General features: G+C 36.4%; 3 protein-coding genes across 4 annotated transcripts; 2 read left to right on the top strand and 1 right to left on the bottom strand.

The window, feature by feature from the left end:
- Window positions 1-25,830: 25,830 nt before the first annotated feature.
- LOC112758803 (two-component response regulator 24-like) lies at window positions 25,831-26,771 on the top strand. The gene is made up of 3 exons (XM_029293653.2): window positions 25,831-25,948; window positions 26,091-26,369; window positions 26,478-26,771. The coding sequence occupies exons 2-3, from the start codon at window positions 26,154-26,156 to the stop codon at window positions 26,643-26,645; spliced, it is 384 nt and encodes a 127-aa protein (XP_029149486.1). The 5' UTR covers window positions 25,831-25,948; window positions 26,091-26,153; the 3' UTR covers window positions 26,646-26,771.
- Window positions 26,772-26,839: 68 nt separating this feature from the next.
- Window positions 26,840-31,939, bottom strand: LOC112758802 (uncharacterized). Its single transcript, XM_025807568.3, has 8 exons — window positions 30,203-31,939; window positions 29,530-29,742; window positions 29,243-29,443; window positions 28,587-28,694; window positions 28,332-28,469; window positions 27,953-28,204; window positions 27,503-27,823; window positions 26,840-27,400 (listed from the first exon to the last, which is right to left on the bottom strand). The coding sequence occupies exons 1-8, from the start codon at window positions 30,734-30,736 to the stop codon at window positions 27,233-27,235; spliced, it is 1,935 nt and encodes a 644-aa protein (XP_025663353.1). The 5' UTR covers window positions 30,737-31,939; the 3' UTR covers window positions 26,840-27,232.
- A 2,827-nt stretch (window positions 31,940-34,766) lies between these two features.
- On the top strand, window positions 34,767-51,338 carry LOC112758799 (pleiotropic drug resistance protein 1). Of its 2 annotated transcripts, none has more exons than XM_025807564.3 (23): window positions 34,767-35,604; window positions 36,278-36,398; window positions 36,539-36,627; window positions 36,725-36,809; window positions 36,934-37,093; window positions 37,201-37,277; window positions 37,519-37,572; window positions 37,661-37,751; window positions 37,846-38,147; window positions 38,236-38,517; window positions 38,595-38,911; window positions 39,006-39,160; window positions 39,406-39,509; window positions 39,615-39,771; window positions 39,852-40,039; window positions 40,118-40,450; window positions 40,548-40,838; window positions 40,936-41,019; window positions 41,099-41,232; window positions 41,302-41,529; window positions 41,639-41,810; window positions 48,894-49,148; window positions 50,957-51,338. In XM_025807564.3, exons 1-23 carry the CDS (start codon window positions 35,213-35,215, stop codon window positions 51,221-51,223), a joined length of 4,338 nt encoding a protein of 1,445 aa, XP_025663349.1. In that variant the 5' UTR covers window positions 34,767-35,212; the 3' UTR covers window positions 51,224-51,338. The 2 variants fall into 2 exon arrangements, with proteins under 2 accessions (XP_025663349.1, XP_025663351.1); XM_025807566.3 differs by having other exon boundaries at window positions 34,769-35,604; window positions 38,062-38,147.
- Window positions 51,339-72,089: the final 20,751 nt, after the last annotated feature.

Below are 72,089 nucleotides of genomic sequence, written 5' to 3'. Positions count from 1 at the left end.
TTGATGCAAGAGGAAAGTCAAAGCATAAGTGAATAACATGAAGAACATGTCGAGCATCAAGTTCAAACAAGAAAGATTGGGTCATGAAAGGCACGTAAGCTCGTATCAATGCACAAAAGGGTACAAGGATCATCAAAAGTTAAGCATTGAATTAGAAATTTCATTACCCATCAATATCAAACAAGTCTAGAAGCACCAAGATTAACCAAGAAATTCTCAACAATTGAGTAAGAGAATTCAACACCATTATTAAAATAAGAAGCTCAAAAAAAGAAGGTAAAAACAAGCTATAAAAACAAAATGAAAATACAAAGAATAAAAGTATGCGAATGCAATGGACAAAAGAAAATGGAAGATGAGAAAAAAAATTCTTTTTTTTTGCGACGCAGACGCGTCATGCACGCCCACGCGCCGATGCACAATTTGGCCAAAGGACGCGTACGTGCCAGGTGCGCGCACGCGTGGGTGAGATTATGCGCGGGGCACAGTGTCAGCCCAAGGTTGGCCCAACTCTCTGGAATATGTACCAGGAGGGTAGGTGGCGCTATCGGCGCGCGCGCGTACAGCGTGCGTGCGCGCGCATTGCGCAATTAGCATCAAGGACGCATACGCGCGGGTTGGGTTGTGCCTCAGGCATGGTGCTGGCGCAGTGTAGGCATAACTCTCGGGTCAATGTATGGAGGGGTGAAATTTTTCAATCCACACGTACGCGCACATGGTGCGTGCGCGTGGAGGGGTGAAAATGCTTAATGCACGCGTACGTGTGCAGTGCGCGTACGCGTGGATGGTGCTCTGTTTTTCAAAATTTTTCTATGTTTTTGCACCAATCCAAGTATTCTAAACCTCCAAACAGCTACCAAAACACCCTAAAACCTTATTTAACCTACTAAAATACCAATTATACTCAACAAACTCAACAAAACATGAAATTAAACTAATTACCAATATGTACAAAAGGAAAAGATGAAAAGAATTTACCATGGTGGGGTGTCTCCCACCTAGCACTTTTGTTTATTGTCCTTAAGTTGGACTTATGGGGAGCTCTTCTTAAGGTGGCTTGTGCTTGAAGCTATCATTGAATATCCACTAATGCTTGAACCTCCAATAAGCTTTAGTCTTCAAAGATGATAACTCCAAGCCTTGATGGAGTTCCACACAAGCCATGGGCTCCCAAATTTGATTCTCCTTGTGCGATCTGGGATCCCACACTTTGTTTTGACACTGGTGCGTGGAAATTGTGACGGTTCATTCCTTGGTAACGGCGCTGAAAACTTAATACGCACGTTCATAATCTTAGTTCTTTGTCACAACTTCGCACAACTAACCAGCAAGTGCACTGGGTCGTCCAAGTAATAAACCTTACGTGAGTAAGGGTCGATCCCACGGAGATTGTCGGCTTGAAGCAAGCTATGGTCATCTTGTAAATCTCAGTCAGGCAGATTTAATTGATTATGGTGAATTGATAATTAAAATATAAATAAAACGTAAAATAAAGATAGTGATACTTATGTAATTCATTGGTGAGAATTTCAGATAAGCGTATAGAGATGCGTTCATTCCTCCTGAACCTCTGCTTTCCTATTGTCTTCATCCAATCATTCATACTCCTTTCTATGGCAAGCTGTATGTTAGGCATCACCATTGTCAATGGCTACATCCTGTCCTCTCAGTGAAAATGGTCCAATGCGCTGTCACTGCATGGCTAATCATCTGTCGGTTCTCGATCATACTGGAATAGGATCCATTGATCCTTTTGCGTCTGTCACTACACCCAACACTCGCGAGTTTGAAGCTCGTCGCAGCCATCCCTTCCCAGATCCTACTCGGAATACCACAGACAAGGTTTAGACTTTCCGGATCTCAAGAATGGTCGTCCATGGATTCTAACTTATGCCACGAAGACTCTGATTAAGGAATCCCAGAGATACTCATTCAATCTAAGGTAGAACGGAAGTGGTTGTCAGGCACGTGTTCATAGGTTAGGAATGATGATGACTGTCACGATCATCACATTCATATTGAGGTACGAATGAATATCTTAGAATCGGAATAAGCTTGAATTGAATAGAAAAACAATAGTACTTTGTATTAGTTCATGAAGAACAGCAGAGCTCCACACCTTAATTTATAGTGTGTAGAAACTCTACCGTTGAAAATACATAAGAAGTTAAGAACAAGGTCCAGGCATGGCCAAATGGCCAGCCTCCCAAGGAGGGTCCAATCATCAAAACATGATCAAAAAGATGTAAATACAATAGTAAAAAGTCCTATTTATACTAAACTAGTTACTAGGGTTTACAGAAATGAGTAAATGATGCAGAAATCCACTTCTGGGGCCCACTTGGTGTGTGCTTGGGCTGAGCATTGAGCTTTACACGTGTAGAGGCTTCTCTTGGAGTTGAACGCCAGTTTGTAACCTGTTTCTGGCGTTTAACTCCACTTTGCAACCTGTTTCTGGCATTTAACTCCAGAATGCAGCATGAAACTGGCGTTGAACGCCAATTTGCATCATCTAAACTCGGGCAAAGTATAAACTATTATATATTGCTGTAAAGCCCTGGATGTCTACTTTCCAACGCAATTGAGAGCGCGCCATTTGGAGTTCTGTAGCTCCAGAAAATCCACTTTGAGTGCAGGGAGGTCAGAATCCAACAACATCTGCAGTCCTTCTTCAACCTCTGCATCTGATTTTTGCTCAAGTCCCTCAATTTCAGCCAGAAATTACATGAAATCACAGAAAAACACACAAACTCATAGTAAAGTCCAGAAATGTGATTTTTATTTAAAAATTAATAAAAATATACTAAAAACTAACTAAATCATACTGAAAACTATGTAAAAACAATGCCAAAAAGCGTATAAATTATCCGCTCATCAGACACCCATCTTCAAATTGATCATCATGATTTCAATTGGGTGGCATGACCTTAGAATTCTCAATTAAGCATCCAAACATTCTCCTAGACCCATGCAATTTGGTTCTACACCAACCATTGCTATTCAACTTTAAGCATGCAACCATCATGAACCTAGAGTGATGTTTCCAACCACTACACAAATCTCTCTTACCCTTAATTCCACAAAGAGCTCTAATTTGTCCATCATTTACAATCAAACCATATTCAAGTGAGAAGTGAAGCTTAGGGATAAGAATTTTACCCACTTGAATGTTGTGTAGGATGGTGACTTAGGAAGGGGTGGTCCCAATGATCTTACAAGCTCCACTCCCTTGTACTCTTCTTTGATTACATCCACCTCCTTGCAACTTTCTTCAACTTCAACCTCTTCTTCTTGGTGGCTTACTTCCAATTTAATTTCTTCTTCATTGCTTACCAAGGGTATAGGGGGTGAGGTGTCTTCTCATTTGATCTCCATGTCAAGCCCAATGGGAGAGGATTCAATTGTACATAAGAATTCATTAATGATTGAATCCATCTCTTGATCAACCTCTTCGAAGTTTTCCACCATGATATGCTTTGGAGGTTGTACGCCCTCCTCAACATCAATATCAAGCTTCTTGAAAGAGGGCTCCGTAATTCTACATTCCCATGGACTTCCAACATCTCCTATGTTTTCAACCACTCCTTCCGGCTCAATTGTCTTAACTTCCTCTCCTTGTGACAATCCTTGTTTCACCCCTTTTTCTACACCTTGAAGCTCTAAACTCACTCCCTCACTATGCTCCTTGATTGCTACTCCACATTCAACAATGGGAGTTCCTTGATCGCATAGGCTTAGGCGGGAGGAGACCATATTGCGAACGGCTTCCGCTATGGTAGCTATCTTGGCTTCTAACTCCTTGAACTCCTTTTGGTTCTCTTCTTGCCTTCGAGTGTAAGAACTAACACATTCTTAGAGAGGATCATCCATTGGAGGTGGTGTGGAAAAAGAAGGTTCATTGTTTGGGAAGGAGGTTTCATAATTGGAAGTTAGTTCATCTTGGCAAGGGTATGGAGATGGTGTATATTGAGGTGGTTCTTGAGAGTAATTGTGTTGGAATGGTGGTGGTTCCATGTATGGTTCATATGGTTCATAAGGTGGTTGGTATGGTGGATAAAGATTAGGGTCATAATGAGGTGTTTGGGGGTAGGGGGCTTGTGAGTAAGGTGGTTCAAAGTCATGTTGAGGGGGTGGTTCATAGGCGTGTGGTGGTGGTTGTTGACAATCACAATAAGGGTCACCACATCTATTAGATTGATATGCATTAGGATTAGAATTATACCCATAAGAAACCGGAGAGGGTTGTTGCCAATAAGGTTGATCAATTCCTTGAGACTCCTCCCATCTTTGATTCCCAAATCCTTGATGCACATCCCCATTGAAGCTTCTATTCCCTACAACATAATTTGAACCAAACTCATAGTCAAAGTGAGGATGAGAATTCATAATAGCAAAAGAGAATAAAAACAAGTACTAATAAGAACTAATAAAAACTAACTCCTAAAGCAAGCAAAACTAACAAAGAAGCCTATTAACATATATACAATAGCCAATAATATAACACCATTGTAACTCCCCGGCAACGGTGCCATTTTGATGATGAGATTTGCTTGATGGTCTAGATTTTCTTCTTATAGAAAGAATTACTTCGTTGTAAGCATAGTTCTAAACCAACAAACAATTTCCACATCAAAAATTTGATTTGTCACAAGAATAAACCCCAAATAAAAATTAACCGAAGTATTGGAACTCCGGGTCGTCTCCCAAGGAATTGCAATGAAGTGCTCAATTATTGGCTATAAAGGGGGTAAGGGGTTTGGTTTTGTATTTTTGCAAGAAAATAAATGGCAAGAAAAGTAAATGAACAATTAACTAATAAAATAAAGGAAAAATACTCTTGGCTAGACATAGGTAATTGAGATCACCATCCTTGTCTACAAACCAAATATTGATAATTATGAGGAACCAAGCTCATTAAGTTTACTTCTATACTTGAAGTATATCAAATGGCTTGATCAACATCAATCTATAGGTTATAACCTAGCTACTAATTAGCTTAATAGTAGGTTAGTAGCAATGGTTATCAAATTGACCACCAAGGGTTCTCAAATTACCAATTCAATGAGATCCAATGACTCAAGATCACTCAATTCCCTTAGCCTAGGCCAAGAGTCAAGAAAACTACCCAAAAACTAGAGGAAACATTTCATCAAACACCTAGAGTGCAAGAAAAATAAACATCATAAAATGCAAGAATTAAAGGAAATCCATAACCAACATAAACAAGAAATCAACAACAACAATCAAGATCAACATAAAAGAAACATGGAAACATAAAATTGCATTAAAGAAAATTAAGATCCAACAATGGTTCATCAACATAAAAGAGAGCAAAATAAGAAATCACAAGAGAAACAAAGAAGATTAAGACAATAGAACACTAAAATATAATGAGAATTAAAATCAAAACAAGAATTGAAAGATGAATTTGTGAGAGATTAACCTAACTTTACCCTAATTGCTATCCTAAATCTAGAGAGACGAGAGAGCCTCTCTCTCTAGAATTCTATCCTAAAACATGATAAAAACTAAACTATGACTACTTGGTTCATTCTCTCCTCAATCCTTGGGTTCAATAGCATCAGAAATGAATTAGATTGGGCCCAAAATGAGCTGCAAATCGCTGGCCACGATTTCACTTTAGTGAATCACGCTGCTCCATCGGTGCGCACGTGTACAGTGCGTGTGCGCATACATAAACATAAAGAAACTATGACAAATTTTATATCATTTTAAAGCCCCAGATGTCAACTTTCCAACGCAACTGAAACCGCCTCATTTGGACCTCTGTAGCTCAAGTTATGGTCGATTGAGTGCAAAGAGGTCAGGCTTGACAGCTTTGCGGTTCCTTCATTTCTTCATGAGTTCTCCCACTTTACATGCTTTTCTCCTCACTTCTTCCATCCAATACTTGCCTTATGAACCTGAAATCACTCAAAAAACATATCAAGGCATCGAATAGAATTAAAGTGAGTTAAATTTAGCTATTTTAAGGCCTAAAAAGCATATTTTCACACTTAAGCACAAATTTAGGGAGAATTACAAAACCATGCTATTTCATTGAATAAATATGAGAAAAATTGATAAAATCACCCAAATTAAGCACAAGATAAACCACAAGATCGGAGTTTATCACCCACATGTCCTGCCATATGCACATCTGAGGGTCCAATTTGATAGTAATACTGACCCTCCAATTTGTAGTGAAGTAAATCGGACCCTCTGATTTATTTTCTGCCGTCTTTCACACTCATAGATAACACACAAAGTTCCAATAATGATGAAAAATACTACTATTAGTGCCACATGAAAATTAAAAAGTATTGTTAGCACTTATAAATTTTAAAATTTGTGTCGTACTCATATATCTTGCAACAAGTACAACTAAAACAACGAATAAAACTAAAATTTTAATAGTTGTTATAATAATTATTTTAATAAAGTTTTAAACTTTTTATTGTAAGAACTTTTTTTGAGCACTTTTACAAAGTTTAAATTTTTTTGTTGTGAGAATAACACAACATGACTTAATTAACATATAGTTTTAGGGATGTGTTTGGCTTTGAAAACAGAAAAGATAAGATAATGAAAACAAAATATAAGGAACAAACACACAAAAATTAATATTTTATATTTTGTTTAGTAATAAACTAAATATAAGAAATAACAAATTATGAAAGTGAAGGTTTTTGATGGTCTAGAGAAAGGGAGGTTGAATCTATGATATTTTTTTAATCTTGAATAATAAGTTTTCAAACTAAAAAATGAAACTTTGCTTCTGTTTAGACTGTGAGATTGATTATGTAGGAAACAATTTTATTTTATCTCATAAATCGTAAAAAATAGAATTAGAGCAGGAAAGGAGAAGATGACTCGACCATGTATCCTAGTTCAGTTGCCTTGTGCAATGCAACCTACATCCAGTCTCCATCACTGTAATTTCACTATCTTTTTAAGTATTACATACACTAATTTTCAAGAATCTAATTTAATCCTATCACGGACAAACCAAGCTTTAACATAAGCTTGACTTGTCTACTTCCTAGACTCTCAACATATTAAGTGCTCACTCAACTTAGCAAGGGATACAACTTAGATACAAGATACAAAACAAAAATACAATCAAAAGATATCTGACATAAATCTTGGCTTTTCTCTCCAAGTACCTCTCTTTTTCTTTTCTCTTAATGATTTTTTTCTAAATGCCTCATTTATGTATCTTTTACCACTAAATAAAAACAAAGAAAGATACAACATATAAATAGAATATTCAATAATAAACCATGAAGTAGATGATGTTGAACAGCTCAAACTCTATACGATTAACCCAGTTTCTGAACTTTCAAACACAGCTATTCATCTTGGTGAAATTCTCCCTTTTAGAGGTACTTGAAGAGAAAAGCCAAGATCAATGTCATATCTCTTTTGATTGTATTTTTGTTTTGTATCTTGTATCTGAGTTATATTCCTTGTTAAGTTGAGTGAGCTTTTAGTGTGTTGAGAGTCTAGGAAGTAACCTAGCCAAGTCAAGCTTATGTTGAAGCTTGGTTTGTCTCTGATAGAATTAAGTTGAATCCTTGAAAATTAGTGTATGTAATACTTGAAAGGATAGTGAAAATTTCACTATTGTTATGGTGGAGACTGGATGTAGATTGTATTGCACAAGGCAGCTGAACCAGGATACATGGCTGAGTCATCTTCTCCTTCCCTACTCTGATTCTGCTTTTTATGATTTATGAGACAAAATAAAATTGTCTCCTGTATAATCAATCTCGCAGTCAAAACAGAAGCAAAATTTCATTTTCTGATTTCAAGACTTATTATTCAAGATTAAAAGAAGGCTATAGATTCAACTCCCTTCTCTAGGCCATCAAGAATTTTCAATTAGTATCAGAGCTTATTCCTCAAGGATCAAGCTTCATAACTTGGAGAAAAGGTCCAATCGCTAACAACTTGGGTGCAAACACTGTAGCCTACACTCTAACTGTGGGTCAGTCAAACATCAGGTCTTCTTTCTTTAATGGGAAGAACTATACTTACTGGAAAGAACTATACTTACTGGAAGGAAAATATGCAGATCTTTATTTAATTCATTGACTACAATATATGGAAGATCATTGTAAATGGTCCTCAAGTTCCTACCAAGACAAGTGCTGAAGGAGTGGTGTCTCCAAAGGAAGAAGTCGAATGGAATGATGAAGACAAGAAGAAGGTGGAGTTAAATACCAAATCTATCAACTTAATGCACTGTGCTATCAGTTTCAAGGAATATCAAAACGTATCAAGATGCAAGACGGCAAAAGAGATTTGGAATAAACTCCAGGTCACATACGAAGGTATCAAACAAATCAAAGAAACAAGGATTGATATGCTGCGAAAAGAGTATGAAATATTTTTCATGAAGGATGGAGAAACCATTAATGAGATGTTTGAGAGATTCTCAATTATCATAAAAATTTGGATGATATGACCCAAACTGACAAACTCTTGTGAGGAAAGTCCTTAGAAGTCTTACAAAAGAATGGAAAACAAAAGCTATTGTTGTGGCCGAGAGCAACAACCTGAGTCCATTAACCTATGATGAGTTGAGAGAGAAACTTCTAGCATATGAAATCACACACATTGGCCAAGACATAAAGAGAAAAGGAGTGGTTCTAAAATCAAAAGTTGAGTAATTGGATGATGATTCTAATGATAGTTTTTTAGATGATAAAATTGTATTTTTTTTTACTAGGAGATTGAGAAGGCTAATGAAGAATAAAGACAAGAATAAGGGATCGAGTTCAAGGGAGCAAAAGAGAGATCTAAGAAAAGTCATCTCTCATCACTATAAGGAGACAAAAAACTTCAAGTTTAACTATTTTAAGCTCAAAAGAGAGGACAATACAAAGAAAGAAAAGAAGAAAGTGCTTATGCCCTCATGAAAGGACCTAGAGAACGATTCTAATGAAGATGAAGATTCTGAATATGAAGCACAAATGTGTTTAATGGATGGGCATGATCAATTAGATGAGGTAAATTATTTTGACTTGTCTATTAAAGACTTACATGTTATTATTGATGATCTCACTCATTATTCTAAAAAATTGCTAAATAAATACAATAAATGCAAGTCTAAAATAATATTTTGAAAGAAAAAATGATTTCTTGAAAGAAAAAGTGAAGAAAATCAAATGTGGTATTGATCTTGTTAAAGAAAACATATTTTTAAATTTTAAAATTAAAAATTTAAAGGAAAGTACTCAAGTTGACGCTTCACAAGAACTCATTGTTGAAGATGAAAGACTAAATGAAATTATTAAAGGTTTGAATAATGACTTAGCAAATTTTGCACATAGTTCTAGCAACTTGGACAAATTACTTGCTAATCAAAGACCGTTATTTGAAAAATCTAGTATGGATTATTTTACTAACAATAATATTTTTGAAAAATCACATTTTGATAAAAGTGCTTCATCTTTAAGAACCAAATCTATGGCAAAAAATTCTAGTTTGGGTTATGTTGCTAAAGAGGATGTTGTTAATAAAGATCAGTTTATCAAAAGTGTTGCATCTACCTCAAATACCAGAAAATTCAAAACCTTTAATCACTTTTAGCATCATGCAATCAGAAATCATTGTTCTACTTGCAATAAACATGGTCATTCTTCCTCTTAATGCTTTATTGATAAAAGAATAGTGAAAAATAAAATATACAAAGTTGTTTGTAATTTCAATACTCTTGGATAATTAAGATGGATCAACTTCAAAGGAACCAAATTAGTTTGGATACTGACAAACCCCAATTTAACGGTTTGTTCTGCATTGAATTTAGAGTATTTTGATAACCTTTTGTCACATTTAGCCTAGGAATTAGCATGATTTTGTTATCTCTCCCATATTTGTGCTTAAGTGTAAAAACATGCTTTTTAAGCCTTATTTTGATGAATTCTAGTTCTTCTTTGATTCCATAAGATGCCTTGAGGTGTTTGCTAGTAATTCCAGGATTGAAATAGGCTAGGCATGGATCAAAGGAAGCAAGGAAGGAAGCATACAAGTGGAGAGAAGCATAAAAAGTCAAAGAAGCAAAGTCAGCCATGCACGCGCACGCGCACAAGGCGCTCGCGCGCACATCGCAGAACTAGCCAGGGACGCGCACGCGTACCGTGCGCGCACGCGTCGATGAGGGCACATGACCTCACTAATGCAACACGTGCCTGGCGATTTGAGAGGGTTTCTGAACCCATTTTTGGCGCCAAATTGCTAAGGGAAAGGAATAAAAGGATGAAGGATTAAGGGGAAGGCATCATTATCATCACTTTTTGACATATAATCACTTTTAGTTTAGAGTTCTAGAGAGAGAAGCTCTCTCTTCTCTCTAGAATTAGGATTAGGAATTAGGGTTAGATTAGGATCTCATAGTTCTAGGTTTAATTCAAGTCTCCTTCTACTTCTACCTTCAATTGATGATTGCTACACTTTGGTTCTTCTCTCTATCCCTATTCTCTTGTTGTAATTTCTCTTATTTTGTTTCTAGGTTTTGTAATTGAGATACTTTTGTTCTCTTTATTTTCTTTCAATAATGCAATTTGAGGTAATTCATGATAATTGTGATTTCCTTGATTGTGTTGTTAATTCTTTACATTCAATTGTAGTTAGAATTCATTCTTGTTGTGATTGACTATACTTTTCTTTTGTGCCTTCCAAGTGTTTGATTAAATGCTTGGAAGAATGTTAGACTAGAATTTTATGTTCTTGGCTTGAGAAGGTAACTTAGGATTTATTGAGTCACTAGTGTCCAATTGATTGATAGTTGATAGCCATTAACTCTAGCCTTCATTAATCCAATTAGTGGAAAGCTAGGACTTATGGACTAGGATTGATATAACTCACTTGACTTTCCTTTGTTAATCGATTTAAGGATGACTAAGTGGGATTAATCCTTGCAACTACCATACTTGTGGCTAGTGATAATGATGAAGACCCTTGACAACCAAACCTTGCCAAGACCATTTTGTGAATAAAGTTTTCCTACCATTTACTATTCACATTCCTCATCCAAAACCCCAAAATAAACAAGTCCATAACCAATAACAAGAACACTACCCTGCAAGTCCTTTGAGAGACGACCCGAGGTTTGAATACTTCGGTTTATAAATTTTAGGGGTTTGTTTTAGTGACAAACAACTTTTTGTATGAAAGGATTAGTGATTGGTTTAGAAACTATACTTGCAACGAGACTTCATTTGTGAAATTCTAAACCATCAAAAATCCAATCGTCAAAATGGCGCCGTTGCCGGGGATTTGCAATGGTGTTGTGTTATTGGTTATTGTACATATGTGAATATTGTGAATAGGTTTATCTTTTGTTGTTTCTTAATTTTTGTTAGTTTTATTTTGTTCTCTCATTATGAATTCTCACCACTTTGGCTTTGAGTTTGGTTCTAAGTGTGTTGTAGGAAATGTGGACTTTAATGGCAACATGTACCATGGATGGAACCAACAAAGATGGGAAGAGCCTCAAGGAATTGATCACTCCTATTGGCAACAACCTCCGGATACTTATAGGTATAATTTCCATCCTAATGCATGCCAACTTAGCGGCTATGATGATTCTTTCTGTGACACTCAACAACCACCATCATATGCCTATGAATCTCATCCTCAACATGAACCTCAACCATTCTCACAAGCCTTTCATCACCAAGCACCACCCTATGATCCATATCCATCATATAACCAATCATCCATACCATATTTTTATGGCCATTATGAGCAAGAACCTCTAGAATCACCACAACCATATCAAGATTACTCCCAAGAACCACCTCAATACTTATCATCTCCATACCTTTACCAAGAAGAACCGCCTTCCTACCATGAACCCTCCCTCCAAAATAATGAACCTTCCTATTCACCCCAAGCCCCAATAGACGATCCTCTCACTTTGTTACTCCAAGGACAAGAAGCCATGAAGCGGGATACACTTGAGTTTGTGACCAATTTGACCAAGGTGGTGCACACTTTAGCCCACCATACTTGAGTTTGTGACCAATTTGACCAAGGTGGTGCACACTTTAGCCCACCAATGCTTGAATACTCAAGGTACTTCCGTGACCACATGTGAAAAGTCAAAAGAAGAGCAAAGTATGAAGGTGAAATTGGAAAATTCGGTGGAGAAGGAGGAGTCAAATTTTGTATTGGAGCAACTAGAGGAACCTATAATCATTGAAGAAAAGGAAGAAGTGGTTGAAGATTTAGGAGATGTTGAAAGTCCAAGGGAATGTAGTCTCATGGAGCACTCTTCCAAGGAGCTTGATATTGAAGTTGAAGAAGGTGCGCAACCCCCAAGGCATATCATCGTTGGAGACTTGGAAGAGGCTTATCAAGAGATGGATTCAATCATGGATGAATTTCTCTCTACAATGGAATCCTCTCCCATTGGACATGGAGTTGAAAGTATAAAAGAGTGTGCACAACCTCCCATACCCTTGGTGAGCAATGAGAAAGAGAGCTACCAAGAGGAAAACGTTGGCATGGTGTATATCGAAATTGAAGAATATGAAGAGGTTGACCAAGAAATGGATTTATTCATCAATGAATTTCTATCCAAAATTGAACCACCTCCCATTAGGCAAGAAATCAAAGTTCTTGAAGACAACACCAAGCTATGTGATAAAAGGGGAAAGGTTGAAACCAAGGAGGCTCGCAAAGAGGTGGAAATACACAAAGAAGAGCACAAGGAAGTAGACATTGCATGGTCTAAGTGTGGGGAAGCCTCTCTCCCCAAATTACCATCCAATACAACTTTCAAGTGGGTAAAATTCTTATCCATAAGCTTTACTTTCTCGCTTGAATATGGTTTGCTTGAAAATGATGGTCAACTTAGAACTCTTTGTGGAATTAAAAGTAAAAACGAGTTGTGTAGTGGTTGGAAAATAGGTGTTAAGCTCATCAAGGCCAAGGCCTCAAGGTATAGAGTTTATCATCAAGATGATAAAATTATTGAGGAGTCCATACATGTTACATTTTGTGATTGTAATATTGTTCCAAATGTTTTGGAAGATGGTGATGCGGGCAATCAAGTGGAAGGCAACATGAGTGAGGCACAAGATCAAGAAAAACCTAAATTGGTGCATCTTGTCCCTAATTCTGCTGTTGCAGATAATTCTACAGGAGACAATATCATTTAATCTTCTGCAACTAGTGAAATTCCTGAGAATATCAATTCCAATGAACCAAACTTGTCTGAATCTATTCCTAAATCTCCAAGACCATGTGAGTAGAGATTTTTAAAGAACTATTCATAAGAGTTCATCATAGGGGATCCATCTCAAGGTGTCACCACAAGATTCTCCTCTAAAAGAGCATTGGAGGAAAATAATTTGGCTTTTTTCCCCTCAAATTAAGACCCAAAATATTAATGAAGCTCTTGGTGATCCTTCTCGGGTCAAAGCCATAGAAGAAGAGTTACAACAATTTGAGAAGAATCAAGTGTGGCCACTTGTTCTAAATCCAATTGGAAAGAAAGTGATGGATACTAAGTGAATTTTTAGGAACAAATTGGGCGAAGATGGAAGCATTGCAAGGAACAAAGCAAGATTGGTGGTTCAAGGATATGATCAAGAGGAAGGAATAGATTTTGATGAATTTTTTGCACCAATGACCCAAATGGAAGCTATAAGGCTTCTCCTTGCATATGCTGTCCATTGTAGCTTTAAGCTTTTTCAAATGGATATGAAATGTGCCTTTTTAAATGGCATCAATGATAGAGAAGTGTATGTGGCGCAGCCTCCAGGTTATGAAAATAAAAAATTTCTAAATCATGTTTTCAAGCTTTCAAAAGCACTTTATGGTTTAAGACAAGTTCCAAGAGTGTGGTATGAAAGACTTCGTTCTTTTCTTTTGAAAAATAATTTTTAAAGAGGCACCACTGACACTACTATCTTCATAAAAAAATCTAATAATTCTTTCAATCTAGTACAATTTTATGTTGATGATATAATTTTTGGTTTAGTCGATAAGTCCCTTTGTGCTGATTTTTTTAAACTCATGACTAATGAATTTGACATGAGCATGATGGGTGAACTTAAATTTTTTCTTGGGCTTCAAATAAAAAAAACTTCAAATAGAATCTTTATACATCAAGAAAAATATGCTAAGGAACTAGTTAAGAAATTTGGAATGGAGAATGCCAAACCCATGGAAACTCCAATGCATCTAAACTCATGGTTAGTAAAGGATGAAATGGAGAAAGATGTTGATGAAACTAGGAATAAAGAAATGATAGGTTCCCTTATGTATCTTACATCATCTAGACCTGACATTGTACAAAGTATTGGAGTTTATTCAAAATTCCAATCACAACCAAAAGAGTCACATCATTTTGCAGTTAAAAGAATCATTAGATATGTTCATGGCACATTCAACTTTGGTTTGTAGTATTCTAGGTCTGATGAGTTTTTTGCAGTTGGTTATTGTGATGCAGATTTTGCTGGAAATAGAATGGATAGGAGCACTTCTGGTATTTGCTGTTTCCTGGGCAGGTCTCTGAGGTAGCGTTTGTTTTGAGGTACTGAGACAGAGACTGGGAGACTAAGACTCAGTATCATGTTTGTTGGTTCATAGACTGGTGCTAAAATTTCTGTCTCTGTCCCCAAAATTTTAGTATTTCAGTACCTCTAAAAAATGGGGACACAGAGGACTAAAATTTTTAGAGATGGAGACTGAAACTTTAATAACATTTTATACCTAAAATACCTTTATTTCAATTAATTAATTCTAATTCTAACCCTTTGTACAAATTAAATTAGAATTTCATTCTTGTTTCAATTTCTGTCTCCCACTTTGAACCAAACAGAATACTGAGATTTATTTCAATCTCTGTCTTTTAGTCTGTCTCTTAGTCTCAGTCTTTCCGTCTCTGTCTCTCTACCAAACGCTACCTGAATGTTTAGTCAAGTAAGAAACAGTCCACAGTGGCACTCTCTATTGTTGAACCCAAATATATTGCTGCTTTATCTTGTTGTTCTCAATTGTTATGGTTAAAAACTCAGTTAGATAATTACAAATTGAATGCAGAAAATATTTTCTTATTTTGTGATAACATGAGTGATATTAATATTTTCAAAAATTTCGTTTTACACTCAAGAATAAAACACATTGAAGTGAGATTTTACTTAATAAGGGAACATATTCAAAAGGGGAATATAAACATTTAATTTGTTAAATTAGAGAAATAACTAGCTGATATATTCACTAAATCTTTGGCTAAAGACAAGTTCTGTAAATTAAGAACAAGTTTAGGCATACTCAATTATGAATTCTTGTTTTAACTTTGCTGATGTGATGTTTAAAGTTGTTGTCTTATAGGTCTAAATGAGACATTTCTGGGCAAGTGAAGAGCCTTCATCATGGAACGTTGACTCTGCACTCTAATTTTAAAATAATTTCAAGTGGGCCCAATCTTCTTTATAGATTTCAAGTGGTCCAATGTGTTTTCTTAAACATAACTCCTCTTGGGCCCAATGTGAGTTGGTTAGAATGTAAATGGGCGTTATTGGATTTGTCATACATTAAAAAAATTTTCAAAATCTTTTTGTCTTTTCTGCATTATTTTGAATTACAACTTTTTTAACCATAGGTCAAATCTTTTTCAAATCAAGTAGTCATAGGGTTCTGAACTTCTATTTATCCAAGAAATTTTTTTCTTGTAGCAATTGAAAACCTCTTCATATACCTTTCATATTGCTTCATATTTCTCATCATTTTAATTTTTTCTTGAAAAACTGCAACTCTCCTGTGTCATTAAGATGAGGAAGAAAATTGCTACCCGTAGAGGTACATTCACTCATAAATGTCCTAGAATTCCTTAAAGTTCTCGTGCTCCATCCCACGCTCATGCTCCTACTCATTCACATACTCCATCTCCTTCTCCATCTCCTCCTCACTCTAGACCCACGGCTCGCACCAAGATGATGGCACGTCGCCCCTCTTCTTCTCAGGTAGCTAAATCATCAAGTGCTCCTTCTCATCCAAATACTTCAAAGGAAAAACGTCCAGTGACCGAAGAATAGCATCATGATCCTCCAAAACCTAAACCTAAGTCTGTTCCTCAATGTTCTCAGAGAGGTAACCCTCGTATCTCACTTTGTTCAGTCAAAGAACCTCCAAATATTGACCCATTTGCTTTCAAATATCACTTTGCAAACTCTCACTCTCACTTCAACCCTCATCGTCTTTCTTCCGCTATGAACTTTGAGTCTTATAAGGGAGTTGTTATTCACCGTCCATTATGCCCTACCTATCTTGTTGATTTGCCTGCTTCAGAAAAGAAAGGATTTGATTTTCTGAAAAACAGTGTTTTTGAACTGGAAGCATCTTTTAAAATAAAAAATTTTGTCTACCCTGACCTTGTCTATGAATTCTATGCTAACATGACCTATCACGATGAAAATGTTCAATCTTATGTCAAAGGACATGAATTAAATCTAAACAGTGAAACTATTAGTGAAGCTCTAGCGTACTTTGATGTTGGTGTTAATGCATACACTTTGAAAAAATGGGATGAAGGTTTAGGTATTTCATACCAAGATGCTCTAGCTTCTGTCTGTGAAAAAATATCTCTCATTAATGGTCTTACCCCTAACCATAAGACTCTAGGTCCTGTCCGTGCACAACTCCATCGCATTATAAACCACATTATCCTTCTTTAAAGCGGTTCATATCAAAGGGTTTCATTCTGTGACACACTGGTGTTGTATGCTATCATTATGAAAATTAAAATTTTCTTTGCTTATTTAATGATGAGACATATGTATGACTGCATAAAGAATGACAAAAATGTATCTCTTTCTTATGGCATATTTTTAACCTGTATCTTTGAACTTTTCGGTGTTGACTGACAAATGAGATACTTGAAAATAGAAACTCTTACCTAAAAGAGGTGGTGCAATGAAAAAATAAAAGAAATGACCTATCAAATTTGAAAGAGTGATCCTTGATGATGAAGAAGAAGAGCTTGATGATGTAAACTCTGAGTAATTAGTAAATAATTAGCTAATAAAATAATTATTAATCAAGAAATTAGAAGATAGAATTTTATAGTTTAATAGAATAGAAAAAATTAAAATAAGAATTTTGACACTAATTTTAAAGAATTTGGCCTAAGATTAGGCCGAACCAAGCAAACTGGGACTATAATGGGACCAAGGCCCAATCCAACCCTTTATATATGAAGAGACTCAGCTCTTCTTCTTTCCCAAATCAGGGAAACACGCTGAAAAGCAAGGGAGACGGGGAAGAACACAAGGAAACACCTAAACCCTCACTCAAATTTCTAATCCACATACATAACTTTTGATTCGGAGCTCCGATTGATGAGCCGTCAGCAGCCACGCGTTCGTCAGCACCCACCCAACAATTCGGTAAAGAATAAGCTATTTCTCTCCCAGTATCTCTCTCCTTAAATTCAAAAATATTATATTCTTGGGCTTTGAGATTTTGTGATTTAATGATGTTAGGTATGCTTAAGTAGTGCAAAATCACTAAGCCTTGTCCCAATTTCCCATTGGTAAGGTGTGGGATCTTTAACCCTTGTAAAATTGTATATATAGAAAGTTCTATATTGATTTAGCGGTGTTTATATGATATTAGATTGAATTATATGTATTGGTGGCAAATTTATGGAGTTGGAAGCTTGAACTTTGGATTTGGTAGCTGAATTTTATGTTTGAAGAGGTTTGGAGCCTTGGGTTTTGTGGAACGGTGGTCAAATGTGACGTTCTGAGATTAACGAGGAATCGGCCAAGGTATGATTTTGGTTTCTCGTATTTAATATGTAAGGTTTTGTAAAAACTTAGGCTAGATGACCATAGGATAGGAATGAATACATGAGTATGTTAATTGTTTAGCATCTTTGACAAGATTTGTTGATATGGATTTAGAATTTGTTGGTGTTTATTGATTATGACAGAATTAGAAATGATGATTGATGGTTTGATGATGAGTGTTAAGTTGGCAATAATGAATATGTATATATGATGGAATGTTGATGGTTGTTGGTATAATTGTGAAGCCCATGTATGAGAATTATGTAAAATTGAGGTATGGTTGATTATGGTAGGATGTGGAGGCTGTGTGGCTATGATATGGTGTGTTGGTGGATTGTTTGTAAGCATAAAATGTGGATTGAGTTTGATTTTTGATGAAAATTAAGGTTTGAGGTTTTTGTGAAAAAGTAGATTTTGGCCAAACTTCGATGAGTCATAACTTAGCTTCCAGAACCTCAAATTATTTCAAACTTCTTCCATATGAAAATTGGGTTTATGAAGTTTACGCCGTTCGAAGAACGGATAAAAAATATTTTAAAACGAAAAAGTTATGCGTGTCGGAAGTTTGGAGCCCAAAATTAAAATTCTGCAGACTTAGCCAAATTTTGATAAAACATGGTTGCATGTGTACGCATACCCCTCGTACGCGAAGGGTTGTTTCTATTTGACAGGTATGTGTACTCATACCTTGACATGCGTACGCATCTTGGGCCAAAAGAGACCTATGCGTACGCATAGCCCTGTTTTTCAGCAAATGAACATTTTCTGTTTTAAAATGTATTTTGAACCTCTAAACCTCTATTTTCCCTCTTTTAGCCCCTAAACCTCAGTTGTATGTTAAGTGGTGAGTAAAAGGTAGGGAGGAGTAGTAACTTGGAGATGAAGAAAGTTTGAGAGGTGTGAATTATGAACGAGAAGTGTGTAAAAGTGATTGTGGCCCTGAGTAGTAGGCAGTAACAATGTCCACTTGCTCCGAGTATGAGATAGGGAAGAAGAGTTATGAGAAATGAATTTAATTATGGAGTTTTGAATGAATGTATATTTGTGATACCTGGGTAATAGCAAGGATGGTGGTTTGTTCCGCTTACTCCAGGTTAATGTTTGAGATTTGATAACGATGATGCTTGATTTAAACTATTTGAATGTATGTTTGAGATACATGGACAGTAGAAAGGATGGTGGTTTGTCCCACTTGCTCCAGGTCAGTGATTGTGACGCCTGGGTAGTAGCAGTAGTAGTGGATTATTCCGTTTGTGGGCACCTTAACTATACTGAGAAGCCCCCGGTTCTCACCCCATACAATATTGTTATTTTTCAGATACAAGTCGAGATGCACCTCGGTGAGCGTCTGGAGTTTCCTCTACAAGCGAAGTTGGTTATCTTGGGATTACTGTATTTTATTTTATGCTTTGTATATATGTATATAGATTCTCCACCCTTGTATTTTGTATTTTGTCCCTCCTAGTGGTTGACTTGGAGAAATAGGTGTTTATTTTGTCATATATTTGGAGTTACTCTTTTGGGTTATATATATATATATATATATATATATATATATAACCCAAAAGCCTTGCTATATGTATCTTTGGAATTCTTCTCTCATAATTATCTATTACGCGAGTGATGCGATTTTCTGTTTAATGCTTTGGTTAACTTTTCTTCACAGGCTTCTAGTTAAATTTCCTTTAAACTATTATTACTTATATATTTTTACTTTTAGAGGTCGTAATACCTTGCCACCTCAGCTTTATGTCTTAAGCATAAGAATCTGTGTGGTAGGGTGTTACAAATGACATTCTTCCTCAATCCACCACTGGAACATCCGCATCCACAGGGCACAAATACATTTTGTACGGAATTGTAAAGGATGTTCTAGAGGAATTTATGAATTTGTCCAATCATCTCATCTCCATAAGCCAACAAGAGAGAAAGCTTGCTGCTCGAAATGAAAATGCTTTGCACAATTCAAGGGATAGAGTGACATTTTTTCTAAAGTATGTGGACAACATTCATGAATATGACATCATGGCTACTGATCAAGGAGCCTTTAGAAACTGAGGATGAAGGCTCGGATGCCTAGGAATGTCTCATGTTAAAGACTTTTGATTATGTTGTACTTAGATTTTATCAGACTATTGGGTTTTAGCTACTGCTTTTATTATTTTCTGGATGACTGTAACTCTTTATTAAACCTATGCTACTTATTTAATTATTCTATTTTTGACTTCTAATCCATCTCTTGCAGGTCTGGATTGGTTTTATTTTTTTTCCATGATGACAAAAAGAGGAGTAGTAGAGTAGTAGTTAAGAAGGGTAGTAGTTAGTTGATGCTTTGCTATGATTTGTTGTATGTCTTACTAATTAATTGTTTGCTGATCTGTTTGCTCATGTTACTTGCTCATGAGTAATGACATTCTCTACATGTTCTAACATAACTTGTGTGTTTGTTAAAAAATTCACATTAAGAAGAATATCTTTTATGAAAGAAATGAGGAGTAGATTACATTTAAAATGACATCATCAAAGAGAAGTTTTTAATATGAATTTTTGTATTTTATTCTCTTTATTTCATTTTAAATGATGTTTATCATCAATGGGAAGATTGTTGAGTTTATTAAATAATAATAATATGTTGGTGATGACAAATATGTTGGTGGTTGGGTTAAAAGCCCAATTGAGTTTAATCCTTGTAGTTAGTGTTGCAGGCCCATGTTTCATTGTGAAGTCCAAACAAGGAAGACAAGCAATGCAACTAAAAGAACCAAATGCAACCAAGGCTACCAAATGAAAATGAGTCCAAAATCCAACTCATTTTCATTCAGGAAAAAGAAAAACAATCCTCAACTGGTGGTGCTATGTTGCTTCGGATAAGGCACAAAGAAGAAAGAAAATGTTCACTTTTTCACTAAGCATCAAAGAAGAAAATGATGCTTCACTTTCTCATTAAGCACCAAATCAAAAGAAAGGAAAGAAAATTAAGAAATCTGGGCCAAATCAAAATCAACATGCACAAATTTAAGCATAATCAAAAGAGAAAAGATAATTTGTTTCCATTAACATGCAAGTCATGACTTGCTAATTTCTCCTTCCCTCTGAGCAACCATTTCGAGTAATATGAAGAAAGTAGTGGCTACTTTTCTCTACTATGAATCAATGGCTAATATTAAAACTTGAGACCAAAGTACAAGATTAATGGTTCTGATTTATTAAACTCCTTGAGGATCTGTTACCAATGAAGCTGCATTGCTTAAACTCTAATTTCAAATCCCTAATTTTTGGGTTTGATTGAAGAAAAAGAAAGTAAGTCATCAGCTAACTCAAGAATCAAGAAGTTGACTTTGTTTTACAAATTCTAACGCTGACTACAGAACTCCATACAAACAGAAAAATCACTTCAGTTTTGAAAGCAAAGAGAAAGAATCCGAAATCAGAAAAGAGAGAAACCTCACAAATCAAAGTTTGAAGTCTTGAAAGCATTGCACTTACATTGGTAACAAATCCTCAGTGAGTTCGATAAATCAAAACCATTAATCTTGTGCTTTGGCTCCAAGTTTCAATATTAGCCATTGATTCACAGTAGAAAAAAGTAGCCACCACTTTCTTCATATTACTCAAAATAGTTTTTCAAATGGAAGGAGAAATCAGCAAGTAATTGACTTGCATGTTAATGAAAACAAATTACCTTTTCTCTTTTATGCTTAATTTGTGTATGGTGATTTTGATTTGACCCAATTTCCTTAATTTGCTTTCCTTTCTTCTGATTTGGTGCTTAATAAAAAAGTGAAGCACCATTTTCTTCTTTGATGCTTAGTAAAAAAGTGAAATTTTTTTTCTTCTTTGTACCTTACCTGAAGTAACATAGGATCACCAGCTGAGGTTTTTTTTTTTTTTTTTTCTGAATGGCAATGAGTTGGATTATTGACTCATTTCTATTTGGTAGCTTTGGTTGCATTTGGTTCTTTTAGTTGGATTGTTTATCTTCTTTGTTTGGGTTTCACAATGAAACATGGGCCTGCAACACTAAATATAAAGATTAAATCTAATGAACTTTTAATCCAACCACCAACATATTTGTCCTCACCAAACATTGTTATTATTTACTAAACTCAACAGAAAGTTTAATTTACTCTCATTTTCTTTCACGCAAAAAATTTAGAAAAAAAAAAACATAATAATAAAAAGATATAATTATAAAAAATTTATAGAAATAATGAAAGAAAAAATAAAAAAAATAATTTGTATCTCTCATTAGCGTTTCTGTGTCTTTCTTTTTAAGAAGGCACATAAAATATACTAATTCAGTATTTTATGACACAATATTCGTACCAATGTCTCATCTGTCAAACATAATTTTATATTTCTGCATCCTTGTCTCAATGTCTAGTACTTGTAAATGTAGCCTTAATGATTCTAGAAGACAGACTTATACATAACATAATGTATTTTGAGTAAATAATCATTTTTAACTATAAAAAATTTGATTACTGACAAAACTAACCATAAAATAAAATTAAATTAATGTACCCATAAAAAATTAGTATTATTTGACAAAAATATCCGATCTTTAAATTTAAAATTGACTCTGTTAAAATTTTTATAATGTTTCCAAAATACCTTTTTTTTTTTTATCACTTTCCTCATCCCAATCTTTTAACCTAATTGAATCTATCATACAACCCCAATAACAATCTTTAGCTCTTCACTTCATCTCCTTTATTCTTTCTTATTCATAACTCTCAGCCGCTTAACCTCTCAATTGTTACTCTTGCTGGCTCAGTCTCACTTACTCAATCACAGTGGTGATCTCACTCACCTGAATCAGCTCCCTCGTCCTCCCTCGCACTCTACTTTTAGTTGGCTCAGCCACCTCCAACGCTCCCAAATCGCCTACGCTAGCATCATCCCTGCCAGATCTACTCCTTCTTGCCAGCATTGTCCTTGCGTTGTGACCACTAAGTTGCCTACTGTTTTGCACCACCGACAGCTTCTCACTGCCAGTCTCGTCGTTGATTGCTCTTTTTCGGCTCCATCTCATCTTGTCGTTGACTGTCTCGCTGCCGACTGTTCCTTCTCGCCTCCTTGCTTTTTCTCGCCGGTGATTGTTTCATCGTCACCATCAATGCCTGACTGCTGTGTGTTTTTCCGTTCTGAATTTAGTATTTTGAATTGGTTTCATGTTAAAGTGGGAATAAAGATGTGAATATGATATATTGAGCGTTGGTCCTGTTCATTGAGAGTTATTTTTCCCTCTTTCTTCACTGTTTTTAATCCTTAGAACTTAGCAGTTACGTTTTCAACTTGTGCTGAGTTTATCCGATGCTAAGATGAGTTCATCATTTATTTATTTTTTTCCAATTTTCTAGTTTTTATTTTTTGACAAAATCCATGGATATTTACTTTTTGATCGAGAGGGGAATATGGAAAGTTGCAGGCTTTGGTTTGGCGAAGTGGTGAGCTGCTCTATGAGTGTATGTTTGAGTTGATTCAAATGAGTGAGGAAGATTTATGGAAGCGAGGGTGAAGGGCCGAATTATTAGGGTGAATTTTGGATTTTGTTCTCAAAAGTGGTTGAAAAGTAGCGTAGATGGAGAAGATGATAAAACAAAAAGTATCTAAGAATTTTATAAATTTTGTAACAGAGTCAATTTTAAATTTAATAAGTGGATATTTTTGTCAGATATAAATTTTTTATGTATAACGTCAATTTAATTTTTTTAGTTAATTTTATCGGCCGTCAAATCTTTGATAGTTAAAAATAATTATTTATTCATGTATTTTTATAAAATTTAAAACTTTTTGTGATACTTGTTATTTAAATTTTTAAAAATTTATAAAGTATTTTACAATAATTAATAACATTATTTTTGAATTTATTTAATAAAATATAGGTTGAGAACAAAGTTAGACACAACGACATATTGTATTTAGCCGAGTCAACTAAATTAATAAAAAAAAAGAAAAAATTACAAATAGGTTCTTTGACTTTTTGTCTCGCAGACTTAAATTCCCGACCTTCACAAATTTTGGACAGATGAGTTCTTCCGTCCAATTGCCTCCGTCAGACCCAACGAAAAAGTCTGACGTGGCTCCATTCTGATGACGTGACATGACGGATTAACACGTGGACTGCTGACTGGAAGGGTACTTTCAAAAATTGGACAACTAAGTCCCTGTACCTAAAAACTGCGTCATTTTGTTTTGGCCCTAAACCTTAAATTGATTGCGTTTCTTTTTGGAGGCTAATGGTGAGGAGCTCTACCTGCATCAATCATGATTGCTAATGGAGCATCATCAACCATGCATGAATGACAAGGTGCTCCACTTGACCCACAACCATCTCAAGTTAGGCCAGGACCAAGTACAGCAACTACCAAGGAGACATTGGCAACATCAAGTACAGCAACAACAAGACTATTCAAATTCATTTCTAATGAATATTTAGATTAAACGGCATATTCAGAGTGAACCTCCCCTACATCTTCACTCCCATAAACAATAAACACAGTAGCTGCCGGTTGGTGATTTGTTAAATCTAATTTGGTACATTTCATTTGAATCTTCTTATGATGTTATTTTTATGCATAAAGTTGGTTCATTTACCAAGCTATTACTCAATGTCATGTGGCGATTATGTATATTGCTGGTGTCTGGTGAGTTATTTTTGAAAATCATAATCAAATTGTCACTTATAGTTTGATATTTATATGTTAAATTCTTAATGCTTCAGAGGAAGAGTTTGATACATATGCAAAAGTTGTTGTGAATGCGGCTGGCCCATTTTGTGACTGTGTAAGGAAAATGGCCAACGAAAAGGCACAAGAAATAATTGCTCCTAGTAGTGGTGTACATATCACACTCCCTGGTTACTATTCTCCGGAGGAGATGGGCTTAATTGTTCCTAAAACTAAGGATGGACATGTTGTTTTCAAGCTGCCTTGACATGGGCCAGGTGGAGCACCTTGTCATTCCTGGCCTGACTTGACGTTGATGATGCTCCATTAGCAGCCATGGTTAATGCAGGTAGAGCTCTTCACTATTAGTTTCCAGAAAGAAACGCAATCAATTTAAGAATTAGGTCCAAAGTAAAACGACGTAGTTTTTAGGTACAGGGACTTATTTGTCCAATTTTTGAAAGTATCATTCTAGTCAGCAGTCTACGTATCAATCCATCATGCCACATTATCAGAATGGAGTCACATCAGACTTTTTTGTTAAGTCTGACGGAGGCAATTGGACGGAAGGACTTATCCGTCCAAAATTTATAAAAATCGAATATTTAAAAATATTTTTAAATATTCAGAAACAAAAATATCCACAAAACAAAAGATCATAAACCTATTCGTCATTTTCTCTAAAAAAAATATGCGCGTCGTTATATATGTAACGTCTAACATGTATCAAATGCACGCACACGATAATTTATTGAAGTGTTCCTGCTCCATAAATGTGTATCGAAACTCGAAAGAGTTACGCTTTTTGCCGTTTTGCGAAATTTCTAATAAAGTAATAAAATTGTTTCTAGTAAAAGATGTTTGTGATAAAAAGAAAAAGAAAAAGAAAAATGAAATTGAAGAAATCTGGATTTGACGGATCAACAATTTAATAAGAGCCAAATATAATGCAAAAAAGTGTCCTTTGCAGAATCCAAGTTAACCAAATGAGGCAAGTGGATCTAATTGGATCATAACAAAGGTAAACAAAAGTTACACACTTCCCTTTAAATTCGATACATTTTACTGACCCATTTTGACATTGTGGGCTCATAAGCCAGAAAATATTATAAAAAATCAGGAATTGATTTTATACTCTTCAATTAAAATTTTGTTGTGTATTTTACTATTTTGAATATTGCTTTTTACATGTTCCTATACAAAATAGGAAAAAGAAATGCCATCAGAATCCAATATAGATATATAATATATGAAATAAATCACTCCATTTTAGGAAAAGATAATATTTTTAGATTGTGATGAACCAAGACAAGAGACAGTTTCAACCTAGCTTGCTTTCTTTTTTATCTTTTCAATCTCGTTTCATGGATTACTTAGCAAATTGGGAAGGATCACATCATCTATATTTATAGCACTATAACCAGCTAGCTAAATATCCATTCATCATTTGTTCCCTCCATCATCAAGGTTCGTACTACCGCTATCTATCTGAAACATTCTCTTTAAATGTTTTCTCTAATGATATTATTCAGTGTTAGTGCTACTGCTACATTATGTCCAATTTCATTGTTCATACATATTTTAATGATTATATGTGTTTCTTGTTCAGATAAAGAGAGAAAAACATCTTTTATTTCCAAATAATTTTGACCAAAACAAAGGTTAAGGCTTAATGGCACCTAATGAAGACTCAGCAACAAAATTAACAGCACTTGTTGTGGATGATGATAGACAAGTAAGGATGATTCATCAGTGGATGCTGAACAAAGTTGGAGTGAAGAATCAGGCAGCGGAGAATGGAAAAGAAGCCGTACAAATTCATTGCTCTGGTCAAGGATTTGACCTCATTCTCATGGACAAGGAAATGCCTTTGATGAATGGCATTGAGGTAGTAATAATAAATTAATCATCTGATTTATTCAATACTTAACCTATCAAAATAATATGCATGGCCAATTACATTGAGACATAATTCTTGCACATTCTTCATATATAGGCAACAAAGGAACTTCGTTCAATGGGCATTTGTAGCAAAATTGTTGGGGTGTCATCTCACTCAGAGGAAAAGCAAATACAAGAATTTATGGAAGCAGGGCTTGATGATTATCTAGTCAAACCTTTGAACATGGCTAAGCTGCGTTCAATTCTTGATAATATCATGTGATTACCAGAACTCGTAATTGATGCAAGAGACCACTCCCTACCTTTTGAGTTTTTTGTGGGTTGAATAGAAAATGACCAATGCAATTGCCAGTCTAATTATTACTTATAGAACTACAATAATGATGGTTTCCTGTGTAGACAAAAATAGAGAGCAAGCGTTGGTCAAAAATCCGTTTTACTATGGTAATTGAAACATTTTTGTGTGTAAAACAACCAAATTTTCCTTTAAGTTGCAAAAGAATATCGATTGTTCCTGATGCTAACGGTTCAGCTCTATCAGACACAATTGATAACCGGTAAATCTTCGATACAATTAGTACATATTTAAATTTCTGTAAGTTTTGTAAAATTACACGTAAAAAATGTACAATACAATACTACTCATCCACATGGAAGATCCATAGAAAAATTTGAGGAGCTAACAATTTCATCATTCCTAGTGCACATGATATTCTGCCGGAAAGGTTGGCATTAGCCCCAAGAATGCTTGGGGTCAAGTACCTCTTACTTGGTCACTCTTTTATTTGTCTTCCCCTCGGCAGTTACCATCTAGTGATAGAGATTGCAAGTGGTGACTTCATAATCCAATCATTTTTCTTCTTCCTCGGAATCCGACTTTGCGAACACTGGCTCAGGTTGAGTATCTGCATATGCTGGAGCAATGAATTTTGGATCCTTTGCTGCTGCGTCAGCATATTTCAAGATGGCTTCCCTTGGATCCTCCTCCATCCATGTCTCCTTGATCATACCTCCTTGCTGCAATTGCATGAAAATATAAGTACCTTGCATTTTCATATTCTGAAGCATGAACCCGTTTAAGTCTAAGAAAAATTATGAGAAACACATGTCGACAAATACCTTCATAAGATACTGGGTTAGTAAGCTTCCTTGACTTGCACCGACCCGTCCACCAAAGCCAGGTCCTGTTATGGGAAGTTCAGGCTTGTGGGACTTCAATGGATCCTTTAATACTTTCTCCCGTTGACGCTTACGGCTTGGCTGATCTCTAAACAGTGGTAAGGCATGGGGATTGTGAATGACAGGCTTTGCCTCAAAATCGTCGATTGATTTTTTCCTTGGTGCACGTGCAACACAAACAAGGGCTCCTCTTTCACTGATGGTGGGATCATATAGTATGTGAGTCCCTCCTTGGTTTTTATCACCAACCGTTGCAAAGATCTTCAGAAAAGAAAAGCAGTTCAATAAAATTACTAAGTATAAACACCAAAAATGTCCTCCTTAAAGTAAAAATAAAGCAACACAAGAATGTAATTTATGGGAAGTTGGAAGAAAACTGCAAAATGTTACCTGATTCAGTTTAGGATGCCAACAACACCGAACAACACTACAAGAGGGGGATATGCCGACTCTTGAAACAAGTTCAAGGTTTGCTCTATCAAAGAAGCACAATAAACCCCCAACTGTGCTCTCTCTTTCAACAGATGTTCCAGTAAAAAATAGATTCTCACCAGGACTGAATGCAATATTTGTTTGTCCGTAATTATTTGGAAGATCCTCAAATACCTTCAATGCTTCCTTTGTTTTACGCATATCCCAAACCTGAGACATATTTCATTGGTTGGTGAGAAGTTGAGAAGATTAGTTAACAACAGATGGATTCCTTATAAAGCAAGAAAACAGAAACAAATGAAGATAAGATTTTTGTGAGATATAATGGTTCACATACCTTCAGTGAACCATCAAAGCTTCTTGACAATAGGATATTCCCATCACTAGAAAATTTCAGACCAGTAATATCATCTGAATGACTTTTTTCAATATGTATATCTGGCCTACTCCCCCACCCAGGCTTAATGCTCCAAACCTGTGAAAATCAATGGGAATTCCAAGGAATATAAGGAGAAAACCAATGTTTTTTCTAGCTTAAAAAGCTAAAAGAGCGAATGTATATTGACTTTATTATAAGTGAAAATCTTTTTACCTGTATAGAACCATCTCCTATACCACCAGCAATGCGTTTACCATCATGGTCCCATGCACATGTGGTTACAGGAACTCTTCCAGGCCTTGCAAGCTTTGGTTTAATTACCTATCCTTTGAAACTTAGCAGTGTGAGTTCAACAACGTGAATGAAATGTAAATTATTATGTTGTAAAACACAAATGATCACAACTCCATTCACACATACATAAGATGTCTCATGCATTATATCCAGTATAATTGGGTAAAGAACTGGAAATACATTAGCTGAAAATCCTGAGTCTCACAAAAACCACAAAAAATAATAATAATTAAGAAAAGGGCAATCTCATCAAAAGTAAGTACTTGCCTACTTGGTAAAAAATTGAAGCATAAAATTTCCCTCTGCATTAAGTACTTAAACAGAGCAACAAATAGACAATGCCAATAACCTTTTCATAACAATAGGTGAAATATCAGTCAATAATTCTACAAGAAATATATAAAGAAGCAGATGCTTTTGGCCTCATTTGTTTAGAGAGCTTCAATTTTTATTTCAAAAATCTATCGAAAAGATATATGGTAGTAAATGCGTTTTGAAAAAAATTATGAGATATGATATTGACCATGCATACAATTTGTCATTGAAGATGACGAGGAAGCAGAACTTGTCCAAACCTGCTTCTGACTTTTGAAGTCATTTACATCCCATATTCGCAGTGATCCATCCTCTGATGATGTTAAGATTGTCTCTTTAGTTTTTGGATGCCACTCTCCACATGTCAATCCAGATATGTGGCCCTTGGTATTCTTTAGATCACGAATATACATGTCTCCCTTCATAAACTCTCCCAAAGTAAGCCCATCGCGATCATAAATCTGCAACAGAAGAAATATATACAATCAGTCAAATGAAAAGCACTAAAGCATCATTTAAGTCAACAGATATGATGTAACGTGCTTACCTTTGCTTGAGCTGATCCAGTCACACACAAAAACCGATCTGCTGTTGGACTCCAGCTTAAGTTGCGAACTTGATGACCTTCAGCGGGCTCCAGTTGTCGAAACGATTGCAAACGAGCATTCATTCCTTGAAAATCGTACATCCGCACTGAGTAATCATAACTTCCAGAAAGCACTCTAGATCCAGTGTGATCTACAGCAAGAGCTGACACAACCTGTTAACAGTTTTCCCAATGTTATCATTAATATATTTCTTTACATTTCACTACAAAACAGCTGTTGATTCCCTTCACATTCTTATAATTCAAAATAAAGTAACATACTCATTCACGGTGTCTGCCTTCTAATGGATTTTACTCTAAACTTCTATACTACTGAAGTTTAAGTTACTCGTAGTAATTGTGAAACCTCTCTGGATTATTCGGCTTGCAATAGAACCCTAACACTTTCTTTTCTCTGCAGTATATTATTATAGACTTAAGCTACTGCCACAGCTAGCATCAAATCATGCTTCCTAGATTATAAAATTTTTTTAGGAAACACTTTAAATGCATAATCAAGGGATACAAAGCACACAAAAGCAAATAATCAAATTAAACCATTTCTTCTCCATTCACAATTTGTTACGCTAATTCCCAAATTAAACCCACAAACACACGTTAAGAGAGAGAATACCTTGGTGTGGCCCTTGAGGACAATCTCGTTGCTAAGTGGAATACGGAACCGGTTCCCCAACTCATCTCCATTGGAATCATCGTCGTCGTCGGAGTTCAAATTGTTACCAGACGGCGGCGGGGGCGGTCCAATCATATCGTCGTCTTCGTCCTCATCCGCCCCCGAACCCACCCCGGTAGGTGGAGGAGGAGGCGGCCCCACCATGGCGCCATCGTCGTTATCATCCTCTGCTGTCGGAGGCGGAGGTGGCGGCGGGCCAATCTCAGAACCGCCACCACGATCAGCAAGTGTAGGGGTAGGGTTTTTAGAGGAGCGTAGGGAATTGAGCCATTCCTTAGAAGAAGAAGAGAGAGAAGGAAGAGCGCTTGCGGTTGCAAGCTTCGAAGAAGAAGAAGAAGAAGGAGGAGGATTGGTATTAGATCGACGCGTGGCGTTGTGGATGGCTTCGAGAGGGGTCTGAGACTTGGATTGCTTGCCGAAGCTGAGAGGAAACTGAGCCCTAACGCCGTCGTATATGTCAGCTTCGTCCTCCATTTTAACTTTGATTTGCCCAACTGATGTCTCGTTTATTGGTGTGCTCAACCGCCATCAAAGACGCACTGCATACACACAGCGAATTTTTTTTGGGGTATTTTGGGTTTATGGGCCTCCATCTTTGCCGCTTGTCAGCCCTGTTAACTTTTTCTTACCACATTGCCCAACTATTCAAGAAACGGTCAGAAACAAGATTTCGAGAACTGTATCGGTCATTGGGCCGATACCGTAACTGGTTCGATAGTTTAATACTTCAATTGGAATTGAATAGTGATTAAATCGATTTAATTAAATATAAAATAAAATTATTAAAAATTTAATATAAAATTTTAAATATTTAAATTAAAATTTTTTTATAATAATTTATCTATACTTTATCAATAAAAATTTATAAATTTAAACATTAAAATTAATGATTAAAAAAAATCAAAACACACATCATTAACAAACGCATTATATTTTATTATTCTAACACTAAAAAAATAAATTAGTTTTAAACACTACTTATACAAATTTTTAATTATTGAACTCAAACTTACACAAATTATATATAGTCAATAACTAAGTATTAATTATTCAATATAAATTATATAAAATTTCTATTCACATTAACAATCCAATGTTACATACAGTTTTAAAATACAAAATTAATAATTATATACAAAATTTAAATTTAGATGTCAAAATTAACAATTACCATCATCAATCAATAAAATTATTTTAAAAAAATTAACTTAAAAAATATTATAAAAATAAAAAAAATTAACAAAAATAATTAACTCATAAGTATAAATTAACTATAATTAATTTCAAAAAAAAATTTACGACTAAAGAAGCAATGGAGGAGTACTCACTAGAAAAGAAAAGACAACTGAACAACAGACATGTCCGTAAGAAAGTGACAGCCGAGCAGTTAAACGAAGGTGACGGTGATGAAAACAAGCGAGTAGAGAAGTTCGCGTTTTGCGTGAGACGGAGTGAGATCATAGAGAGAGCGCTTAAAGAGAGAGAAGTCGGGTAGAGACGTCCGCAACGGCGACGAGAACAAGGCAAAGCAAACGTCCACAACGGGAACGAGAACAAAGTCCAGAGACCTTCGCGACAACGACAGCGCGCTCTGTATGACGGTACCCTCTAGCCGAGGAGAGGAGTTTAGCGATGATAATAGAGAAGGTGGTTACAAGGGTTGCTAATGGTGAGTGTGAAGTGGCTACTAAGGTTGCGCTATTTAAGATTTGGTTTAATTCGTTTATGAGGAAAGAAAGGGCGAGGGGGTGTTGCGTCTTTTTGGGCTTTCTGTTTTTTTTTTTTCTTTTTTTTTGTTCAAAACGACAACATTTATGTTAAATAGCGAATTAGGCCTTAAAAAATCGGTCCGGTTTATCCAATTTACCAGTTAATTACCGATTTAGTTATTTTTTTACCAGTTTTTTGTAAGATGATTTTTGAGAATGATCGAATCGGTTAAAGAACTAATTTCGGTTAACCTAATCGAACCAATAGATTCAATCCAATTCGATTTTCAGAATTTTGGTCAAAAAACAATAAATCCATTGACCAAAATTGTTTAAAGTTAAAACCGGATCTTAAGAGCAACTCCAATGCTAAGAAATAGAGTTCATCTTCTGACATATGGGGACTCAATTACCATTGGAGTGAAAAGGGAAGGAGGGCTCTTCACGTGGATCAAGGTTGAGAGTCCCTCTAAACAGGAACTTGCAACAACTAATAAAATCATATCATGTGGTAAGTTAATAAAATAAAAATAAAAATATATTAAATACTTATATATCTATTTAATTAATTATTTATATTAATTATTTATATTGTTATATTAAATCATAATTAATTAAATTTATTTTACATAAAAAATAAATTTAATTTTTACATATTATAAAATATTTTTAGTTGGATTATTTATTTTTATTTATAAAATTTAAAATGCTAATCAAATTTAAGTTATTTATTTTAATATTTTATAATATTGAATTATTTTGAATTTATAAATTTAAATAATATTATTATAAAAAATAATAATTATATTAATTTTAATTATTTTAATTAATTAATTAAGTGGGACCACAATAGAGATTAAAGTTAGTTCCTTCTAATGGAGAAGAGAGAGATTCTTTGAGTTCCTATTTATTGTTTATGATGCAAAAGCTGATGTGGAGTTACTTTTTATGACAGGTGAGCCATAAATAGGAACTGGAATAAGTTTCCTACTGGAGATGGTCTAAGAGTTTTAATTTATTTTTTAAATTAATTTTTTAATTTAGGCTTTTTGCCCCTTTGTTAAACCATTTCCTATTTAAAATTTTTTTAATTTATTTTATCTTTATAATATTTGAAAAATTAATATATATTATTTATTTTAATATTTAAAATATAATTTTGAAAATGAATTAAAACTGTTAATTATTACTCCTAGAAAGATTTTGACAGCTACGGATAAAAACAAGTTGGACTTTATTTTTAAGAGGTCAAACTTGTAATTGTATCATCAACCGTCCTACAATTTATTATGACTAATTCTATAATGTTTATAAATTTAGTTTCTAATTTTTATTTAATTTATTTTTTATAACAAATTTTTTATTTTTTGACAAATTAAACACTACTTTTTAAATACCATTGCCATTACTATTACCATTTATTATAGACTCTTTCACAAATATTAAGTTTCACATTTTGTTAAGTCTTGTTTAATATAATTAGCTTAAAGAGTATTAGAAGGTTTGAAATAAAAAAAAAAAGAAAAGTCTAAAAAGCAAAAAATAAATTTATAATAAAGCTATGCACCAATAAATAATTAAAAGTAACAAGAAAAAAAAATATAAGTAAAATAATAAAAATAAGTAGTGCAGTAGTTACAATTTTCTTATATTTTTAATGGTTAAAAATTCAAATCCCACATGTTAGTATGTTACATAACATTTTAAACTTATTTCTAACCGGCAAAATTCACCTGCTCATGCGCAACTTGGATCAAATCTGAATGTGTTAGAATAAAATCCTAATATCAGGTGGACTGTGGACAACAAAAAAGAGGGAAAAACCTTGGACTTCTTTGTATATAATGTAGTTAAATAATTCTATAGAAATATTATAATAAAAAAATAAAATAAAATTAACTTATGTTTTAACTATGAGTGAGTGAAAAGAGATAAAGAAGTTGCCACTTGCCACGGCTATTTTATTTAATTCGCAGAATCACAGTCGTTAATAGTGGGGTTGTACTCAATTAGTTGGTGGAAAGAGATTGTGCCACCATCGTTAATTTTATTATTATATATATATATATATATATATATATATATATATATATATTTTACCAAAGATAAAAGACTCGAAACCACAACCTCTTAATTTTATTATTATATTAGGTGTGCACTAAAATCAGTTATAGTATAAAATATATGTTGGAATATAAATATATATTAAAAATAAATTAAATCATATATATATATATATATATATATTTATTAAAAATATTATTTATATATCAAAATTAGCTATCAATGTATTTGTGTATAAATATATATATGATTTAATTTATTTTTAATATGTATTTATATTCCTAACACATATTTTATACTAGTGGCTGATTTTAATGGCTAATTTTAGTGTACATATAACATTACCTAATATTTATATACAAATATATTCGTAACTAATTTTAGTAGTTAATTTTAGTATATGAATAGTATTTTTGTTAATTTTAATATAGGTTTAATTTTAATATCATTAATCAAAGTCCTAGCTAGTATGGTTCACATGACATAATCAATGATATCATCCAATTCAATATGTTTAATGGTTTGTCCATATGATAAGTTGATAACATGACATTAGATTGATTATTAGCACAATCTTGCTTTTTATCGATATTCCTCCAATGAAACATAAGAGAATAAGTAACCGAAAATTTCCAATATAGTGTTGAGTTGACCCTTTTGAAAAAGACAAATGCCAAGTTACAGGAATCATTGTCACTAATATAAATATATAATGCTGGCACTCGTCACTAGTGATACCTCTCATAAGTAGCAGCCCATGTGAATGTATCCATAGTAATTGGTCACTCTTTTTTTTTCCCCAAAGATATTTTAAATTTCATTAATGAAAAATAGCACATCCGTCCATTACATCTAGGACAAAGAAGAAAGAAAGGTGGTATTGACCAAACAAGAGACTTCAATAATAATAATGAAAATAAAGCTTGTGTTTTTCTTAAAAGAGAGATTAATACAAGTTTATGGAGTATTATTAACAGTGATGGTATTAAATCATGTTTACATATATATAGCCAAACACTAGAATCAAGGAACTACTACAAGTCCACAATATTACATATACTTAAACTTCTTGTCTTCTTCACCAAAACTATTACATTGTTTTTATGTTGTTTTTCTCTTGAAATATAATCCGAAACATTTGGTTTAGTTTCTACTCTGAAGTACAATAATAATCATAATGGATGAAGGAGGTAGTTCCAGAGCGGGAATTCGTAGGATCAGTAGTACTACTTTTAGAGAGAGTTTCAAGAACATGTTCATAGAAAGTTCTTCATCACTTTGGAGTAACGATACCACCGGCGTGGAGATGTTTCCCAACAACTTCTCTTTTCACCAAGAAGATGAGGAAGATGATGAGGAAGCTCTCAAATGGGCTGCCATTCAGAAACTACCTACGGTTGCGCGGATGAGGAGAGGATTGCTGGCCACCCCCGAAGGGGTGGCCGACGAGGTGTGCATACCAAAACTTAGGTTGCAAGAAAGAAGAGCTTTGCTTGAGAGATTGGTTAGAGTTGCTGGTCAAGAGGATACAGAGAAGTTCTTCCTCAAACTCCAGGATCGTATTGAAAGGTAATAATTAAGAAAGTATTTCTTTCAATATTTTGATTATGAAAAATGTTATTTGTGTATATATATTATTTAACTTATTTTTAATATATATTTTTATTTTAATATGTATTTTATATTAATAATTAATTTTAATAGTTAATTTTAGTATACATCTAACATAATTATTTTATTATTTATTTTCAAAACTAATAGTTTTTTAGTCGATGCCATGAAAAATATGAGCATGGATAATTTTAAACATCTAAAATGTAAATTAACTCAATATTCACTAAAATAGATTTTTTTTTTCCAAAAATTATCCTGTGTGATGGAAGAGCTATCGTATTAGTTTATATTTTCCATAGTTAAAATATTATCATTCATCTTTTTGTCAGAGAAAATAGTTTACTATAAGATTATAGAGTAAATTATTATTAATTAAATTTAATAAAGACGTCTTTTGTCGTGAAAAATGTTAGGATTTAATACTTTTTATTAATATTAATCAATATTTTAAATTAATATTTTATTTTTATACTATTGTAATTTAAGATTTAAAGTTTAAAATTTAGTATACAAATATTTTTGTTAACTAAATATTAGTTAAAAAATGATAAATTTTGATAGTGATGTATCATTACTGTTTTGTTATTGGATTTCATGGATGATCTCTATCTTTTTCTTCTTACTTCAGGGTTGGTATTACTCTTCCAACAATAGAGGTCCGATTTGAGCATTTGAAGGTGGAAGCAGAAGTTCATCTAGGAACTCGAGCTTTGCCTACCTTCGCTAACTTCATACTCAATATAGTGCAAGTAAGATATGCATGGAAATAGATTTTTTTTTTTTCATTCAATTGTTTTATCAAGTGTGATATTTTATTATATACTTTTTAAGTGAAAATATTTTATTTCATATGAAGGAATTCTAATACACATTTTCTGTTTATGAATAGGGTTTACTAAGAACCCTTCATGTAATTCCCACCAGAAAGCAACAGATAACTATTCTCCAAGATGTCAGTGGAATTATAAGGCCAGCCAGGTAATAAAAGTATAGAAATTATTGTTCCAATTAATGATATTGACATTAACACTGATAACTTACTTGACATGTAACAATTCCACTTGTTCATCTACAGAACAACATTGCTTTTGGGGGCCCCTGGCTCTGGGAAGACTACACTCCTCTTGGCTTTGGCAGGAAAACTTGATTCAAAACTAAAGGTTAAATTTTAATGTCTACTTCGGATGAATTTTAAAATATTATAAATGAAACTAAGTGATTGTACAAGTTCTTGGAGCACATGAGATGAATCTAATTATGAAGATGTGACTTATTGTTGATCAGTTCAATGGTAAGGTTACTTATAACGGTCATGAGATGAATGAATTTATACCTCAAAGAACAGCTGCATATGTCAGTCAGCATGATCTTCATATTGGAGAAATGACTGTTAGAGAAACACTAGCCTTCGCAGCAAGAGTACAAGGAGTCGGAATTCGTTATGGTTAGTACACAACACATACATGATTTTGTTTCTTTGTCAAGAAGAGTTCTATCTAATGCAAAATTGAATAAAGTGCTAAAATATGTTTGGCATTTATATATGTATAGACTTGCTACAAGAGGTGTCTAGAAGAGAAAAAGAAAAAAATATTACTCCTGATCGAGATGTTGATGTCTATATGAAGGTATACTTGTTTTCATTGCATCCCTTAGTCTTTTCTTAAATTTTGTTGAAGATAATGTTAGCTATTGTACAACATACTTGTTGAAATTCGACAATTCTTATATTTTAGCTATAAGAAGACAACGAAGTTTCGTTACACTGGTTTATATTTTGAGATGTGTTATTTGTAAGAATTTTTGCAGTTATATTTTTATGATATTGAGGTTGATCAACTAGTTAAACTTTTGATTTATTATGATCAGGCTGTAGCAACAGAAGGCCAGAAGACAAATTTGATTACAGATTTTATTCTAAAGGTAAAAGCTATTTCACTGTAAAGTTTTCTCTGGTAATCATGAAGTCATTTTGTGTTTATTTTTTGATTGTTTTAATTCATGTTTTCAGGTTTTGGGACTAGAAGTATGTGCTGATACTATTGTAGGAAATGCAATGCTAAGAGGTATTTCTGGTGGGCAAAGAAAACTTCTTACAACAGGTAAAACAAGAACAAGCTAGATTTCAATCATTAATGTCTAATTATCATAAACATGAATCTAATTTTAGAAAAAAGTGTATATATACAAATATAGGAGAGGTGCTGGTTGGATCAGCTAGAGCTCTTTTCATGGATGAAATATCTACTGGTTTAGATAGCTCAACAACTTTTCGAGTTGTGAACTCAGTGAAGCATCTCATCCACTCTCTTAAAGGAACTGCCGTTGTCTCACTCCTTCAACCAGCACCAGAGACTTACAATCTTTTTGATGACATTATTCTACTCTCTGATGGCCACATTGTATATCAAGGTCCCCGTGAACATGTTCTCGAATTTTTCGCCTTCATGGGCTTTAAATGTCCTGAGAGGAAAGGAGTTGCAGACTTTTTGCAAGAAGTAATAAATTTGAATAATGTGTTTCTGTATCCATAATCTGCATTATTTAATTTGATCTACACAAATTTATTATGATATGTTATAATAGGTGACATCAAGGAAAGATCAGGAACAATATTGGGTACACAAAGATCAACCTTATGAATTTGTGACACCAAAAGAGTTTGCTGAAGCACTGCATTCATTCCATGTTGGGATAAGCATTGATAATGAACTTGCTACACACTTTGACAAGTCTAAAAGCCACCCAGCTGCTTTGGCAACCAAACTTTATGGCATAGGAAAATGGGAACTCTTAAAAGCATGCTTCTCTAGAGAATACTTACTAATGAAGCGCAATTCATTCATTCACATCTTCAAGCTTTGCCAAGTAAGTTTTGTTTTGCCATTGCAAGATCATGTTCTTTTTCAGTTAGTCCATTCCTAACTTTATACAACATGCTTTAGATTGTTGTAGTGGCCTTCATTGTAATGACGATTTTCTTCCGTACTAATATGCATCGAGATTCTGTGGTCGATGGTGGTATATATGTTGGTGCAATGTACTATTGCATTCTTCTGATTGTGCTAAATGGATTTGCTGATCTTACTGTGACAATTTCTAAGCTTCCTATGTTTTACAAGCAAAGAAACCTTCTCTTCTTCCCTTCATGGGTATATGTTCTCCCTGAGTGGATCCTAAAGCTTCCCATAACTTTCACAGAAGTGGGAATTTGGGTATTTCTTACTTACTATGTAATTGGTTTTGATCCAGATGTTGGAAGGTAAAACAGCTCTATTTTCAAATCTTTACATGCAATACCCAATTTCAATTCTAAGTTGCTTACATGGTTGCATATATTTCTCTACTTTGTGCAGATTCTTTAGGCAATTCCTTCTTCTTGTACTTGTTAACCAGATGGCTACTGCCGTATTCCGATTTATTGCAGCACTTGGTAGTAAAGTGGCTTTCACAATTGGCTCATTTACATTGAGCATCCTTGTTATAGTGAGTGGTTTCATCTTGTCAAAAGGTATAATACATACCAAAAGTTATTTTTATTTGAGAAACATCAATGTTTCTTTCTTCACTTATTGCTTACCTTTAGATTTTGTTTATAAGAGAAAAATGCCAAGATCTAGAGATAGAGATACAAAGTTACAAACGATTTCAAGAATTTTCTGTCCCTATTTTTGTCTATATCTCCATAACCAAATATCTTATTGTTCTACATTAACTTAATTTTGTTTGCTTATTTTCTTTACTTGATGAACACAGATAATATGAAAAAATGGTGGTTATGGGGATTTTGGGCATCGCCTATGATGTATGGACAGAATGCCATTGTAAATAATGAGTTTCTAGGCAAGAAATGGAGACACGTAAGTCTAATTTAGATCAAGTCATTCCATCTCTTCACCAATGAAATTGTGTTTTCACAAAATGATACAAACCATATAATATTTGGATATATTTTCTGATGCAAGGTTCTGCCTAACTCCACAAAACCACTAGGAATTGAAGTTTTGAAGTCCCGCGGATTCTTCACACAGTCAAATTGGTATTGGATAGGTGTTGGGGCATTGATTGGATATACAATAGTGTTCAACATTGGTTACATCCTTGCTCTTGCTTTCTTGAGTCGTGAGTTCCTTCGCACCATTTTTCACAGCAATCAAGCTCTTATATAGTAGGTGGACTAATGTTACAAATTGATCATGCAGCAATTGTGCAACAACATGGTGTTAAGTCAGAGCAATCGAAAAGCAATGAGCAGAATCATGGAGGTAACAATGCTCAAAAAGAAGGTGGAGTGGAGAACAACCATAACAGAAAGACAGGAATTATTCTTCCTTTTGAACCATGTGCCGTTACATTTGATGAAATAACTTATTCTGTTGATATGCCACAGGTGTGGAAAAGCACTTTGATCATAGTTCTTAGTTATTTTGAAACTATAATTTTACTGAATTCTTGCACTGAATTATAGGAAATGAGGATCCATGGTGTTCTTGAGGACAGATTATGCCTTTTAAAGGGTATCAACGGCACTTTTCGGCCCGGGGTTCTTACTGCTCTAATGGGTGTTACTGGTGCTGGCAAAACAACTTTGATGGATGTACTCTCTGGTAGAAAAACTGGTGGATATATCGGCGGAAGCATCACGGTTTCTGGTTATCCAAAGAATCAAGAAACCTTTGCAAGAATTTCTGGATACTGTGAACAAAATGATATCCACTCGCCAAACGTCACTGTATATGAATCATTGGTCTACTCAGCATGGCTTAGATTGTCTGCCGAAATCAATGCTGAAACCAGGAAGGTTAACCACAAATCTCGACTCCATGCAAAAGAGACAAAAAAAAAAAGTTGATCTCGTTTATCACTTTACTAAGTTTGGAAATGACTAATTCTTGCAGATGTTCATTGAAGAAGTCATGGAACTTGTGGAGCTGAATCTAATAAGGAATGCAATAGTTGGATTGCCAGGTGTTAACGGTCTCTCAATGGAGCAGCGCAAAAGGTTGACTATTGCAGTTGAGTTGGTGGCTAATCCTTCTATAATATTCATGGATGAACCAATTTCTGGGCTTGATGCAAGGGCTGCTATCATTGTTATGAGAGCAGTTAGGAACATAGCAGATACCGGAAGAACAGTAGTTTGCACCATTCATCAACCTTGCAGTGATATATTTGAATCTTTTGATGAGGTCCAGTAGACAGAGTAAAATGTTGTGGGAACTAGCAAATTTAATTTTTGTTCTCTTTCATTAATTTGTTTCTAATATTTAATTTTCACAAGTGCAGCTTTTCCTAATGAAAGTAGGAGGACAAGAAATATATGTGGGGCCACTTGGATACCATTGTTCTCATTTAATCAATTACTTTGAGGTAGCACTTAAAAATTTAGGAACGTTGTAGTTTTATCTTGCTAAAGTATTCACTCATGTTAACACTTCTTCTCTTAAAGGAAATACAAGGTGTCAGCAAGATTAAAGATGGTTATAATCCAGCTACATGGATGTTGGAAGTAACTTCTTTAGCAAAAGAAATGGAATTGGGAATTGATTTTGCTCAGGAGTACAAAAATTCATCGCTATATAGGTATTTTTCTCTTTTGTATAAATATTCAAATGGTTATTTATCTAAACTGGCCCATGTCATTTGTTTCAGGAGAAACAAAGAACTTATTAATGAATTAAGTATCCCAGTTCAAGGTTCTAAGGACCTTTATTTTCCTTCCAAGTATTCGAGGTCCTTTTTCACACAATGCATGGCTTGCTTATGGAAGCAACATTGGTCTTATTGGCGCAATCCTCCATACACTGCTATAAGATTTCTCTACACCATCGCTGTTGCCCTGTTGTTTGGAACCGTCTTTTGGAACCTTGGCTCCAAAATGTAAGACAGACAAAATTGGAAAACTAACAAAATCTAATTTATAAAGCTCTTTATATATTTGTTTTCATGTTCATGTATAACATTATATTCCATAATCATTATATTGCAGTGAAAAACGACAAGATCTTTTCAATGCTATGGGATCCATGTATGCTGCTGTTCTTCTTCTTGGTATTAGGAATTCTAGTTCAGCACAACCATTGGTGTTCGTGGAAAGAACAGTGTTCTATAGGGAAAAAGCTGCTGGCATGTACTCAGCTTTTGCATATGCTTTTTCTCAGGTAAGTAATTTAAAGGGTAAAAAACGGCATTAAGCCATTGGAGGAAACATTTTACACAATTCAGCCAAAATCAATTTTGATACGCCATTCAACCAAAGCAAAATTTTATATAATTCGAATCTATACGTTTCGAATTATACTTGTATGTAGTTCGAATTGATTAAACTCGAATTACATGCATGCATGAAGTCCAAGTAGTTCGAAACAACTTGTCTCGAATTACACAAGAAAAATTCGAATCAAATCAATTCGAATTACTAAGAAAGAGTGACGTTACATGTAGTTCGAATCATATTAATTCGAATTACTAAGGTTTGATAATTCGAAATTAGTTGATTCCAATTATATATATATAGTGCGAATCAAGTTGATTCGAATTACTATGAAGCAGAGCTCTATATATATGCTGTAAACGTGAGTTGCTCTCAACAGAGAGGTGAGATGGCTAGTGAGGATAGTTTTCTAGTGCTGGTACACCACAGAGGATCGATTAAGAGAAAAACTTGGTCCGGTGTGAAGTTTACCGATAAGGATCCTCTATGTATTATCGTGAGGCCTACGACGAGCTACGATGCCCTCGTTAGCTCTGTGCTGGTGAAGCTTGGTCTGGAAGGAGTGAAAAGGGTTAAGAAGTTTTTCTATCGCATTTCAACCACGGTGCTCTATGATACCGTGAAGTATGATTGTTTCACGATCGGGAGTGATGAGGACTTGCAGGTCATGTTTCATTGTCGCAGGCAGTTTCCCGAGGTGAGGACACCAGAGCTGTTGGCAAAGTTGGTTGACGTGGTATCCAGCTCGGGTGGTTCGAATCGGAATACCAACACTATAGCGACGGTGGCCAGTTCAAGCTCGAGACCTGCGATTGCTTCATCCTTCGTCCCTGTGTATGAGCCACCGATCCAGCGTGTCGCCTCCCCTTCGTTCGCTGTTGATCTCAGCAGCAATGTTGGCGATGAGGTTCGACATGGGGTACATCTTCCGACCGAAGTACAGTGTCCTACACCGGCCGGTGTTGGAGAAGGGTTGTTTGATGATCCAGATGATGATGATGTCGAGCCGGATATGATCGCTGACGACAGTGGCGATGATCTTGGAGCGAGTGATCCGAGAGGGGCTACAGGTGGATCTAGTTCTGGCACACAGCAGTACCCACCCCATTTTTCATCGTTGGACCTGGATGCCATGAGGCAGGATGAATATCCTGGACAGGTTGCTGGATTTGGCGCCAGAGATACGGAAGGATCTGCCGGTATGACAGAGTTCCAGGTTGGTCAACAATTTCAGGATAAAGACGAGGCGCTGTTGAGTGTGAAGACTTACAGCATTCGCCGAGGGGTACAGTACAAGGTAGTTGAGTCTGACTATCGCAGGTATGTGTGAAAGTGTTCTGAGTTTGGGAATGGGTGCACATGGTTGATTCGGTTGAGTCTCCGGCAGCGCAAGGGCATCTGGGAAGTCAAACGGTACAACGGACCGCATACCTGTCTCGCCACCTCCATCTCCAGCGACCATAGGAGTTTGGACTACCATGTGATAGCGACGTTCATTATGCCAATGGTGAGGGCTGATGCATCCGTCAATATCAAGGTGCTTCTAAATGCCACAGCCGCACACTTTGGGTTCAGGCCCACGTATAGGAGGGTCTGGATGGCGAAGCAGAAGGCCGTCGCCGTCGTCTATAGGGACTGGGATGAGTCGTACAACAAGCTCCCTAGGTGGGTGTTAGGAGTTCAGTTGACGATGCCTGGTACTGTAGCAGTCCTCAGGACTTGCCCTGTTCGAGTTGGGGGACATGTGGATGAGTCTCAGGCTTATTTTCAGAGGTTGTTCTGGACGTTCCCCCTTTGTATCGAGGCATTTCGTCATTGCAAGCCATTGGTGAGTATTGACGGCACCCATCTATATGGCAAGTATGGGGGAACGTTGCTTGTCGCGATTGCACAGGACGGGAACTCCAACATACTTCCCGTGGCATTTGCACTAGTTGAGGGTGAGAATGCTGAGTCATGGTCTTTTTTTCTCTCCCACCTCCGTCAGCACGTGACACATCAGCTAGGTCTGTTAGTTATTTCAGATAGGCATAACGGCATCAAGGCAGCGCTCGAGGCTCCTGATGGGGGATGGCTACCTCCGACTGCATACCGGGCATTCTGCATTCGACACGTAGCAGCGAATTTCGCTCTCACCTTCAAGGGCAAAGCCGCCCGGAGGCTTCTTGTGAACGCCGCATATGCGAAGACCGAAGTGGAGTTCGACTACTGGTTTGACATTCTGCGTTCTGAGAATCCGGAAATGTGTGACTGGGCAAACCGGATTGAGTATTCGTTGTGGACACAGTATTGTGATGAGGGTCGGAGATTCGGGCACATGACGACCAATACCTCTGAGTGTGTGAATTCAATCCTGAAAGGGGTAAGGAACCTCCCTGTGTGCTCACTGGTGAAGGCCACATACGGAAGGTTGGCGGAGCTATTTGTCCGTAAGGGGAGGGAGGCCGAGGCGCAGCTGGGCACCGGACAACAATTCATTCAATACCTAGTAAAGTGTATCGAGGCCAACCTGAAGACGGCTAGGTGCTTCACGGTGACTGTTTACGACAGGGATAACTCGGAGTACACCGTGGCAGAAACGACTCCGACTGGTTCGTTCTCACTGGGTAGCTACAGGGTCTCACTAGGTTCTCAGACTTGTGATTGTGGATACTTCCAAGCACTTCATTTCCCGTGTCCGCACGCACTGACATGCTGTGCCTACTCACGTGTAACTTGGCAGCCATACGTCCACGAGGTCTATCGCCTTAGTTCCGTTTTCGGTGTCTATCGGATGGGATTTACACCTCCCATTCCGGAAGGTTTCTGGCCACCATATAACGGGCCTACCGTTATACCGGATCCGAACATGAGGCGTGCGAGGGAGGGTCGTCCGAGGTCCACCCGCATACGTACCAACATAGATTAGGCAGATCCGAACCGACCAAAGAGATGTGGCTTCTGCAAGCAACCAGGACACACTCGTCGGAGTTGTCCGCAGGGCGGACGGGCCACCCACACAGGGGGGAATGAATAGGAACGTGTTGTTGTGTGTTTGTATTTGTATTAGTTTCGTCAGATGATTTACTTTCGTCAGTTGTATTTTACTTTTGTTAGAAAGCGATGTTATTGGTATGTTCAGTTGTTATTTTTTAGTGATGAAAGTTGTATTTCGTACCACATATGTATGTTGAATGTCTTTCTAAGTAAGGAATTAAGTTACATTGGCAAAATACACATTCTGTCGAAGTGACTAATACAAAATACAATAACATCAAAGTAACTGCTCCATGAAGTAATGACCTAATGAAATCAGACATAACACCGATGACAGAAAAAAAATAATAGAAACATAAGACGACGACATACACCACGATCCCCCAATCATCTAAAGAGGTGCGAGCCAGTGAAACAACGGCGTGGAACCCGTGTCCTGTGACCTCTCCGTATAAGCGGCTCCTCATCCTCAATCTCGTCCTTGTCGTCATCCGGAGCAGGATGTGTGGGTGTCCTGGGCGGGACATGCACGGGCCTGGATGATGACGGCCCAGCAACTGAATGTGATCCAAGAGTATGTGCGGATGCTGGTGTCCCACCCAGGGCAAAAGTCTGCACAGGAGGCACCGTGGGAGGCTCGTTCAAATCTACATCTAACGGTGCCTGTGTCCCTGTCGTCTGACCCCGTCCTCGGGCAGCGTCATCCTCCTGCATGATGGTCCGTATATCATCAAGGAAATGTGGTCCACCGAACTCGGCGACAATCCCATCACCGGCAAGGAAGTCTGGAAACATGGATCCCGGACTCACCCATGGCGTACTCTCCTGAAGTGTGTGATCGTCACCGGGAACACCGACAAAGTAATCTCTGAGCGGTCCTCCCCCAAGCTCAGCGTCAGTGTGACTCGAGGGATCTCCCATACCAGATCCATACCACTCACCATCATGCCCTCCCTGATCGGGCCTAGCAACCCCAACTGCAGCACCTCCTCCGGTAGCACCCCGACCACGATCAGGGACATCGTCTCTAGCAGCAGCCTCCCTCCTCCTGCCTCCACGCCCACGTCGTCTCCCGCCCCCTTACCTGCCTCATCACCCTCCTCCATAGCATGATCCAGCCACTGCCACTCACGCTGGCTACGACGTGTCCCGACTCGAGCTCTCCTCTCAACCCGACGCCTGTCAGGGACGTCGTCGACTCGATCCATATCAGGAACTCGGCCGGCACCCCTCTGCGTCGCCTCATCCGGAATAGGAATACCTCTAGGATCCCCAAGTACATCTCTGGTGACAGGAACCTCTTTCTGTGCTGATGCCACCATCCCAAGAACTCATGCGAGGGACCCGGGTCGGCCACGATGTCAAACTGTAAAATGTGCTCCGCACGAGTCTCCCAGTGAAGATGCCAGTACTGCAAGTGGGACGGGAACCAACAGTCACCTCCTCTCCCGTCCTTCGACATCAAGAAGTCGATGTTCAGGGCGGGATGCGGTGGGGGCTGTACGCCGCCGAACTGCGGTAACACTCTATCAACCTGATGCCACTCAACCACCGCAAAATAAATCAGCGACGTCACACACCGCCATAACATCGTATGCCTAGGCTCCAAGACCTCCGGATGGACAACCTGAATGACATCCAGTGCGCTATAGGGCATCCATATAAACTGAAAAAAGCAAATAAAATCCATTTGACGAAGTTGTTAAACCATATAAACTGAACCAACCAGTAAATATACATATGAGCTTAGCGTACTTACATCCCAAGGCTGTAACAAGTCGATCCTAAGTCGAGCATTCTGCACCCGAGGTTCCTTGTTGCTAATCCCAGGATTGTAACCTGCCCACCTGCGTCAGAAGTTAAACATGGAACTACATTCATGAATGAATCTAAAAGCCATGTAATTGCTTGCAAAATTGAAAATAAATACATTAAGGATACATAGGACAAAACAATAGTGGTACCTCGAGGTAAGGGGCCAGCTAAACGCATCATACTCAGGAGGCCTAAAACCAGGAAACCGCCAAAAGATCCAAGACTGAAGTAACTGAAGCGGCCCAGCTAACTTCACGACATGTCTGTTGGCCACTCGGCACATGCACCGGTACAACCATGCTAGTGCCGCCGATCCCCAACTGTAGCCACCCATCTCCTCAAGCCTAGTAACGAAGGGTAGCCATCTGATGTGTATACGATTGCCGGACTTGTCGGCAAACAGCTGGGTGCCCAGCAACATCATGATATAGGCACGGGCAAAGCGCCTAACTGTCTCCTCATCGGCCCCATCGGAGCACTCTCCAAAAGTCTCCTGGAACCAGGTGCAGTTCACTGCGAATTTTTGAATTTGGTTTTCAGGAGATAAAACACCGAGCAAATCATGGAACCACTACCAAGCTGGCCGGCCACCCTCAATGTATAGGTGGAAGTCTGTCAGGCAACCACTAACGTAATGTCCGTCCACTGGCAACCCTAGCTGGTACGCGACGTCCTGAAGCGTGATGGTGCACTCTCCGAACGGCATGTGGAAGGTGTGCGTCTCAGGCCGCCACCTCTCGACGAATGCACTTACAAGGGGCTCGTCTATTCGGAACCATCTGTCGTTCAGTCTCGCAAGATGGTATAATCCGGCCATCTGCAAGTACGGAACGTACCTCTCATCAAGACGCATCCCCTGCTGCCGCCACACGCTAGATATGCAACACCGGGGCTGCGCAGTAGATGAACCGCATAATTAGAACATATTAAAATACAACTAACATATACAATTGACGTCATAAAGAACCAAAAAAGTAATCATGCAATAGAAGATATATTAAAGCAGCGATCAACAATTTAATACATAAACCGCAGACATACACCGATTATACAAACCACATAGAAAAGCAAAACCGCTAACATAATCCACATGCAAAAACCATTAACAAAAACCGCTAACACTAACATAAACCACTATCAAAAAACATTATCAGAAACCACTAGCCTATACCACTATCCTAAACCACTATCCTAAACCACTTACAATAACATAAACCACTATCAAAAACCATTAACAAAAATCACTACCCTAGACCACTATCCTAAACCACTTACAATAACATAAACTACTCCCAAAAACCATTAACAGAAACCACTACCCTAAACCACTATCCTAAACCACTAACAATAACATAAACCACTATAAAAAATCATTAACAGAAACCACTAGGCTAGACTACTATCCTAAACCGCCGACAAAAACCACTATCCTAAAGCACTAACAAATACCACTATCATAAACCGCTATCATCAACCACTACCATTAACCACTAACAACAAACACTATCAACAGCGCAATATCAAAAACCACTAACCTCGTCGTTGATCACCCCGGCGATATGAGCAACACCATCCAAACGATAAGGCCTCCCCGGATCATCCCCCATCGCCTGAATATGCCACTCCGGTCTTTGTCGGTCCGACTCTTGGTCGTTTTCTCTGGGATTTGGTGGGGTAAGAGAGTGAATAAGTGATTCGAATGAACTTGGTTCGAACTCTTTATATAGTCGAAACCCTTGTAATTCGAATCAACTCGATTCGAATTACCAAGCCCAGCCACAATACACGTAATTCGAATCAATTGGATTCGAACTCCCCTGCGCCACGTGCTCTAAGTAATTCGAATTAATATAATTCGAACCATGCATATGAAATTCGAAGCAAATTGATTCGAACTACATTCGAATATTGTTTGTTAGTAATTTGAGACAAGTTGTTTCGAACTACTTGGACTTCATGCATGCATGTAATTCGAGTTTAATCAATTCGAACTACATACAAGTATAATTCGAAACGTATAGATTCGAATTATATAAAATTTTGCTTTGGTTGAATGGCGTATCAAAATTGATTTTGGTTGATTTGCGTGAAATGTTTCTCTAATGGCTTAATGCCGTTTTTTACCCTAATTTAAATTTGTAATTTTAACTTCCTATAATTCGAGTAGTATGTATGAAAAAGGTGTTTATTTTGCTTGTGTTAATATATAATTTAATTAGCTGTTAATATTTTCTTACAGGTTGTGATTGAACTCCCTTATGTCCTTTTACAAGCTGTGGTGTATGGCATTATAGTTTATGCAATGATTGGTTTTGAGTGGACAGTCACTAAGATTTTCTGGTACTTATTCTTTATGTACTTCACTTTCTTGTACTTCACCTATTATGGCATGATGGCTGCAGCAATGACCCCAACTCCACCAATTGCTGTTATACTTTCATCTGGATTCTATCAAGTGTGGAATCTTTTCTCAGGATTCGCAATTCCACGACCAGTAAGTTATTAGGATAATTATGGAGGAAAAATGTTGGTGATATATATAGTGTAAAATATTGTGTCTAGTTATAAATGGTCAAATTCGTCGTGAAAGATCACTCATTTTTTAAATTGGTACCTAAAAAACTTTTTTAATCAAATTTATCTTTCAAAGATTTTAAGTTAGTCATGTTAGTTCTTCTATCACTTCCATTATTAACGGCGTGATGTAACATGTTAAGTGACACCACACTAATTACAGTCCACCTTTGACAGTTAGAGTTGACTGTTAACATAATAAGTTTTTGCAATTAGATAAAAGCAACCCTAAATTGAGGGACTTTGAGGTATTAAAATTTCTCAATTTGAAATTGATTTGATCTAATTTCATAAATTTATCATGTTAGCATAAAATTAGGTCTGTCAGATCCATTGTGACGTCACTTAACATGCCAAACTTTGACACCATGAGCAATGAAAATGACGGAATGACTAATGTGATTAATTTAAGATAGACGAATTTGATTAAAAAAAATCTTTCCGAAGAAAAAATAATTTTCAAGAACAAATTTGACCATTAACTAATTATTGAATATGTACATATATAAATATAACGGTTCTGTTCACAAGTATCTTTAAGAATATAAAAACCAAAAAAAAAAACTTTATAAAAAAGTTGATTTTTTGTATATTTCTAAAAGTGCTTATTTTATAGAAATGTAATGAAAAGTAGAAGTATTATGAGAGAAGTTATTTTTTTTAACTTCTCTATAAGCTCCAAAATAGCTTCTTAGAAAGTTGCAATTTGATTTTGAAAATTGCACCAGACATTAATACTATTACTTTTCATAAGTCAAAAGTAAAAAAAAGCTAATTCTAGAGTTTTCCAAATGGATCCTAAAAATCCAAATACAAAATAACTTATTTATAAGTTACTTTTAACAGAGTCATTTATTGTTTAAGTTATTTTATTAAAAGGAGCTTAATTAAGTTGGTTATCCAAACTGGCCTTAATATCATTGAAAACTTCAAAGGTTTATATATTTTCTATCCAATCTTTCTATTTTTTGCACTTTTAACAAATGTCCTACTTGTTAGCAAAACCTTGAACATAAACATAACTCATTATTAACCGGTTATAGAGCACAAAACTGGATTATGCTTTACAAATTTATCGAATGACATTTTAATTGTATACTCCTTTGATCCTTTCAGTCTGAAATAATTATGCATATTAGTTATGAAAATGATTAAAATAATTTAATTTTAGATCAATTTAAGTGAGAATTATATTGACTAGTTATTTTATTTGTATACTTTTTCAATCTGCTTATTCTCTCTTTCATTTAATAGAGTTACTAAAAGAAAAAGTTAACTAATGCTACCTAATTTTTTTGAATTAACAAATTTTTTGAACAAAATTGAATTTTAGAAAAGAATAATTAATTTTAAAAAATATTATGTACACATAAAAATCAACAACTAAATCAATTATATATTTACATGAGTTGTTTCATATATTCTAACATATATTTTATATAAATAAATAATTTGATAATTAATTTTTTTTTGCGTATATATCATGATTTTAACATGTTTGTTATTTTATTCCTAAAAGATAACTCACTACTAATTTACTACAATACCATTTGTTATCGAAGAAAACACAATGCATACTAATGTCAAGTATTGAATTATTTCTTAGTCATGATTTAGTTAGATGTGTGGTGCATATTAATTGATGATTCTTTTCCTAGGCATACAAATGCACTACATTATTAGTAGTTTTTTTTTTAATTTATTTTGGCTTTTGGCTTTTGGTAACAGAGAATTCCTGTGTGGTGGAGATGGTATTATTGGGGAAATCCAGTAGCTTGGACTTTGTATGGATTGGTGGCATCGCAATTTGGAGACATGCAAGACACGATAGCGTTCAATGGCAAACCTACAACAGTAGAAGACTTCTTGAGAAATTATTTTGGTTTCAAGCACGATTTTTTAGGAGTGGTTGGAGTTGTAATTATAGGGTTTGCAGTTACTTTTGCATTGGTCTTTGCCATTGCCATTAAGATGTTTAACTTCCAACGACGCTAACAAATTCAATGGAAGTCAGATTGTGATGGTTAGATATTTTTTGGTGACTTTTTTTTTTAGTATTAGTAGTAGTGTATTAATGGTAATCGTCATTAATAATAAAAGATTTTGTCTATCATGTGTCTTAACTCTTAAGAATATTTTTAATGTGGAACTTTATTCAATCTTTTTTATGATAAATAAAATAACTCTATATAAATTTTTGTATTATAAACAGTAAATAAAAACTAAACGAATCTCTTTTTTCTGATCTCTAATAGAAGAGACAAATTTTGATTTTCATTATAATTTTATTTATTTAATAAACTAAAATAAAATAAATTAATCTAATTATTGAATTATTGTTTTTGCAATAATATTATTAAAATTTATAAATTTTTAAAAAAATTCACTATAAAAAATTAATAATATACGAAAAAATTATAACTTTGTAATTAATGAGAATAAGTACATAATAATAACTGTTGAGTTAAGAATGCAAATTAATTTAATAATGATGACAAATATTAATTTATTGGATTAAATACCCAATTAGATTTGACTGTTTTATTTAAGTGATGGAGGCCGAAATAATTGAGTAGCAGTCCAAACCAATAAAACAAAACAATCAAATGTGTTGAATGGATATTAAATCCATAACCAAGCCCAATGCAAATTGAAACAAAGAAAAACTTTCAATAAAACTAAGTTTTAGCATTCTTCAAATAAGGTAAACACTTGAGAGAGAGAGAGAGAGAGTGCTTCACCTTTAAGCTCAAATACACCAGAGAAGAAAGAAAGAGAAAGTTCATCAAGAAAGTAAGAGTCTAGTCAAACAAATCAAAAGCACGTTATACTAAGTTAGAGGTTAAAGGTAAATAATTTTCTTTTGCATGTAAGTTGATTTCTTCACTTCTTCTCCTACTCTCTGCAACACCACTTAAAGAAAAAAATGAAGAAAATAGTGGTTGATTATCTCTATTGTGAATCAACGGCTAAAGTTGTTATTTGGAGCCAAAACACATTTTCAAGGGTTTGGATTTGGGATTGTCACTGTAAGAACAAAAATCTTACTGCTCCGCCTTTCTCGGTTAAGCCAAAAATCAGAATCAAAATTCCTAATTTTGGGGTTGATTGAAGATAAAGTAGATAATGACATGTGGTTCAAGAATCAAGGGTTTGACTTTAGAAGAACCCAGCCGTGATAGTGAACAACATACAAAAAGAAAATTAATTCTAAAATTGAGTCAAGGAGAGAGAACCAAAATATGAGTTTGTTTGAGAGCTTTCCTAAGAGAGTTCAATGTTTTGGATAGTATTTCTACATCAAAGAAATATTCTGCCAAGATGGAGAGCTTCATCAGAGATAGCTGAATCCGATTTAACTTATAGCACAAAGGCTGTGAATCATCGTCTCCTTCATTGTTTACTGATTGTGTTTTTGTTTCAATGTATATCTTTCTTTGTTTTGTTTGAGAGGAAAAAGACATGAAAGAGAGGCATTGGTAAAGCAATAGAGTAAAAAAGGCTAAGTGAAACACTTGAGAAGAGCCAAGACTTAGTTTCAGTTTTTTTTGGTTGTATTTTCTGTGTGGTATCAAGTACCTGTGAGGTATCCCTTGCTAATTTGAATAAGCACTTAGTGTGTCTAGTTTAGGTACTTACATTACCAAATCAAGTTTATGTTGAAGCTTGATGTGTCTTAGATAGGATTACATTGAGTCCTAGAAAATTGGTGTTTGTAATACTTAAAAAGGATAGTGAAAATTCCACCAACGTGGTGGAGACTGGATGTAGGTTGCATTGCACATGGTAAATGAACCAGGATATATGGTGGTGTTATCTTCTTCCTCTTTGCTTTAGTTTTATTTTTCTGGTTTTATGAGACAAAAAAAAAATTGTCTTTTGCATAATCCGCTGCGCAGACTAAACAGAAGCTAAGTTTTATTTTTGGGTTTAAGTCTTATTTAATCAAAGTAAAAGAAGTTCATAGATTCAACCCTCCTTCTCTAAGCCTTAATGAATCTTCAATTGGTATCAAAAGCCAAGGTCTCAAGAATCAAGCTTAACAGCTTGCAGCAAAGGTCCAATGGCAAACAACTTGGGCATAACCACAGTAGGGGTGGCAACACCGCCCGAACCCGTTGGTACCCACCCCGCCCTTACTCCGCTCAGGGTGGGTAATTACCCGCCCGCACCGGGGCAGGTTCTTAGTCGGGACGGGTGACGGAGGAAAAATATCGGTAAAGATTTTCACAAAAACTATCGCGTTGCAAGTATAGTTCTAAACCGACAATTAAACCTCAATCAATGTTTAAATTGTTTGTCACTTAAGCAAACCCAATAAAATTAACCAAAGTATTAAACCTCGGGTCGTCTTTCAAGGAATTGTAGAGAATTGTATTTATTATTGGTTATGAAATTGTATCTTTTTGGGTTTTGTAATAAGAAACAAGCAAATAAAATGGCGAGAAAATAAATTAATAACTAAGAAAAGTCCTAACAATGGTTGAGAAGCGGAATTCCTATCCTCATTTCCATTGTGAATTGTGATGGGAATTGCAAATTGCTCTCACTTAGTTAACCTCTAACAATTGAAGGTAAGTCAAGTGAGCAAATCAACTTGAGTTCACAAGTCCTAATCAAAGACTAAAGTTAGTGAAACTCAAGCCAACTAGCAACTTTCAATTACCAACCAACAAGAGACTGACAATTCAAGAGTCTCCAAATTACTCAATCCAAACTAAGAATACAAAAATCTAATTTAAAATCCTACCAAATATTTTATCAAACACTTGGTAGGCACAAAATAAAAGCATGAAAAATTAACAAAGAATATTAAATCTAAACAACCAATTGCAAGCATCAATGACTAACAATTAAAGAGAGTAACAATAAACATGAAAAACATAAATTGTATTAAAAGAAATCAAATGTAACAAGAGCTCATAAACATAAAAATGACGAAAAAGAAAAATTAACAAGAGAAGAAGATGAACTAAAGTGCTTAAACAAATAAAAGTAAGACAAAAACTAAATTAAAGGAAGATTGAACCTGAACCTAAAGAGAATTTGAAAGAAGAAACCATAAACCTAGAAAACTACATCTAAAACCTAAAATTGTGAATGAATGAGAAGTGAATAATTCCCCCCTTCCAGCTCCACTTTGCAGCCTCTAATCTTCACTTTCGGGCTTGAAACTGGGCCAAAAGCAGCCCAGAAATGGTCTCCAACGTCTTCTGTTTAATGCAGCACGTGACGCTCTGTCATGCGTACGCGTCAGCCACACATATGCGTTGATGGACTTTTCACTAGCCACGCGTGCGCGTCATCTGAAGAATGCACAAGTCACGCGTACGCGTCGTCCATGCGTGCACGTCGCTACCAGTTTCTAAAATAATTCATTTCTTGTGTTCCTTCCACTTTTGCATGCTTTCTTTTCATCCTCTAAGTCATTCCTACCCTATAAACCCTGAAAACACTTAGCAAACATATCACGGCATCGAATGGTAATAAGAGAAGATTAGGATTAGCGAATTTAAGGCCAAAGAAACATGTTTTCAATCATAGCACAAAATTAGGAAGGAAAATAAAAAACATGCGAATTATATGAATAAGTGTGAGAATAATAGATAAAATCCACTCAATTCAAGACAAAATAAACCATAAAATAGTGGTTTATCAATCTCCCCACACTTAAACATTAGCATGTCCTCATGCTAAGCTCAAGAGAAGCTATAAAGGAGGTGAAGAGGAATGGTGAAATTTATGAAATGCAACCTATCTATATGAATGCAACTAAATGAAAAATTATTTTTTCTACTTGGTTAAAAGTAAATCAATTTCTCCAAGAACAAATATGAACTGGATTCCACTAATTCAAATCATAAAATGAAGTACACATAGACTTGCAAGAAGAAAGCTTGTAAAAGTCGGGAACAAAGAATCGAGCATCGAACCCTCACCGGAAGTGTATACACTCTAATCACTTAAGTGTTTAAGGTTCAATTATCTCACTTCTCTACTAACCTTGCTTTCTAAGGCTTGCTCTTCTTCTACCAATCAACAAAAATTTAATGTACAAATACACATATTAAGAGGTCTTTTAAGGATTGTAATGGGATTAGGGCCAAGGTAGGAATGTATTTGGTTAAGTGGACTAAAATCTGAATCCTTGATTAACCTAAACTCTCTACCTAACTTAAGACAATCCATGTAATCAGAATATAAAATCTAACTACCCATTAACTATATTTTGCCACATTTTCATGCATCCCAAATTTGAATACAACTCATATGCATTGCTGTCACCACTTACTTTGGGGCATTTTGTCCCCTTTTATTTATTTGCTCTTTTTTCTTCTCTTTTTCTCTCTTTTTTTTCTTTTTCTTTTTGGTTTTTTTTTTGTTTTTCTCAATGCATACGATTAAGGTATTGAATGCATGAACATGTCCTCAACATTCTTTTCACATTTTCACAAAAGGGTCTAACATACTCAATTTCCAAACCAAATATTGCCAAACCCAACTTTTCCACACTTAAATCATGAGTACTTTCACTAGTCTAAGCTAACCAATGATTCAAATTAAGGTCATTCATTATTTTTCGCTTAGAGTTAATGATGTGCTAAAATAAAGAATAAACGGAGTAAAATGGCTCAACATTGGTTTGCAAAGGATAATGAAAAGGTTAAGGCCACATGGGTATGTAAACTATAGTGAAACAAATGCCTCAATCACATAAGTGCATGCATACATCAAACAATGGAAATATAGAATCAAGCAAGACAAAGATCACAATTTTAGAGAGAACAATACACACCAAAACAAAGTATTAGTTGATAAAATGCAAACAATTAAATAGGTTCAAAATCTCACTGATTTTGTGTGTTCGAGCTCTAAACCATGTTCCAAAATAAATTTCTTCAAGCAAGTTCAACAAAAATTTTAATTCAAATTAGTGAAATGCTATAAAATAGTTTCTTGAAAAGAAAATCATTACTTCAATCAAGTAGTACATAAATGCACGCAATTAACTACACATGCAATCTATTATACAATGCAACAATTAACTAACAAAGAAAATTAAGAATTGGTGTTGAAAAGAAAGTAACTAACCTACGGAAGTCGGTATCGACCTCCCCACACTTAAATATTGCACCGTCCTCGGTGCATGCAAAGATGTGCAGGTGGACGAGTCGCTACAACTGATGAGTTTCTTCAACAGATTGTGTAGATGGACTTATTTGTTGCCCCATTTAGAAGCTCTTCCTTTTCCTTCTTGGTGGCCATCCTGAAAGAAGAGAAAAGGGAAGAAGAATAACTCACAAACAAAGATACGCAAACAGATAAAATATGGGTGTGCTAATGCGTAGTAATAATGAGGTTCTCAACTACATGGTAGCTACAACATGTGAGTGGGGAAACAATAGAAGCGAAGGGCATTTTAAGTAAATAGCAGACAAGTCAAGAAGCACCCAAAACAATGCAAGAAATAGTCAAGAATTAAGTAAGAAAATTCAACACCAATGGAAAAATAGGAAATTTAGAAAAAGACATGAAAACAAGTACAAAATTAAAATGCAATGAATGAAAGTATGCAAATACAATAAACAAAATAGAATAAAAGAGAATAAGGATGAGAAGTTAAAGAAATGAAGAAGAATAAAGTAAGAAGGGAAGAAGAAAAGGAAGAAGAAAGGAAAGAGGAAAGAATAAGAAAGGAGAGAAGAAAGAGGAAGAATGGAAAACAGGACACGATGCGTAAGTGTCGCCCACGCGTACGCGTGGGTTGCAGGATAAGGAAGTGACGCGTACGCGTCAGTCATGCGTACGCGTGGAAGTGAATTGTGCTCCGCGCACAACACCCGCACAGTTTCAGCCCAACTCTCTGTTTGTAGTATTGGACAATCAAAATTTTGAGTCGACGCGCACGCGTGGATGGTAAAAAACGCAAATGACGCGTACGCGTCAGTGACGCGCACGCGTGGGGTTGGCTATGCATCTAGCACCCCACTAGTGTGGTCCTGGCACAACTCTCTGTCTAGACCGCGCTGTCACGTCGTTCTAGCATGGTTTGGGCACGAACCAAGTTTGGGCGTCGACGCGTACGCGTCGGTCACGCGCACGCATGACAGCCCTTTTTTTTTTAAATTAACAGGCTACCAAAGTAATGTCAAACATTATTAAATAAGTGAAACCATAGCTTAAACAAAATAATCCTAACTAAAAATAAAAATGCAACTTATTACCAATATAAATAAAAGATAAAATAGGAAGAATTTACCATGGTGGGGTGTCTTCCATGTAGCACTTTTAGTTAAAGTCCTTAAGTTGGACATTTGGTGAGCTCCTTGTCATGGTGGCTTGTGCTTTAACTCATCTTGAAATTCCGCCACATTTAGACTTCCAATAAACTCCAACATTCCCAAGTGAATTCACCAAGCCTTGATGAAGTTCTGCACAAGCTTTGAGCTCCCAAAGTTGATCCTCTTGTATGCCGGGATCCCAAATCTTGTTTCTACACCCGTCTTTAAGTTGATCATCATTGTTCCAACCGGGTGGCAAGTAATCCGAATTCTCAATGAAGTACCAAACTCTTCTCTTAGATCCAATCAATTGATCAATAGTCCAACCCTTGCATTTAGCTCTTGAAGTCTCAACCTTGATGAATCTTGCTTTGCAACTCCAACCACTAAACATCATTCTCTTACGCTTCATTTCACAAAGCCTCCTAAGTTGGCCATCTGTTTCAAGAATGCCATACTCAAGTGGAAAAGTAAAGCTAATAGAGATAAGTTTTACCCACTCAAATGAAGGAGTAGACAGCAGCCTAGGTAGAGAAGTCTCAAATGATCTTGACAAAGGATATTCAACTCCCGTCCAACTTTTTCGAAGGACTTCCACCTTTTGAAAAGATTCTTCACTTTCAAGCTCTTTCTCACCGAGTTCATCCAACTCTTCTCTGTCACTCAAGTCATAAATATGAGGTTGAGAGAAATCTACCTTAACGTTGCTTTCAATTTCATCGGGAGAAGGTTCTTCAAACTCACGGATTTCACTTGTGGATGCAACTTTATTACTAGGATGGCTTAATTCATGATCATCACCACCAAGGGAACTTGTTTCTTTATCTATTCCATCCAATTCTTCATAAGGAATATGCTTTGGAGGTTGTGCACTACCCTCCTCAATATCAATTTCAAGCTTCTTGGAGGAATACTCTGCAACTCTAGATTCCCATGGAGGTTCAGCATCTCCTAAGTCTTCAACCACTTCTTCCTCTTCATCAATTACGGCTTCCTCCAATTGTTCTAATACAAAGCCACATTTCTCACTTTTCACCGGAGTTTCTAGTCTCTCCTTCATGCTACACTCTTCTATTGATTCTCCACATGCGCCCATGGGGGTACTTTGAGTGCTGAAGTGCAGTGAAGCTAAATTATCTACTACCTCGGTCAAGGTAGCTATGAACTCTAGTGTCGCCTGCTGCATCTCTCTTTGCTCTTAAAGAAGAACACCAAGAGTGTCATCCATTGGAGATTGGAGTGGATATGAGGGTTCATTACTTGGGAGGAAGGGTTCATGATAGGAGGGTAGTTCATCATGATATGGATGTGGCGGTTCAACACTTTTTATCTTTTCCACTTGTTGTACAACACACTCCAGTCCCTTGTTCTCAAGTTGAGATTTGTTAGGCATGAGATCTTCGTGTGCTTTTCGGCTTTTCTCTCGCTCTATTTGATGGATAGTTGCTTGAAGTCGATCCATTGCTTCCTTAAAATGATCCTGTGGCTCTTGTTCTGCTTGGCTAACATAATTAGGATCATATTGTGGTTGAAAGCTCGCACACATTAGAGGTGGTGTATATTGAGGTGGTGGTTCTTGGGAGTAATTGGGTTGAAATTGGGGTGGCTCTATGTATTATTCATATGGTGGTTGGTATGGTGGATAAGGGTTAGGATCATATGAAAGTGTTTGATTGTAGAGGGCTTGTGAGTATGGTGGTTCAAAGCTATGTTGAAGAGGGGGTTCATAGGTATATGGTGGTGGTTGTTGATTGTCACGAAAAGGTCCACCAAAATCATTGTCTTGGTATACATCATGGAATGGTTGTTCCTCATAGTATGTTGGTAGAGATTGTTGCCAAGAGGGTTGTCCATAAGCTTGAGGCTCCTCCCACCTTTGATTGTCCCATCCTTGATGCATGTTCTCATTGTAGCTTCCATTTCCTACAATATAATTTGAACCAAACTCATAGCCAAAGGGGTGAGAATTCATAGTAACAAGAGAAAAAAAATAATAAGAATTAATGAAAATAAACTCCTAAAACTAGAAACAACTAACAAAGAAACAAAAGGCAAACATATTCACAATACTCACAATAACCAATAATAAGGCACAAATTTGCGATTCCCTGGCAACGACACCAAAAACTTGACGGAGGAAAAATGTCGGTAAAGATTTTCACAAAAATTATCGCGTTGCAAGTATAGTTCTAAACCGACAATTAAACCTCAATCAATGTTTAAATTGTTTGTCACTTAAGCAAACCTAATAAAATTAACCGAAGTATTAAACATCGGGTCGTCTCTCAAGGAATTGCAGGGAAGTGTATTTATTATTGGTTATGAAATTGTATCTTTTTGGGTTTTGTAATAAGAAACAAGCAGCCAATGAGTAATAGCTCAAATGGCATAATCCCTCCATACTCAATTAAGAGGTTGCGGGTTTGAGTCTCCTATCTTTGGTAAAAAAAAAAAAAAAGAAACAAGCAAGTAAAATGGCGAGAAAATAAATTAATAACTAAGAAAAGTCCTAGCAAGGGATGAGAAGCGGAATTCCTATCCTCATTACCATTGTCAATTGTGATGGGAATTGCAAACTGCTCTCACTTAGTTAACTTCTAAAAATTGAAGGTAAGTCAAGTGAGCAAATCAACTTGAGTTCACAAGTCCTAATCAAAGACTAGAGTTAGTGACGCTCAAGCCAACTAGCAACTTTCAATCACCAACCAACAAGAAACTTTGACAATTCAAGAGTCTCCAAATTACTCAATCCAAGCTAAGAATACAAAAATCTAATTTAAAATCCTACCAAGCATTTTATCAAACACTTGGTAGGCACAAAATAAAAGCATGAAAAATTAACAAGGAATATTAAATCTAAACAACCAATTGCAAGCATCAATGACTAACAATTAAAGAGAGTAACAATAAACATGGAAAACATAAATTACATTAAAAGAAATCAAATGTAACAAGAGCTCATAAACATAAAAATGACGAAAAAAGAAAATTAACAAGAGATGAAGATGAACTAAAGTGCTTAAACAAATAAAAGTAAGACAAAAACTAAATTAAAGGAAGATTGAACCTGAACCTAAAGAGAATTTGAAAGAAGAAACCCTAAACCTAGAGAGAGGAGAGAGTGATGAGAGAACTTTTGCGTGGTCTAGAAATTTACAGATAAATCATCGTTGCAAGTATAGTTTCTAAACCTTCAAAAGTCCTTTCATACAAACGTTTTGGTTGTCACAAGTAACAAACCCCTTTAAAATTGATAACCGAGTATTTAAACATCGGGTCGTCTTCTCAAGGAATTGCAGGGAGGTATGTTCTTATTATTGATTATGAGTTTGTAAATTGGGGTTTTGGAGTTTGGGCAATGGGCACAGGTATATTTAAATGACAAGTAAAATAAATTAACAATAATAAAATTTATTGGCAAGGTATGAAGTACTGGAAGTCCTATCCCGGTTATCCTTATCAATTGTGATGAGAATTGGATTTTTCTCCCACTTCGTTAAGCTTTAACTATGAAGGTAAGTTAAGTGGATGAATTAATTTTTATTCCTCAGATCCTAGCCTTTCCTTGAGAAAAGTTAGAGTTATTGGAACTCAAATTAATTCTTGAAGAATTCCAATTTTCAATCAACAATGAGTTTGATAACTCAAGTGTCTCCAATGATTTAACCAAAGCCAAAGTGGAAATATCTAAATTAAATTAAAAGCATTCATATAAATAAAGCAAAGCAAAATTAAATCTGAAAATATCTCGAATTGCATTCACAAAAGAACTTAAACCTGACATGGATATTCATAAATTAAATTAAGAAAATAAATAAAAAGAACATTGAACCTGGGATTGAGAGTCACTCCTAAAACTAAGAAAAATCCTAAATCCTAATCCTAAGAGAGAGGAGAGAACCTCTCTCTCTAAAAACTATATCTAAATCCTAAAATTATGAATTGTGAGCTTGTTTATGAATGGATGCATTCTTCCACTTTATAGCCTCTAATCTGTGTTTTCTGGGCCGCAAACTGGGTCAGAAACAGCCCAGAAATCGCTGGAGAAGAAATCTGCCACGCTGGTTTTTCGCCACTGCGATGCGTCCGCGTGGATCACGCGACCGCATCACTTAGCGTCAGGGAAACTATGGGATATTATATATCAAATCGAAGCCACGGATGTTAGCTTTCCAATGCAACTGGAACCGCGTCGTTTGGACCTCTGTAGCTAAAGTTATAGCCGTTTGAGTGCGAAGAGGTCAGGCTGGACAACTTAGCAATTTCTCCAACTTCTTGTATTCCTTCCACTTTTGCATGCTTCCTTTCCATCCTCTGAACCATTCCTGCCCTGTAATCTCTGAAATCACTTAACACACATATCAAGGCATCTAATGGAAATAAGAGAGGATTAAACATAGGGAACTTAAGGCCAAAGAAGCATGTTTTCAATCAAAGCACATAATTAGGAAGGCAAATGTAAAACATGCAAATAGTATGAATAAGTGGGTAAAGAGTTGATAAAAACCACTCAATTGAGCACAAGATAAACCATGAAATAGTGGTTTATCAGAGAGCCACTCTCTCTAGAAAACTACATCTAAAACCTAAAATTGTGAATGAATGAGAAGTGAATGATTCCCCCCTTCTAGCTCCACTCTGCAGCCTCTAATCTTCACTTTGGGGCTTGAAACTAGGCCAAAAGCAGCCCAGAAATTGCCCCCAGCGTCTTCTGTTTAATGCAGCATGTGACGCTCTGTCACGCATACGCATCTGCCATGCGTACGCATCGATGGACTTTTCACTGGCCACGCATAGGCGTCAGCCACGCGTGCGCATCATTTGGAGAATGCACAAGTCACGCGTACGCGTCGTCTATGCGTGTGCGTCGCTACCAGTTTCTGAAATAATGCTTCATTTTCATCCTCTAAGCCATTCTTACCCTATAAACCCTGAAAACACTTAGCAAACATATCACGGCATCGAATGGTAATAAGAGAAGATTAAGATTAGCGAATTTAAGGCCAAAGAAGCATGCTTTCAATCATAGCACAAAATTAGGAAAGAAAATGTAAAACATGCAAATTATATGAATAAGTGTGAGAATAATAGATAAAATCCACTCAATTCAAGATAAAATAAACCATAAAATAGTGGTTTATCAGCGGGGCGGGACGTGGCGGGGTCGGGTTTAGGTAATACCCGTCCTAGTATATATAATTTTAATGTATAATATGTGTAATATATGTAAAATTAAAATAGTTAGTAAAATGATTAATTATATTGTATGATATTTAAATTTTACTTTAATTTATGTTATGTATGTGATAATGATTATATAAATTTTAAAATTTAATTTTATTTATTGAATTTTAATAATTATAAGGGCTGGTAGGGGCGGGACGGGTTAGGGTTCAACTTTTTACTACCCGCAGGTAGGATCGGGGCGGGTTCTATGCGGGTTATTGTAGGGCGGGGCGGGGTCGGGTAGAGCAAAAACACACCCCTACCCACCCTGTTGCCACCCCTGAACCACAGTGGCTTGTAAGAACCGTGATTAATTAATCGGTTAATTAAATAATTAATTTGCCCAAAATAGGTTCCAAAACTTTAGAATGTTAATTAGAAAATTTAAATATGATAATTGGACTCAGTAAATTTTTCTGAGTTGGAAAATATAATTTTCTTCAGAAAATTTGCGTAAAAATACGAACCAGTAAATTAATCGGCAGTACCGGCTTAAATTTATCCGGTACTATGTGAGAATAATAAAAATAGTAGAAAAACTGAAGAAAACTTTTAGAATTGAAAATCGGGCCCTAATTTCAAAGATTTGGCCGATAATTGGGCAAAAAACGCTAACGAGTTGGACCGGCCCAAGTTGGGCCCAAGCCCAACATATAAATACACATAAATGAACTCATTTCAGCCACTTCTTACCTCAACATAAATCCAACAGCAGCTGTAAGTAAGAAGAGAGGAGAAGAGAAAACATTATTCATCCTCCACTTCCGGTGGCCATAACTCGAGCTACAGTGCTCCGATTCGCGTGCCGTTTGTGGCTACGTGAAGTTCTCGTCAAGTTCGATATTTCTATCTAACTTGTGTAGGTAAGAACTCGAAATTTCCTCTCCTTTCCTCTGCCCCAAGAAATTCGAAATTTTAGGCTTGGGTTTTGAGTGAATTTTTGTGTTTTGGGTGTTTAGGTACACTCTAGCACTTGGTTGCTATTGGGTTTTGCTCCCAAAACTATTGGGTAAGGTAAGCTTGCTGTTATTTCTTGTGCATTTGTGTATTTAGGAACCTTAGGTATTGATTTGTGGTAATTAATGTGTATAGCTTGGAAAAATTGGTTGTTGATACTTGTTGGAGTTGATTGGTGGCTTGTTTGAGTTTGGAAAGCTTGTGGAAGCTTGGTGTGGATTCAATTTGGGTATTGTGCATATTTAGAATCGGTCAAGATATGGTTTCAGTTTTCTCTATGTAATATATAATATTTCTGGACACATAGGCTAGTGGACTTTAGGATAGAATTGAATTGATTGTTGGAAATTATTGAATTTGATAATGTATGATGCCATTGTTGGTTTTGATGACTTATGATGTTGAACTTTAATGTTGTTGTTGAATATTGAAATAGAGGTAGAAAATGATGATTTTGAGTGTTGATAATGAATCATGAGCTTATTGATATTGATAAATGTTGGAAATGAAGGAATGATGCTTTGAGGGTAATCATTGAGAATTTGAGGAAGGTAAGTGGAAATTTTTGGATGAAATTGGTAGAATTTCATGTCAATAGGTTGTGGAATAAATTAAAAGGTATATAGACATCATTTAGGCCTATTAGAACTGTTTTAGGTGTAGGATATTTGGTTTTGGTTGTGAATTTTGGAAGTTGAGAACCTTGTTAACTTTTGGTAAAACCCGTTTTTGGTGAACTTTGACAGATCATAACTTGAGCCTTAGTTTTCAAAATTTGTTGAAATTTATCTTAAATAAAAGTTCATTGATCTTTACATTGATATAAATTTTGATCAAAATGGATTTTTGTAGAGGAAGTTATGACTATTTAAATTTTGGTACCAAAAACTGAATTCTGTAACTTTGAAATTTTTCTGAGTCTGGTGAGAGTTGCGTATGCAACATGGTGCACACAACGCAACCAATCCATTCGGGTTGGGCATCTCGCATACACGAGGCACTATATGTGTACGCGAGCTAGCAGACTTTCAACCCTTTCGTACGCGACACAGTGCACGCGAGGCGACCAAACCATTCGGGTTGGGCATCTCGTGTACGCGGACACCGCTTGCGTACGCGAGCTATTCAAAAATGAACCCTTGCGTACGCAAACTTTTAGACGCGACGCGAGCAACTCATTTGGGTTGGGTATCTCGCGTACGCGAGTAGGGGGTTGCATACGTGACCACCCCTTGTTTTCAATAGCATGTGTACGCGAGACCCCTATTTTACTGAAAAGTGATTTTTTTCGTTTCCAAGGGTTCTTCTACTTTCCAAACTTCCTTAAATTGCAGTCTAAGAGTAATATCTTGTAGTTAGGCCTAAAGACTAATAGAGGAGAATTAGTGACTTAAATAGGTAAATTTTACATGAATTTAAAAGACGGAGCTATAGGTTTCTGGAGTACTGAGGACGGATTAGTTGAGTGAGATGGCGAAGTACTATATTGATTATTAATGACATGAGTTGTGGAAATTGTGGAATTCTGAGTACTGAAAAATGATTTCTAAAACCATTGAGGTATTATTTTATAATAAGATTGTTGAGACGCTATGCGCCTGGAAAGGACGGTTGGTTAATCCCGCTTGTCGAGGTCGCGGCGACAGCGTAAGGACGGTTGGTTTATCCTACTTACGTTGAGATGTGAGGTCCGTGGCAAGAGTATTCTGCTTGCATCCTTTCAAAATCACAAGAGTGTGCAGGCACTATATCCTGGACCGTGTTCCGGGCACGATATTTTGGGGTTTTCCATTTTGAGATCGAAAGGCGACGTTTCCATGGGAATGTGTCGGGTTGGCAGTTGAACCGACGATGAGATATCACAGCCAAATAGGACAGGCATTCATCATGTGCATCTTTTATCTGTTTGTTTGCTTTTCCAACTTGAATTGCTTGTCTAATTGAATAACATTATTAATTACTTCTTGAATTTCTTGATATACATGCTATATTTGTGCTTTACTTGCATTGTTATTATTTGTGTTTTCTACTGGGATTGAGGAGGTTCGGAAGGTGGTGGCGATGGGATCGCATGGCGGTTAGGCTGGTGAAGGCTGTGGGACAGCAGTGAATTGATAGTTAGAAATTTCTTATGATAGTTTATCCCATTTCATAAAGGTGTTAAAGTTATGGTTTTAATTTTAGATATGCTTTAAGTTGAATCTTATGATTGATATGAAGCTCAAGGATTGCCTCTGGCGTCCCGGGGTCTTATATCTTATATTACTGGGCACTGTTACCATACTGAGAACCTCCGATTCTCATCCATACTTTGTTGTTGTTTTTCAGATGCAGGTCGCAATCCACCTCGGTGAGTTGCTGGATGGTAATAGAGCAAAGGACCTTATTCCATTTTGTTTTCATTTTGGTTATTTTGAATTGTTCTCTCACTTTTGTATTTATATTTGCCCTAGTGGCTTGCTTTGAGAGAGATGTTGTATAAGCTGTTTTACTTTCAAAACTCTATATGTCTGTATATACTAGTCGGCTTAAACTCTGCGGGCTGCGGCTAGTTCCTTATGACTATTATACTCTTATATCTATATATGTTATATTCTCTTGTATCTATACCTGGTATCTTATGCCTTTAGCTTTGTGTGAACGGTTGCGCTTTTTGAAACTCTATTTTTGAGCTTATTTCTTCATCGGGCTTCTAGAATAATTACTTCTTTTTATATATATTTATGTATAAGATTTAGAATTATCGTGACCTCTGATTAACCTTTACTTTACGGCATGAGGTAAGGCTTACGGTAATTAGGGTCTTATATTTTGTGGTATCAGAGCGGTTCGTCTTCCTGAACCTGAGGGATGGATTGATTGTGCTTCATTGCATACTCTGTGTCTTTTTCTTTGATGCTATTTAGGTTATCTGCTTGATATTGCATAGCATGCTTGTTTGTGAGTGCCTTTTTGGGATAATTGAAGCACTAGGCTTTTGATATTGAGACTGATCACCTTGATATCAACTGTTTGGTGTAGACAGGAACCCTAATGGCTACTCGCGGATGAGGTCGTACTCGTACACGGGGAGAAAATGAGAATGACCGACCGGCCGATAACCATGCCGAGTTTATGGCAGCAATGGCCAACTTGGCTAACACCATGGAGGCGAATGCTGCTACGACTTTGCAAGCTATACAGAGATTGGGTCAACCAGTAGGAAACAAAAATGGGGATGGAAATGGAAATGGAGACGAAAACGGTAATGACTTGGGAGGTGCTCCGATGACTTTGGCTTCATTTTTGAAAGTTCACCCATTGACTTTTAGAGGCTCAAACAACTCAACTGAGGCGGACAATTGGTTCCAAGCTCTGAAGCACGCACTACAAGCTCAGCATGTCCCGGCTAACCAATATGTAGAGTTCGCAGCCTATCAATTGTTAGGAGAGGCGCAACATTGGTGGCAAGGAGAATGTCGATTACTACAGCTTCAAAATGCCGACATTCTTTGGGATGTATTCCAGATGACTTTCTACAAGAAATATTTTTCTGAATTTGTAAGGGAAGCGAGGGAATTCTGGTGGTTCTCTAGGGTATGTCAAAGTGCCTCGGAGTCCTATTAGAGTTGGAAATGTATTAAGTACCAAGGGGACTTGAGGGACAACATTATGACTGCTGTAGCTCCTTTCGAGATTCGGATCTTTTCCGAGCTTGTGAACAAGGCAAGAGTTGTGGAGGAGTATGCGAAGAAAATGGCTTCCTCAAGAGATACTCGTGGGGAAAACAACAACCGTGGGCAAGGAAAATACTTCTAACCAAAAGCTCAAAACTTCAAGAGAGGAGGACATGCACCTCAAGGTCAAGGGGATTTAGGAAGGGCAACCATGGTCAGTACCACCCGGCGAGAGGGAGAGGTAATCAGAGTAAGGCTTTTCCGGATTTAACTTGTGATCGTTGTGGACGTTTTCATCTGAATGACTCGTGAAAGTTGGATATAGGTGGTTGCTTCAATTGCAGTTTGCCTAGTCACATGGCGAAGGATTGTACTCATGGGAGGAACCTGAATACGGGTCGGAATCAGCACCAAGGGCGAGTATTTGCTGTGAACGCCAATGATGCTACTAAGGCGGATCCTTTGATGAGAGGTAACTGTTTATTTGGTGATAAAATATTGGTTGCATTGTATGATACTGGGGCTTCGCATTCTTTCATTGCATTTGATAGGGTTGAGGAACTAGGGTTGAAAATGTCAGAATTAGCTTTCAATTTGCATGTGCATACTCCGTATCAGACGGTTTGTGACAAAGTTAGGTTGTAGGCAAGTATCTTTCAAGCTTGAGGATAGGAAATTTGTCCATGACTTAATTTGTTTGCCAATGGTTGGGTTGAAAATGATTTTGAGGTTTAATTAGATGTCCAAGAATCGGGTTTTGTTGGATTGCTTTGAGTGATCTATTTGGTTCATGCCGGAAGGTGAAGAAGGAGCAATGATAGTTGAGGGTTATTACCTGAACTCTACAATGGTGAACTATAGTGGAGAAGAGTGCCAGTATTATATATTGTTGGCTGCAAATGCGTTAGGTGATGATCAGAGGCTAGATCAAATTTTGATAGTTAGAGACTTTCCAGAAGTGTTCCCGGAAGATATATATGAATTCTCACCTCAAAGGAAAATTGAATTTGTGATTGACTTGGTGCTGTGAGCCGGACCAGTGTCGATTGCACCGTATCGAATGGCTCCGGTAGAGCTGGCTGAACTTAAGACTCAGTTAGAAGAGCTTTTAAACAAGAGATTCATCCGACCGAGTGTATTTCTTTGGGGAGCGCCAGTTTATTATCAAAGAAGAAAGATGGAGGAATGCGACTTTGCGTAGATTACCGACAGTTAAACAAAGTGATCATGAAGAACAAGTATCCGTTGCCTAGAATCGACGACTTAATGGATCAACTGCAAGGAGTTGGGTGTTTTCAAAGATTGATTTAAGATCCGGTTACCATCAAATAAGGGTGAAGGAGGATGACATTCCAAAAACTGCGTTTAGGACGCGCTATGGACACTACGAGTTTGCGGTGATGTTCTTTGGGTTGACGAATGCACCTGCTGTGTTCATGGATTACATGAATAGAGTATTTCGTCCCTTCTTGGATAAATTCGTGGTGGTTTTCATAGACAACATTTTAGTTTACTCAAAGACGGCAGAAGAACATGAAGAGCACCTGAGGATTGTGTCGTGAATCCTAAAGGAGCGGAAATTGTATGCCAAGTTGTCAAAGTATGAGTTTTGGAAAGAAGAAGTGAAGTTCTTGGGTCACGTGGTGAGTAAGGACAGAATAGTGGTGGATCCTTCGAAAGTGGAGGCAGTGATGGAATGGGAGAGACCGACTACGGTAACTGAGGTTAGGAGTTTCTTGGGTTTGGCCGGATATTACCGACGATTCATCGAGGGATTTTCTCAAATTACACTACCGATGACTAAGTTAACCCGGAAGGAGGTACCGTTTGTGTGGACATCGGAGTGTGAGGGCAATTTTCAGACTTTGAAACAAAAGTTGACTTCAGCGCCAGTTTTAATTCTACCTAAACTGTAAGAATCACGGCTAATTAACCATTTAATTAAATAATTAATATTGCCCAAAATAGGATCCGAAAATTTAGAATGTGAATTAGAAAATTTAAATGATTTTTGAACTCAGTAGATTTTTCTAAGTCAGAAAATGTAATTTTCTGCAAAAAACCGCATAAAAAGTTGAACTGGCAGAACCGGTTTAAGTCTATCCGGTACTGTGCGAATAATTAAAAACAGTAGAAAACCTTAGGAAAATATTTAAAGTAAAAAACCGGACGTTAATTTTAAAGATTTGGCCCGAAATTGGGCCAAACGGGCCAAAAACACTAACGGGTTAGACCGGGCCCAAGTTGGGCCCATGCCCAACACATATAACCCAATTAATGAACCCCCATTCAGCCACTTCACCCTCATAAACACAACAACGCAGCTGCAAGTGAGAGGAGAGTGAGGGTTTCCATTTTCACTATTCATCATCAACTTCCCAAGCTCATAACTTGAGCTACGGAGCTCCAATCGTCGCACCGTTTGCGGCCACGCGATCATCATGAAGAGCTCTACAAATAAAACTCATCCAAGGAACTGGTAAGAAAATCACAAATCCCTTCTCATCCTTTCCTTAAAAAATTCGAAAATCAAGTGTTTGGGGTTTTTGAGATTTTCATGTTTTGATGTATCTAGGATCAATCTAACTTGAGGAGTCTATTGGGTTTTATTTCCAAAACTATTGGGTAAGGTAAGAGTGTCTTGAACCCTTGTGAAATTATGATTAAGATGAACCATAGATTGATTGGTTATGAATTATGTGTATATAGCTTGATGTTGTGATTGTTGGCACTTATTTGGAGCTTTGGATTGATTGTTGGTGATTGAAGGCTTGAGTTGGACTCTATTTGGTGATTTAGTGCATATTGAGAATCATCCAATGTATGTTCGATTTTCTCTATGTAATATATAATATTTCTGGACACTTAGGCTAGTGACCCATAGGATAGGATTGGATTAAATTGGTTGTTGAATTTGTTGAATAATGATGTATGATGATTTGATGACTTTGGGTTATTTTGATAGAAGTTGGTATTGATGTTGATAAATGGTGTTGGATGTTGAAATTGAATTTGATTTCTCATTATTAGTGGTGATATAATGATGATGGGTGATTGTGTTGGGTGAAAAATATTTTAGTGTGAAATAATTGATAAATTAAGGCTGAGGAATGTATAATGTGAATAGAAATTGGTGTAAATGGTGATTTGTGGCACAAAAAAAAGGTACGTTATGAGTTATGAGGTATGTTGGAGTTTGGAGTGGTTTTGGTTGAAAATTTTGGTAAATTGAGAAATTGGTGAACTTTTGAAAAAATAGATTTTTGATGAACTTCAACGGATCATATCTTTAGCTACAGTTTGTAAAATGGAATGAATTTTATATCAAATTCAAGATAATTTAAAGAGCTTTAAAATGGTATCAATTTTGCAGAAATATAAATTTTGTAGAGAAAGATATGATCGTTGCAAGTTGGTGTCTGAAATCTGAATTCTGTGAATGTTGCAAAATTTGTGTTTTTTGGTTTGTGTGCGCACGCACACCCCGTGTATTTTTGAACACATGCGCACGCACACACGGGGATATGGCTGCTGTTGGGAGTGCTAGCATGCTCTGTGCACACACACAACCAATGAAGTTTTACAAGCTGTGCGCACGTACAGCCTTGTGCGTACGCACACGATGGAAGGTGCATTCTGTTGAGGACATTCGCACGCATCGTGCGTATGAGCTGAATGGAAATTTTTACTTCCTGTACGTACGCACACTTCTTAAAAATCTTTCTGGGCGTGCGTACGCACAACCCTATGCATACGCACAACCCTATGCGTACGCACACTGCCCTGTTTTCAATAAAAACATTGTTTTCAATAGTTTCACCTTTCCGGCAAGCTTGTAAACTTCCATGACACTTATATAAGACTCTTTGGCTTGTTTTTGGATGTCAAAATGTAGAAAAGGTTCTAGGCGATCTAACTCGGTATTTCTGGTAAAAATTTAGAAAACGGAGGCTTAGGTTTCTGGAGTACTAAGGATGATTTTAGTTGAGTGAAAAGGCGGCGTATGGTATTGGTGATTATTGATAATGAATTGTGAAAGTGGTGAACTGAAGAGTTCTGAATGAATTGTGAAAGTTGTGAACTAATGGGTTCGGAATGGAAATTATGAATTGACAGTGGTTGAGATGAGTCTGGGACTGGGAATGCAATGATGAATTATTGATATACTGAAAAATGATTTTTTGAAAACCACTGGATTGCTATTATATACTGAGAATTGTTGAGATGTTATGCACCTGGCACGGACGGTAGGTTAATCCCACCTGTCGAGGTCGCGGCGGCAGCGTAAAGACGGTAGGTTTATCCCGCTTACGCTGAAATGTGAGGTCTATGGCAAGAGTATCCCGCTCGCCTCCCTTCGGAATCACTAGAGTGTGCAGGAACTGACATCCTGGACGGTGTTCCGGGCACCATATCTCGGGGGTTCTCATTATGAGACCGAAGGGCAACATCTCCATGGAGATGTGTCGGGTTGGCAGTTGAACTGACAATGTGATATCACAGCCAATAGGACAGGCATTTATCATGTACATCTTTTATCTATTTGCTTGTTTTGCCGACTTGTATTGTTTGCCTAATTGTATAACTTGCCTAATTGCCTATTTGAATTACTTGACATATATGCTTATACTTGTGTTTTACTTTCATTGTATTAATTGTGTGTTCTACTAGGATTGAGGAGGTTTGGAAGGCGGTAGCGATGGGATCGCATGGCGGTTAGGCTGGCGAAGGCTGTGGGAC

Source organism: Arachis hypogaea, chromosome 16, assembly GCF_003086295.3.
Source record: "Arachis hypogaea cultivar Tifrunner chromosome 16, arahy.Tifrunner.gnm2.J5K5, whole genome shotgun sequence".
Taxonomy (NCBI): Eukaryota; Viridiplantae; Streptophyta; class Magnoliopsida; order Fabales; family Fabaceae; genus Arachis; species Arachis hypogaea.
Note: the sequence above shows the minus strand (reverse complement) of the source record. Positions and strands in the feature narration are given on the sequence as shown.

Coding starts and splice junctions, on each gene's coding strand:
- LOC112758799 (XM_025807564.3), top strand. CDS start 35,213: ATGGATGAAGGAGGTAGTTCCAGAGCGGGAATTCGTAGGATCAGTAGT. Junction 36,810..36,933: donor AACTTGATTCAAAACTAAAG/GTTAAATTTTAA, acceptor ATTGTTGATCAG/TTCAATGGTAAGGTTACTTA. Junction 38,518..38,594: donor ACATCTTCAAGCTTTGCCAA/GTAAGTTTTGTT, acceptor AACATGCTTTAG/ATTGTTGTAGTGGCCTTCAT.
- LOC112758803 (XM_029293653.2), top strand. CDS start 26,154: ATGGCACCTAATGAAGACTCAGCAACAAAATTAACAGCACTTGTTGTG. Junction 26,370..26,477: donor CTTTGATGAATGGCATTGAG/GTAGTAATAATA, acceptor CTTCATATATAG/GCAACAAAGGAACTTCGTTC.
- LOC112758802 (XM_025807568.3), bottom strand. CDS start 30,736: ATGGAGGACGAAGCTGACATATACGACGGCGTTAGGGCTCAGTTTCCT. Junction 27,824..27,952: donor GGCATCCTAAACTGAATCAG/GTAACATTTTGC, acceptor TCTTTTCTGAAG/ATCTTTGCAACGGTTGGTGA. Junction 27,401..27,502: donor TAACCCAGTATCTTATGAAG/GTATTTGTCGAC, acceptor ATGCAATTGCAG/CAAGGAGGTATGATCAAGGA.